Below are 62916 nucleotides of genomic sequence, written 5' to 3' on the forward strand. Positions count from 1 at the left end.
TTTGCTTTGCACCTTATTAAAAAAAACCTCAAATATCTTCTAAAGCCAGAGCTGTTGATGAGCATAGGAAGTGACAGTTCTGTAACGGTGCTAATTTCTCCTCCCATGCAGTCCAGATGGCAAATCAGAGAGCCCATAATCAAACATTAACTTTAACAACACCACCACAAGCAGCTCAGAGCCATTGCACTCCACCAGTTGGTACATTAACAATTCAAGTGGAGCAGTGTCGGTCTCCGAATGGTCTTCAAACAGAGCGTCGCTTTAATGGGATCCTGGGGGCACCTCATATAAGGGTCGTGAAAGGGAATGCTTGTTTCTGTAGGAAATAATGAGGTCACTCTCTGTATAATGAGGCAACTGAACTGGGGGGTGGGGGGTGGGGTGACTGGGTTTGAGACGGCAAGACGTGTGGGATTTCAGGCTCAGCTCAACATCAATTTGTCAAAACTGATTTTGGATCGCAATTTCGTTCCCAGCGTTTTCTCCCTCCTGCTCCGGGCGTCCTCCTCAGCTTACTGTCTTTAACACACTGTAATTTTGTCGTGTCATCAGCACCAGCAGGGTGTGACATCCCGCTGCTTTTAATCATTCTCAATCAGAAGGGACTGTCTCCCGCTCTCCGTCTCTTCTGCCGTCGCCCTTCGCCGATTTCTCTGCAGGAGACAGTCAAAATGGAGAAGAATGAAACATGTGTGCAACCTTTTCAAGGACAGCAGTGAGGATGGGCTGTCCGGCTAGAAAGCACTTTAGGAAAAGAAAACCAGTGGTGCGGTTAATACAGAAAAGAAGAAGAGGGGAAATAGATGAGGGGGCCTGAAAGCCGACTATGATGACTTCTATATATAGCCACTGCCGCGCGTGGTGAAGGCCTCCACTGTTAAGACAGCGTGCTCTTCCAGCTAAAGGGATTTCACAGAGAATATGTGTGTGTCAGTGTGTTGGTGTGTGCACACACATGTATCTTCATGTGTTTATTAAGGCCAGAGATTACACTGAACACTGCTCCCGACAAGAGGGGAGGAAGAGAGGAGGAGGAGGAAGAGGAGGAGAGAGCTGTTTAGCTGCAGGAGCTGTACCGTCCTTAATTACAAACCAAACAACCAAAGGCCTTCTCCCTTACAGGATAAATGCTTATGTATTTCTCTGAAGGGCTATTATTACAAAACCTTTCTACTCAGCAATTTCTAATAATTAAATGTTACAAGGACCCATTTTTCCTACAAGGATCATATGGATTTCTTTTTTTAACGCTGTGCATTATTCAGCAAGGAAGACACGTTTTCTTCTTGCAGGCCAGTTTTTTTAAAATAAACCAGGCTGCACAATTTATTCTCATAATTAGTCTGACATGCACCACAGATAACAAAGGACAGTAGTATGCAACAGGTTCTGTTTCTAAAGTGATGCAGTCATCTATCTCTACATGGAGAAGATTAAAAGATAGATTTAGGAAATAAGACGTTCAGATCCATAATGACAGTTTACCGGTTCTTTCTGGTTACTGCAGCATGCACACCCCATAAAATTAAAGCTTATTCACTTACCTTAAAACACATGCAAATAGAAAGCTTGTAAGTAAAGTAGTAGGATGTAGGGGTACTTTCTGAGTTCACAGGTAGATAGAGTCATTCATGCTTTCTGCAACATTTTCTTTCATTTTTATTTTTTCCTTGTTTGTATAGCTGAAACATGAGTTATACAACAGTTTGCAAAGTCTGGAAAATACAAGCAGTGATTTATTGAAATGTGTGCAAAAATAAATGGAACTACAGCAATGTCGTGTTGAAAAATTAAGATGTCAGATGGTGATCTGAGTGTAATTATCTGTGTTCACAATTCCACTGGCTGAGATGTTGCCCCAAATCGTGACTGAGCCTCCACCGTGCTTTAGAGGCTGTAGACACTCACCGTTGCACTTCTCTCTTGACCCCCTCCATAGATATTGACACTACCTTAAACCAGAAATTTCAATCGGTTGCCACTGATTTTAAGTCCAGTTCTTGTTTAAGTTGGCATACTTCAGCTTTTTCTCCCCGTTCCTCCTCCTTAAGATTGGCTTCTTGACAGATGTCTGTGAAGGTTCTCAGTCATCCAGGTCATCGTAGTCTAAGGAGCTTGGAAAGAAAAGCGTCTGGACTTCTTTAAGTTTCATGAAGACGTTTCACCACTCATCTGAGAAGCTATGGTGGGGAGTCCCAACATTTGACCCTAGAACTGAAGAAGCTTCTCAGATGAGAGGTGAAACATCTTCAAGCAACTTAAAGAAGTCCAGACGCTTTTCTTTTTAAGCTCCTTAGACTTCTTGACAGATCACTTTAGTTATTCTGAAGGTGGAATTTAAACCCTTAACTTCTCCAGCTTCATAGTCAGGTTCATTACTTTATTCCAACTTTTCAGTATGTACAATCTTAAGATAACAGTCTTAATTTGCAACAACTTAAACAATTTCTACTATAACTCAAAAAAAATTTGCTATTATTTACAAAACGACCAGTGTTAGATTTCTCTCGGAAGCCACACCTCAAGTTCTTCACTGCCAGTCAGTTCATCCCATCTTGGTCTCATTTTAATAAGAAAAACATTTCCTCCTCCCATTAGCTCCCATAGAGACCATGAGAGGGAATGGAGGTAAATAAAAGACTCCTGATTGTGAAATAATGAGTACGCCAGTTGCTGCTTCCCAGGCAGCTGCTGCTGTCAGCAGGTTTTGAATCACTGTGAAAGCAGTGGAACGGGGGAATAATGGGAGCTATTAAAATAGCTATAAAGATTACCAACATAACCACCTACCAAACACTTCATTTGATGAAAGACGATTGGCAGATAGGAGCAACACACGTTTGACAGATTAGTTCATTACAGTCATATATGATATCATTAGAAAATTAACATATTTCTGTTCTCTGAAGTCACACCCACTGTGTTGAATGACAAGGAAACGGCCACAGTCTTAAAGTGAAGAACTGCATTTGTCTTGATGTGAGTAGTAAACAGCTCTCCAACCTCACTGTCATTTCAGTTCCAGGTGTCACTGTGAGGGAAAACTACTGACATCTCAGCAGTCATTGCTATTCTGTTCAAGTTTGCACACATACACAGTGTGGTAAATCAATAACATTAGGTTTTTTTATATACATATATATATAACAACCAGCTCGCCCCTGTGGGCGGTCAATCCTTCAAGCTCGGGTCCTCTACCAGAGGCCTGGGAGCTTGAGGGTCCTGCGCAGTATCTTAGCTGTTCCCAGGACTGCGCTCTTCTGGACAGAGATCTCCGATGTTGTTCCCGGGATCTGCTGGAGCCACTCGCCTAGCTTGGGAGTCACCGCACCTAGTGCTCCGATTACCACGGGGACAACTGTTACCTTCACCCTCCACATCCTCTCGAGCTCTTCTCTGAGCCCTTGGTATTTCTCCAGCTTCTCGTGTTCCTTCTTCCTGATATTGCTGTCATTCGGAACCGCTGCATCGATCACTACGGCCGTCTTCTTCTGTTTGTCTACCACCACTATATCCGGTTGGTTAGCCACCACCATTTTGTCCGTCTGTATCTGGAAGTCCCACAGGATCTTAGCTCGGTCATTCTCCACCACCCTTGGGGGCATCTCCCATTTTGACCTCGGGACTTCCAGGTTATACTCGGCACAGATGTTCCTGTACACTATGCCGGCCACTTGGTTATGGCGTTCCATGTATGCCTTGCCTGCTAGCATCTTGCACCCTGCTGTTATGTGCTGGATTGTTTCTGGGGCATCTTTACACAGCCTGCACCTGGGGTCTTGCCTGGTGTGATAGACCCCAGCCTCTATGGATCTTGTACTCAGAGCTTGTTCTTGTGCTGCCATGATTAGTGCCTCTGTGCTGTCTTTCAGTCCAGCTTTGTCCAGCCACTGGTAGGATATATATATATATGCGCATATATATATATATGTATAATATATATATATAATATATATTATATATATATATATATATGCGCATATATATATATATATATATATATATATATATATATATATATATATATATATATATATATATATATATATATATATATATATATATTGGGGTAATAGGCTGGCCAAAGGAGGAGATAGAAGCCACTGACATAAAGACAAGAAAGCTCCTTTCGATGCATGGAGGGTTTCACCCCAAGTCCAGCACCCTGAGGCTGTACGCTAAGCGGAAGGAAGGGGGCCGGGGACTGGTGAGTGTCAGCACCACAGTCCAGGATGAGACAAGGAACATCCAAGAATACATTGGGAAGATGGCCCCAACTGACCGAGTGCTCAGTGAATACCTCAGGCAGCAGAAACCCAAGAAAGAGGAGGGAAACGAGGAACCATCATGGAAGGACAGGCCCCTGCACGGTATGTACCACCGGCAGATAGAGGAGGTGGCTGATATCCAGAAATCTTACCAGTGGCTGGACAAAGCTGGACTGAAAGACAGCACAGAGGCACTAATCATGGCAGCACAAGAACAAGCTCTGAGCACAAGATCCATAGAGGCTGGGGTCTATCACACCAGGCAAGACCCCAGGTGCAGGCTGTGTAAAGATGCCCCAGAGACAATCCAGCACATAACAGCAGGGTGCAAGATGCTAGCAGGCAAGGCATACATGGAACGCCATAACCAAGTGGCCGGCATAGTGTACAGGAACATCTGTGCCGAGTATAACCTGGAAGTCCCGAGGTCAAAATGGGAGATGCCCCCAAGGGTGGTGGAGAATGACCGAGCTAAGATCCTGTGGGACTTCCAGATACAGACGGACAAAATGGTGGTGGCTAACCAACCGGACATAGTGGTGGTAGACAAACAGAAGAAGACGGCCGTAGTGATCGATGCAGCGGTTCCGAATGACAGCAACATCAGGAAGAAGGAACACGAGAAGCTGGAGAAATACCAAGGGCTCAGAAAAGAGCTCGAGAGGATGTGGAGGGTGAAGGTAACAGTTGTCCCCGTGGTAATCGGAGCACTAGGTGCGGTGACTCCCAAGCTAGGCGAGTGGCTCCAGCAGATCCCGGGAACAACATCGGAGATCTCTGTCCAGAAGGGCGCAGTCCTGGGAACAGCTAAGATACTGCGCAGGACCCTCAAGCTCCCAGGCCTCTGGTAGAGGACCCGAGCTTGAAGGATAAACCGCCCGCAGGGGCGAGCTGGGTGTTTTTTTTTTTTATATGTATATATGTATATATGTATATTACATTACTGTTCAGGCTACTTTTAAGCCACAGCCTGCATAATTCATTAGGTTTGGAAGTTAAAGACAGCATTACATACTGGCCCCAACATTGCATTCTTTATCACAAATATATAATAAATCAGTGACACTATACTGGCACTGGTTACAAAGAGCTGTAGGACGCCATGTTAAAAGCTAGCTGTGTCATCTCTCCATGTGCACATATGTTTGTATGTAGATATATTTTCTCTAAGGTTCCAAAGTAGCAGTCGTTCATTAATGCTGACCCATCCATCCATTCATTTTCTTTCACTTATCTGACGCAGGATCACAAGAGGATCTAGAGGCGATCACAGCTACCATAGGGCAAGAGGTGGGGTACACCCTGGAAAGGTTACCTTGGTTGAATGTTTCTCTGTCAACCATTCACACTCGTATTCTCACCTATGTCCAATTTAGAATCACCAGTTACCGTAAACCAAATAATTGCATGTCTTTGGGAGGAAGCCGGAGTACTCGGGGGAACCCAAGCAGATGTGGGGAAAACATGTGAACTTCACACAGAAGCCAGGACCTTCTTGAGCCAATGCAACAGCGCTAAATGATGCAGTGCCCTAATGATGATCCAAACCTCGGATAAGAATGCCAACAGTTATCCATTTTGCATACTTAGTACCATAAATACATTATGAAGAGGCCTTTGACAGTAACCATTGTGCCTAAAACTTTGTTCAACATTTGAAAATGTTTAAAGATGTGTCATTGATGCTGCAGTAAGCTCTCACTCAGATTTACATTTGGATCATTTCTGACCAAATCGAAGTGGCTTAAAATCGAGAAGGCTTCCAGGCCTTACAGGTGTAGTGATAAAAATGTCTTTGGTTTGCATTATGTATGTAAAGGATTAACTGCACCCTAAAATATAGCTCTCTGCTTGCTATCACCCAGCACTGTTACATGTATGGAAGAGAGAGGAAAAACGTGTGTGTGCCAGGTCTGTGAGTTCATGGGCGCCGGACCAGAGTCACTGAGAGTGGTTAATGAGAGAGTTGGCAGAGTTATTAGCTGATCAGTGTAAGTTAGTGATCTGCGTAAGAAAGGATTAGGTTCCACACATTTTGCACAACCTGAATAGAGCCACGAGCTCCGTCTGAGCAAAGCTCATTAGGTTTGACTGTGGCTGTCTAGAGAAAGAGAAGATGGATGTAAACTGCAATCACCATAATGGTGCAATTCAAACGGTCAAGAATAAATGCACGCGTGTGTGTGTGTGTGTGTGTGCGTGAATATTTGAGTGCAATGTGTATATTTGTGTGAGCTTTGCTTAATCGGCGCCTCACATTCAAATTTGATTATCTGAAGTAACAAGATGTAATGCATTCAAAGAGATAAACACAAGGTGTCAGGAGACAAATTCTGGCAAAGCCCACTGATGGTTTGTACATATTCATTTCCCCCACCCACAGTACACAGTGAAGCTGCTGTAGTCGACTGCACAAACAGATCAGCTCTGGGCACTTTGTTTGATGTTGACAAGCTCCTGATCATAGGCTGTATGTTAAAAGTTGACGTGAGCAAGATGACATCACCTCGTGTGTGGCAGACCCCATATTGAAGCCATGAGTTCATCAGTTTGTCCATCGGTATCTTAATTTTTCAAACAAGACTATGCAAGCAAGGGGTGGATCTAACTGAGGAATCGAGAGCACTGCACACTCATGCAGGATTGGCTTCTTGTCTTTTGTCAGTTTTTGTGTCTGGATGTGATCATGATTTATAAAAAGGAAATTGGTCTTTGTTGGGGATTTAAAACTAGCGATTAAGACCGTAAACTTATTAGAAAAGTATCTTCTGTGATCATAAACTGAGAAGAAGGGTCACTTCTCCATAGATAATTACAGCTGCCAAGGAGCTTATATTTTTGATTGCTTGCCATCATTTCTTCTGTGAACACAAAAAGTTTTGCATGTACGGCTGTAGAGTGGAGTCATGGTAACCATCCATTACACCTTTGCTTATTTCCACCAAGCTCTTCAAAGTCAGTTTAATCATTTATTAGTCAAAAATGGTCAGAAAGCCTTATAACTTAGACGCCATGATTGCTACAAGTGTGGCGTGTGTTGTCAATATGTAGAAAGTACTGTATAAAGATTTAAAATAGCATGTTGCATTTGACCTTTGACCTCTCCTTCATCTTCAACAGATGAATCTGAGTGTCAAGGTGAAAATAATGCTATTCGGAGCTATTAAAACTATGTTTCTTACTGCCATTGTTTGACAACATACAGGCATATCGTGATTCCGCATGTCGTGTTATTTATAATGACTGTGTCATGCACATTATAGTAACAGGTTATAATTGTATAAATACATAACAATTTGAATACATACACAACGTATTTTGTAAAACAAAATAAAATAAAAATAAACCTCTCCCAACAACCACTGGAAAGAGTTTTAAGACACAGCACTGGCTACACTTTTAAGATCCAGGCATCTATACGTCCATATTTTATGTGCAATCTATGCTCCAGACAGGAAAAAAAGTTGCCATCTCATCTTGGCTATAATCACTAGGTGTTAAAATGTAAGCCAGGCCTGTAGATTTAGCAGGGAACTTGGAGATAAAACACCAGAGACGTGCTTTACCTTTAAAAATACAATAGCAATTAAGACGCTCGTATAAATTGTTTTCAGTAAATAAGGCTTACGGAAAAGAGGATGCAGCAGGACTGCATTAGTTGCATCTTACTACTCAAATTAATGTACTCTTTCAAGGTAGCCTGGTACATCTTTTTGCAGAACGGTTTTACAGCTGGTAGTTTTGCACAAAGCCCACATCCACAGCAGAGGCTTGTCAGCACACATCAGATCTTGTTACAGTTTATACAGTCTGCCAAATAATAATAATAATGGATACTTTATTGATCCCCATGGGGAAATTACTTGTTTTTCCTCTGCATTTGACCCATTCACTCAGTGAAGCAGTGGGCAGCCCACTAAGCAGGCGCCCGGGGAGCAGTGTGTAGGGACGGTACCTTGCTCAGGGGTACCTCAGGGTAGCCGTTAAGTGGATTCGAACCGCCGACCTTCCGATCATGGGGCGACCACTTTACCTACTGAGCTATCCCTGCCCCCAAATGAGGCCAGCTCTTCAACATCTTTAAAAGGTTTTGGATTGAAATGCAGGCCTTTATATGAGGGAAGAATTTGCTTGTCACTGTTGATGATACGCATGTGCATGTTCTCCCAAAGCACAGAGCCCCCTCACACTGCCTGATGCCAGACGTGTCTAAAGTCAAAGCCTTGAGATCTCCAAAGTTGATATATTCATCCAAAGGGATCATGAATGTCTCTGGAAAAATTTCAAGACAGTCCATCCAATACATGTCAACGTATTTTACTCAAAACTGCATATGTCAAGCTCCTGATGGAGGAGGGGGAAAGATCCTGGTACTATCAAAGCTTTTAAGATGATGTCGGGACAATGAATGTCAGTATAAAGTGTCATAGCAATTCTGACAACTTACTGAGTCTGCACCGATCTCTGTAGCTACGCTGCCGGGATGACTCCTTGCATCACGGATAAATGTTTCAGATTACATAGGAGAAACAGAAATAATGGAAATCTGAACACACCGGCACTGTGTGTCAAGTTGTCCGTGCACAGGAATGCTCAAGTAAATATGTTAGTAAAATAAAACACAGCGATTATTTCCTGAAGTGAGAGATCGAGGCTGAGTGTCGCTGCGTAGGTGCTGCTTGTGGAACGGTCATTTAATACGTTCCAAGTTCCGTTCTCTACTCCTCGAGTCCGAATACAAAACTAAATAGCACACACTGACTCGGGCATTTCCTGTAGTAAATGGTTATTATATAAAAACAAGACCTCCTGCCTGGCATTATGTAATACAGTGGTGAATTAGGGAGATTATGACAGACGCACAATGTTGAGGACATCGGCCCTGCTATAAGACGCCCGTCAGTGTGACTCTTCCTTGTTCTGTTTCTCCCTCCTCCATCTCTTTCTCCTGTTCCTTTTATCCCTTCTTCTCTCACTCCTCAATCACTGCATCATTTCTTTTAGACAGCCTTTGTTTAAATGCACCATGCAATGCCTATAGTGTCAGAGCAACCTTGCAACGTTTTGGTTAATTCAAACAGGTGTCCGTCCATTATGTTAGGCATCCAGTCAGCAGCGCAGAGGAAACTAGACTGCTTTTTTTCCTAACGATACAGAGCTGCATTTGAAAGTCATTCCCACTTTCTCTCTCTTTTTTTTTTTAATTACAAATAAGCCTAAAATTGTCTGGGAGACAATCAAGCCCCTGTCCTCAGCCTTGAAATGAAACGACTCCTTTGTCCCATCTGTTGTCTTCTGTATGAAGGAAATGGCCAAAGTGGCACCACGGGTGCTTTTGAAGTGTCCTAGAAAAATGAAGAACACCCATAATTTGATTAACTTTATGTTTGCTGCAAGCACAATGAACAGCTTCATTGAGCAATGTGTCACTGGATAGCGATAGAGGCTCTGTGAAGTCGTGCATTATGATGTTGGAGTGAAGAAACGGTTATTTAATTTACATGTAAGCCCCAAAAAGCTGCCTTCAGTGCTCTTCTGGACTCTGCATATCTACAACTCCTGACATACGGATAATGAACAAGTGTGTTTCTGGTTTGTAATAAATTGGACAGATTTGTACTTGTGCCTGCGTGTTCATTCGAGCATTTTGAGCAAACATCGGAGTAATATTTGACCTTCAGAGCGGCGTGGTGATAAGAGGAAACAGGAGGAGGGGCAGTTGGCCTGAGTGCAGCCTGATAAAGCCAAACTCCAACAATCTCTATCTCTCTATATATGTGTATATATGGAAAGCGCTGAGGCATGTAAGAATGCTGTGCCAGGCACATCACTACCCGGCCGTCCTTTAACTCTGTGCGCCATGCATGAACTGCCTTATTTCCCTCCCTCCTACCCTTACTTCACCCAAGTGAGCCAATCAAGACGGAGCAGGATAATGAATTACATAACAGCAACTTCTGTATAATTGTCTCCCTGTCTGGCTCCGTCCCCTCGGCTATAGGGGACAATTAGAGAAGAGAGAGGAAGACAGGATAGGATGGGCGAGACACACACATGAGCGAAGGATGAAGAAGAAAGCGTGTAAAAAGGGGGGGGGGTAAACAGCAAGATGGGAGTAAGACGTTTGACATTTACAAGGTTGTTATTGAGCCATTTAAAATTCTTGTGGCACAGCAGAACATCTCTATCAAAAAATATGCTTCATAGAACCGCAAACACAGTCTCGCTGCATCTTTTAATAAAAAAGTCAAAAAGGTCACTAAAGACCCCTCCTTGTTCGGCCTTTCGTGTGGTGTTAAACACACACGTATAATAAAAATAAATAAAATCGATTCAACAAAAGCAACAGCCTTGCAAAGTGCACAGCGGTGCAGGAGTGCTCGTGTTTCAGAATCATCAGGGGCGACGCCAGCCTTCACTCCTCCCGTCTTTTGTGGACCTGGCAAACTCGAGAGAAGAGACTTCATATAGCAGATCACTCCTTTGGAGACTGCAGGTTGTCTCTGTCACTTAATATCACAGTCCTAGCTGCCAGTGTTAGCAATGACTGACATGACACAGAGGTCATGCTGAGACTTCCTCCCAGCTTTAGATATATTGTGTTTTGTGAAAAGGGAGAAACAAAACTTCTTCAACTCGCTACACCTGTGTAGTCGTCTCACTCTAGGGGCAGGTAAGGTAACCTCCAATATCTTTCAGTATTGCAAAGCTGTGTGAAAAGTTTTTATTGTGAGGATCCGTCGCTCAGAATCAAATCACATGACACAGCTCGTGCCGTTCCTTGCTTGTTGCTGTGTGTGTGCCAGTGCCCACAGCTTGCAAGAAGCTTACCAGCTAGCAAACATTTAACTTTCAAGCATCTTTCTGCATGCATGCAATGCTCTGCCAAGCAGCACTTTGTGTTTTCTTTGAACTCTTGTTAATCCAAAACTAAATTGTTCTTCTCCTATCGACTAGTGTCTGGAGCAGGGCTGTCGCAACATGGGATTAGGCTGCTACAACACTGTTCTCCAAAGAATCGGAAATATTGATGTCTTGATACCAATGGAAGTTTGTAAAATAATAAATAAAATAATAGTATTGTCATCACATAAATTCATCTTTAGCTTTGTATATGTACTTTGGTCTCTTTTTAATGAGTATATGGGTTAGAGAAAGAGACCAGAAACAGACAATATTATAATATTATCAGATAGCATTTATATTCTAAACACATAATAATAAACATTTTAAATATTAACACCAGTAAATCACACTGTCATGATCCTGGGCCATGTTGGCCCAGCATTCTTAGTTTTCATGTATTTTTGTATTTTGTTCTTTATTTAGGCCATGGTTCCTGGGTTGCTCTGTTAAGTTGTTCCTTATTTGATTTCCCTCTTGTGACTTTTACCCCCTGTGTGCCCCTCTATATCTGTGAGCCCTTGTCTCCCCTCCTTGTGTTTTATTCCATGTTTCCCCAGCCCGCTATGCCTGTGCTCTTCTGTCTCTCTCTCTCCTCCTGTCTGCACCTCTGTGTACTTCCTGTTTTACTTTGACAGTCTCCCGTCAGTGTTGTGTTACGCCTGCCGTGTCTCGTTATGATTATCTGTGTCAGCTGTGTTTCCCGTGTGCTCCCACTTCCCTCGTTAACCCTCTGTGTATTTATGTGCATGTCTCCCTCAGTTCGGTGTCGCGTCGTCAATGTCTCCTCCCCGAACATGTGTGCTTTTCTGTGTTCCCTCGGGCCTCAGTTAGCATTCCCAGTTTAGTTCTGTTTCTTTGTGAAGCCTGCAATAAAGCAGTGGTTTTGAGTTCAGCTTTTTGTCTCCGTGAGTTTTGCGTTTGGGTCCTCTTCTGCCTCCACACAGCCAGTTTATGACACACACCCTCTCTATGCATATGCGTCTTTCATTTAGCAAGATGGAGACTTGACCTGTGTGAACCACAACCTCACTCACCAGCTCAGTCACTCCTTGCCTCTGATGCCCGTCGTGCTCCTGGCTCAGCAGTTACAACCAAGTTGTAGTGAATGAATGAGAGATTTTAAATCTCTCATTCATTCATTCATTACAACGTGGCTCTTAGTGGCAGTCAAGGAGAGAATCAGCTTTTAATTCACACGCATGATGAGACAAACACACTAGAGCACTATAGCATAATACATGAAAGTACAAAATTCATTCACAGCTGCCAGAGCGATCATCAAATTTCCTTTGAGTAGCCAAATTCAGAATAGATGGAGATTAAGCTAGGGGAGAAGCACAAACTGGGACTATTTTAGCGAAGAGTCAATGAAGACATTCTTTGATGACTTCTGTATCTTCTGGAGAAAATAACCGAGGCGATGTGACTGTTGTTTGTTGCCATAACTAAAGCTGAAAAGTTATTAATAGCCACATCTGTTTGTTGTCCACTCCCAGTGTATCAGGTCTGGATACAGTGACTGTTTAAATTTAAAGGCTTTCTCATGACACTGCTATACCAGGAGAACGAGCCTTTGGGTTTAGGCCAACTCCCCGATCAAGGGTAGTGCATCGCTTTGTGGACACCATGAATGCTCTACAATAATGAGAGTGTGGCTGCATGTGCTCTACTGCGATTAATTTACCTTTCAGTTGAAATATTCTCACCTCCAAAACATTTATGCAGCAGGATTCTGACATTGCAGGGAGTGCCATGAACTAGAAGTTATAAAACTGCCTCTTTTATTATTTTAACAGCAGTTATGTGTGCAAAAATAATCTGTAACTGATAGAGAGCAAGGTGTTTGAGCGATTTTCTTTAAACAGTGGACTTATAAGTGTGTGTGTTTCATTAACCTAGTGGCTCTCTTCTTAAAAAGACAACTTCCATAAAATATGATCAGATTACAGCAGTATCAGTCACTCAGACCTCATCTTATTTGAGGTGTTACCAAACCTTGGACATTTCTGTTTTCTCTACACTTAACACTTGACATTTTGAGATTGGATTCATCCCCACATATAATTAGAAGTTTAACAGCAGCAGCTGGGGATTTTATTTTATACATAAATTCAGAATCAATAAAACTATTTAGTTAAAATACCACTAAAGCTGTTACCATTTGCCCCCTACAGCAGGGTCGCCTATATCTGAACTGGTCTTCTATTGCATCCTGCTCCTACATCGGCAGCACCATCCACCTGCTCACTCTTATTTCACTATTGGCTCAGAATGCATTTCTTGTTGTGAAGAAAAGTAAAATTCATTTGGGTTCTGTACAGAAGAAAAGCACAGAGCAACAGTGGATATGGTGTCTTTTTTCAGCTCAACAACAGCCAACAGCAAACATGTCTGTTCATTCAATCCATTTCACAGAGGACTCTTCTCAACAAAGCTCAGTATGAAACTGAATTTTATACAGCCAAGCTAAAAGACAGGCTGCTACACATTACAAGGCCAGTGTCAAGGAGGCAGAACCATAAGCTATTAGAAAGATTGTACAACTGAAATGTTTGTACTGATAACTGAATTGAGTCACTTGCGACCACAACAACCTGCGACCAGAACGCTAAATCCACCACAATGTGCTACCCTAAGCAAATAGTTTGGCTAGTTTTTGCCAAACAGAGACATCCTGCTGTTAGCGTTGATGCTGCCCTCTCTTATAGTCTGGCTTGAACATTAAGGATGGATTCCAGAAACTGCCACTTCCAATCAAGAATGAGAAACTCCTGTCAGTTATAAACAGGAAACAGTTTGCTCAAGTTCATAAAAGTAATAATAAAGTTAAAAAATATATAATGGATGATAAAAGAAAAACATTGCCTGGTATGATGAGTCTTGCTTTCTGCTACAACATTTGGATTTAGGGGTCAGAATCTGGCATAAACAACATAAACAGCATGACGGTCTGACTCAATCTTTGCATCGGGCTGCTGCTGGTGGTTTAAGAGTGTGCGAGATATATTCTTGGCTATTAACACCACATTTGTAAACAAAACATCCTACCTGAGTGTTGTGGCTGACAATGCCAGATCAGATCAGCTCAAACTGGTTCCTTGAACATGACAGAAAGGTGAACTCATTCTTCTCAAACGGCCTCCAAAAGTGGGCTCAACCTGCCTAGAAAGGTATACCTAATAAAGTGGCCGTTAAGTGTATTTTTTCCCTAAAAGTAATTCAAAAGAAGCTTGAATTATTAATATTAAAATAGTCAAGTTAAGTTCTTAATTATATTTCCTGTATAACTGTCATCTGTTATTTGTGTCCAAGTAGATTTACCAAATTACTCATAATAAAACACATTTGCACATCTCCTTCAGCCTGGCTGAAGCTATGCTCCGTGGTGTCCTTTTTATATCCAGATGGGTATTAAAAACTAGTGGGGGGGAAGATTAAAGTGAAAGAGAAGGAAATTAAATCAAATTGCAGGGTAGAGTGAAAGAAAGGAGGAGATGAAGTATGAACCTGAGGAGTGAAAGCATCATCAGGCAGGGGGAAAAGGGGAGTAAGATGAAGGTGGAAGAAGGAAATGAACAGAGTAAAGTCAAAGTAAGAGGAGAGATGATGTGTGAATGTAAAAGAGAAAAGGATCGAGAGCTGCAGGTTAGAAAAAAATCAGGAGTATATGTAAGAAAAGCCAAAAGGGAAGAGATGGGATGGGGATTAAAAAGATGGTTTCCTGTTGCTAATTAATGACTTAATAAGTGATTTAAGCTGATATCTAAGATTTACAGTGGTAAGGACAAACTGCCCTTTAACAGGAAGAAACTAGAGGTGGGCAGACTGATATCGATAGTATTGATACCAATGTCAGTATTTTTTTTAAATCTGTAGTATGAAAAATGTCTGAATCTGTAGACTGTCACATTTATTTTTTATAGCCTATATCACATTTAAACAAACGAAATTGCCCAAAAATGTTTTAGAGACAGACATGTTTACGTTCCATCCTTTTTCTTCATCTTATCCGGGGCCGAGTCATGGGGGCAGCAGCCTAAGCAGAGAAGCCCAGACCTCCTTCTCCCCGGCCACCTCCTCCAGCTTGTCAGGGGTAACACCAAGGTGTTTCCAGGCCAGCCAAGACATATCACCTCTCCAGCGTGTCCTGGACACACTGTCATGCCATGGGGCCTCCTCACAATGGGACATGTCTGGAACACCTCACCCAGGAGGCACCCAGGTGGCATCCTGTCAGATGCCTGAACCACCTCAACTGGCTCCTTTCGATGTGGAGGAGCAGCGGCTCTACTGTGAGCCCCTCCCTGATAGCCGAACTAAAGGACTCTCCTTTCCAGCACCCTGATGTAGACTTTTCCAGGGAGGATGAGGAGTGTGATCCCCCTACAGTTGGAACACACCTTCCAGTCCCCCTTCTTAAAGATGGTAACCACCACCCTGGTCTGCCAATCCAGAGGTAACGCCCCTGATCTCCATGCAGAATTGCAGAGGTGTGCCAACCAAGACAGCCCTACAACATCCAGAGCTTTTAGGAACTTAGGGCGGACCTCATCCACCCCAAGAACCCTGACACCAAGGAGTTGTTTAACTGCCTCAGTGACCTCAAAAAAATGCAGTTTAAAAATACATTAAAGCAGAAAGGTGTGTTTTACTGTGTTACCTGACTATTGTGGAAAGTAAACAAACAGTGATTTACTGGTCATTAAATTGTGTTCAGAATTTGGAAAATGAATGAAAAGTCATCTCATAAATGATGACACACTGCTATCCGCTAACATGGGTTAAAAATACAGCTTTTGGTAGTGGTATCGGCATTGGAAATACCAGCCCTGTATTTATTCGGTATCAGATAGATACCAGCACAGTAATAAAAGAAACCTTCAGCAGAACCAGATTAATAATAACAATTTTTTTATTTATTAATTTTCTGACAAGGGAAGAAGAGGGAAACAACACAGGCATCTACACTAACCCTTCAGTCTGTGGGGTCACCCACTCAACCTGGTGAGCTATAGTGGAGCTTTCTGTACATTACTGCGGCGGCGCAGATATAAAAGCCAGACATAACTGGATAACTGGGTGACATCAGCCCTTAAACTTGTGATATTGCGCCGGCTTTCTCTGCCTCTGCCGACAAATGCAAGAGAATACATTCAGAATGGAAATTAGCTGCTTGATGTGCAGTTTTATGTGCCGTGAAATAGGGTTTTCCAGGTGTTATTTCTCCCCACATTCACCATAATTTACTCAAGGACTGTCACACAATGCAAACCATTTTTTTTTTCTGCTCGCGATGACTCTGCCAGTTAGGGAGGCATGTATGACACAGACCAAACAATTTTCTTTTTTTTCTTTTTTTTTCCAACAGAAAAGATCTTGGCAGCATCATCTCGAATGACGGGGTCTAGGGTTGCCAACTCCCTGAAAAATAAATAAGGGACACCTCGTGGCCAGGGCCGGGCGACCCAGTTGTCTTCACCCTTCCCAGTGTGGTGAATTTTCTAGCTCTTTTTTTGTGTGTGAAATTATTTTTTTAACCATTTGACTTGAAGTTGATTTAAGTAGATGCATATTCTATTCTTTGTGATATGAACACATGTGAAACAAATGATCATTTAGCCATTTATTTTTAGCTCAAAATGACAACATTAACACAGTAAAACAGGTCTCTTTCTTAAACAGAAGCCTGTCATGCTTAACTTTTGAGAATATAAGTAAATCTTTCTTTAAAAGCACTCTGTCCTGCTTAACTTAAAATAATAGAAAACAATAGAACGAAAAACATTCTTGTAACAGTGCACATTTAGTGCATTTAGTACAATTGGCTTCAGTTGAGGTATTATTTCAGCTTTTCTAATGCTAATCAGCTGCTCCCGTTTGTAAACCCGCTTGTTCCCATGATTACGCACCTTAACTCATCATCATTATTCATCTATGTATTACTTTTATGTATTAGTCATCTATTTGTTGTAATCATCTATCCTTGCAGTTGTTTATTACACAAAATAAATTATATTATCACACTTCTGGCCACATAGCGCTGATATTGACTGCACATGCCCATATTAACGTTTTCCAGCCAGGTGTTTTCCTTTTCCCATTCTTCCCTTTCTCTGAGGGGAACAAACATTGCTGCCCTAACGCTGGGCTCACACTGTGCGGTTTTAGGCCCATTTTGAGCCGATTTTTTGAGTGATCGGACCGATTTTGGCCTTCATCGTGCATCGTGTAGTATACGTGGGGTAACGAGAAGTGATTAACACCTCACGACCAGCTCCCGATCATCAATCGCTCGTGAGGTTCTCACCACAGCCGCTCACACTGCTCGCGCGCAAACGGCAGTGCAGCGTGTGATCTGGACACAAGCGATGGAGGCACAACTTGTAGAACTTTGAAAAGCTCATCCGAGCCTTTTCGATGTGGCATCACAAAATTATCACGACCACAACAACCGTGAAAACAGTTGGATTTACACTGCTGCTCAATCACAGCTGCCTGATCAGTGTTTTTCATTAGCAATTTAGCAAAGTTGATGGTGGTGGTGTGTCTGTGTGAGTGAAAGACAGAGAGAGCGAGCGACAGATTTTCTGTTATAACCTTCATGTTATGGAGGCACAGTGTGAGCACTCAGGTCGCATCAGAGCATCGGGCGGTACAGTGTGAGAGTACATCGTGACCTACCAACTTCTAACCCCTGCGAGTCAATCGTGCAGTTTGAGCAGGAGCTGAATAACGTGACTGAAAAAAATCGCACAGTGTTTGCCCAGCTTTAGGTGTACTGTCATCCGAGACTTGCACCGCAGAGTCTGCGTTTGTTTCCCTGTTGGCCATGCTTCTTGTTGTGGTCATCTGTTGTCTTCCGGTATTTTCTCCGCAAGCGACCTTTCCTCGACCAATGAGATGAGCGGTAATCTGAATTGTCATACTCGAATTTTCATAAGTGTGCTGTCAGCTCATTGGTCACAAAGCAGGAGAGGGGCTGGGAATTATGTTTTCAAACAAAGCGTTAATTCCATTAAAAGTTATAGACTACTTTTGATTCTCACTGTATTACGGGAGAAAGTGCGTCCCTTATTAGCTCAATACGGGACGTGTACTTTTGTTTCGAAATACGGGACGATTCCGTATTTTAAGGGACGGTTGGCAACCCTAACGGGGTCTCTGATCGGGATGTCGACGCCAGAGTAGGGAAGGCAGTTGGTGTCCTGCGACGTCTCCAACCTATTTGGAACTCGACTTCCCTGAATGTGAGGGTCAAGATCAGACTACTGAACTCTATCGTCTTCCCTACTGCACTTTACGCTAGTGAAACCTGGCGCTCAACAAGTGCAACTATTCAACACCTGAACGTGCTTCAACAACGTGGCTTGCGGCGAATCCTGAGAATTTCCTACCGGGACCGAATAACAAATGAGGAGGTCCTACGAAGAGCAGGCACCCGCCCATTAGCCGATGTTGTTGCAGAAAGACGCTTTCGCTTTGCGGGACATATTTTACGCCTACCCCCTCATCGCCCAGCTAAGATTGCCATGACATGGCGTCCACGAACTGGCAAGCGAAAGCAAGGCCGACCAAAGACCACATGGCGTCGAACATTTATGGACGACCTGAGAACTGTCGACATTGCCTGGGACGAAGCTGAAGCAGTCGCTGCTGACCGACATCGATGGAGATCACTAGCTGCCCGATGCGCCGCTCGGCGTAGGAGGAACTAATACCTAAAATAAATCCAACAGAAAAGGCACCTTACCATCAAACATCACCCCGAGCCTGTCAAAACAGATTTCTCTGACACAAGCAAGGGCACCCTCCACCCCTCAGAGAGGTTTCATAGAAGCTACAAAGATGTAGAGACAGACAACACTCATAAAAACCCTAATTCCCTGACAAACCTCATGCCCCTTAGGAGAGAATGCTTACAAATTGACATATAACTTCACACTATCTGCTGGTATTTCTCATTTTCTGATGTAATAAGAAAATGAGAAATACACAACACACTGTCACAAGACTTTCTGACGCCGGTGGCTTTTTGTGATGGGTATAAGTCCGTTAGATAAATTAGCCTCACTTGCACAACCAGGCACCCACACATACAGGGACACATCCTGGTACACCTCATTCTGCTTATGTCATCAAATGTGGTGTTAAATTTGCGCTCAGAGCAAGAATACGCTCTACCTGTCACCATGGCAGCTGCGTGGGGTGATTGCAATCATACAATCAGCGACGGCTCGTGGGAAATAAGCTCGGGAAGAATGAGCTCTCCGGAGAAAAAGAAAAGAGAGACTGAAGAAGAGAGATGGAGACAGATGGAGTGAGAGAGAAAAGAGGTGAGCAGATATGACAGAGGGAGAATCAGAGTAACCTTTTGTCTGCAGCAGTGTGGATAAAGTATTTGACTTTGGCTGTCTGCAGCTCAGAAGAATTTGAGTGCATAGAGAAAGCGCGTGTATGAATAGCACAAATTATTGAACAACAAGCAGGCTAAATTAGTAATGAGCCATTTCATAATGCACTAACTCTGATTTCGACAAGTAGGCAATGGTGCCATTGCGTCTAACTTTTAGGCTTACTTGTGTGATGGCCACAGGGTTGTTGATTGGAGTTTTTCCAATTTAACCGATGGGTGAAGCTGGCCTAGTTAAGGATGCAGCACACCTGAGCAGGTTGGAGGATGCAACAAAGCAGCCCTGCCAGCAGCTCGCAAGGGATCCTGTCCTTGTTTGGCACGCTGGCCGGTTGTCTGGCTGTCACTACAGCTTGTGTAGTCTTCCTTCTTAGTCACATTCTTTTAAGCAGAGTTGTGGCACTTGAATTATTACATTTTATGCTCCTTTATAGTCCAGTAAATTTCAATGTATCATTTTTTTTTTCTGAAGATTTCTTTTTTTTAATATATAGAGAAGATGAAGCCAAACACACCATGATGAGGTGTATCAGATGAAAAATAAATAACCAATTAGACACACAGGGCATGAAGTATTTTTTTTAAACCCTCCCAGCTGTTCAGTAGTTTGATTGAGCACATATTTTTTTTAAAAAGTGGGTAATTAGCTGGAGAATTCAAAGGAAACATGTAAGAAAGCGCAACTTTGATGAGAGATGTTCCTAGCAACTAAGTTGCTAATCGTTTAAAGCAAAGAAAAAAAATGTAAAAGTTGACTAAAAACCAGAAAACCTTCAGAACCTTGAACAGACTATTCTGTGAGTATTTTATATGAAACCATTAATAGAATCATGTTTCCGATGTAACTGAAATGTGTGGCTTTTTTTGGCTAACCTTAATAGCGTTAGCAGCAACCACTGTTTCTGCTACGCTAGCAACCACATCCCAAAACACTATATGATTTTACCTTAGTTCATTGTAAAATCTTTGCTTACATTGCTTGTTTGAAACAGTAACTGACACTGCATATTTGTAAAATAAGAACAATACATTTAATGAGCAAGGCAGCAACTTATTAATATGTAGTCAACTGGTCCATTCGTCATGAATCCAGACCAGAGTTCCTGTGTGGAGATGGTTTACCAGCTGTTGCTACCTTTCTAAACTTCCTAATTTAGGTAACAATTATGTCCTGAGTGTGAATACTTAAACCTAGGCTACGTTCCCATGTAGACAGGGATTTGGGTTACTGTAGTTTTTGGAAAACTCACACAGGGTGAAGAATTTTGAAAGACGTACATCTTTATCTGTCACGGTTCTGGGTCCGTTGGACCCAGTATTTGGAGTTTATTATGTTTTGGTTCACTTTTGCATCATGGATTATTCTTTGTTTCTCTGGTACTTTGTGTTTCAGTTATCTTGGTGTTTTGGATTGTTTCTCATTCTCTTGTTGTGATGTTTATTATTATTATTATCATTATTAGAGTTTCATGTTTCTATTATCCATGTTTTAGGAATGGTGGTTTCATGTATAGTTCAGTTCCATGTTTCATTTTCTGTCTCTGTGTTGAGTCCATGTCTCTGAGTTGTGATTCATGTTTCCTGTTTTATTGTGAAAGTCTTTGTCTTATGTTAGTGTGTGCAGCTTTGTTCCCCATGTCTCGTTAGCCCTGATCTCTCCCAGCTGTGTCTCCCTTCTGTGGCCCATTTCCTCATTACTACCCTGTGTATTTAAGCCCTGTGTTTTCCCATGCCCAGTGTCGCGTCGTACCCACAGATTATGCCTGTGTGTCCTTGGTCTCAGTGGTCCATCCTCCCTTCATGTTTGTTTTCCTGCCAGCAATAAAGCTGAGGTTTTTGAGTTACATTCCGTTTTCCGAGTCCTGCATTTGGATCCTCATCTCTGCCTGCCCGCACACAGAGCCCTGACATTATCTCTTTTTTTGGACATCAGACTGTGCGCCAGGTTGTTTGTTGGCCATTTAATGGCCAACATACCTCCATGGTTAGGTTATTGTCTATGGTATGCACTTGACAGCCCTTTATGTTTTTAAAAACACCTGTGTTCTAGACTAAATATGATGTTTTTGGCTAAAAAAATCAACGATAATCTTTCACAATATTGTAATTCAAGAGGCCCACAGGAGGACTAGACCAACCAACCAACTCTCAGTTCTATTTCCGGCTTTAGAAAATACTGCCAGGGAAAAATTTAATGTAATATAAAGACTAAAGATGTCCACATAACCATTTAGAGTAATGCAGAACATTAATATTTTCTCAGTTTTCACATTTAATGCCGTTTGAAATGTCTACAAAATTCACCTTGAAGGGAAATGAACTAAACTAGACAATTATTATAATCAAGAGTGTGATGAATGCTAACTTGAGCTGAGTTTAGTTTGATGTATCCTGGTGTCTTTAGGAGTCTTTTTTTCTGAGATCTGTCTTCAGACAAAGAGAGTAATTTTTAGATCTACATATATGATCAATAATGCCACACATTGATCCTGAATCAATTAGAATCTTAATTTCACTTCAGAGAAGTGATTATTTGCCTTAAGTTTATAAAGTTGATGATTATAGTAACACTTTTATTGTTGTTGTTGTTGTTGTTGTTGTTGTTGTTGTTGTTGTTGTTGTTGCTGTTGTTGTTGTTATAAACATTTCAAATAAAATATAAACTACAGTTTCAGGCATAGGTAGCATGTGTTACACTGAAATAAATAAATATAATTTTTTATTATTATTTCTATATATGTCTAGTATTACGGAACCCCGCAAGGGACATTGTATAACAACGCCACAGCAGATAGAAGAGAATATCAAGAGTTTATCTTTTTTTTTTACCTAAACACACCGCGTAAGATAAAAATGTATAAAGGGTTGCTCGTGATAGAAAAGCCATCTCACATCATTGGATGACCATTTTATTGCTTTGGTTCAGCCCGGCTGTTCTTTTGTTCTTGGTCTTAGCATGTAACTATTGCATAGTTCTGCAACGCCAAATGAAAAGCCAGTGCTTGGACAGCAAACATAGAGGAGCATTTAGCATCTGAAAAGCTGGTTGTTTTTTGTTTTCAGAATGTAGGTAACTGAAAACAAACCAAAAAGGCAATAAAGGCTTTCAGCAGATGACCAGCAGCATCACTACAAAGAAATACCGATTCTTAGTTTAGTGATATAAAAGACGACAGGTTGACAATTTGTTTACGCTGCCCCCAAGTGGCCAAAAGCTCTGATTTGAGAATAATTGTTAGTGTAAGTGACTTTTAATTGTAATGGAGCATCTGGATCATTCTTCCAAGACCGTGAGCAGGGGCAGGAAAACCCCAACAGGACCAAAGATTAAAAGCAAAGCCAAAAAGAGGCAAGCTGCTTCCTAATGAATCATTAAAAAAATAAAAACATGGCTAAAACCAAAAGGGCTCAAGGTCTGTATTTTAAAAGTCTCCGCAGTTGGAAGTGCTCCTGGGTGACTGTGTAGTTTGTTCCACCAGCAGGGGGGAGAGCAGCAGCCCTGGGTCCCCTGTGGTGCAGTGCTCCATCCTGGGGGCTCAGAGGTGCAGACTGTTGTTTGACCTGGCAGTGGAGGACTGTGAGATAATAAGCTCTCTGAGTTATCGGGCTGGCTGTTATTGCACGCTGAAAAGGCAGCAGAGAGATTTCGAATTCAGTCCTAGAGGAGACAAACTCCCACCTGACCCAATCTTTTACTATTCCATGATGTAACACTCCTACTTATGCCCTAAGCTCATATTTCTCTACTTCTTTCCTCTCTCGTTTTTATAACTCTCTCTATCCCACCCACTCTGTCTGCCTCTCTTGTACATTAGCTTTCTGTGGGAATACGTTGAATGAGTGAACTTGCCTGCTTGACTGAGCCTACTGTTCAGCTCATTCCCCCTTCGTATGTCCCCACATTAGCCTCAATGCATTCACTCTCCGACCCCCTTCCCCTCTGGGCTTCCAAATCAGCCTCTGCCCCACCCCTAGCTGCTGCAAAACACAACAACATGATTCACCCCTTCATCTCTTCTGTCATGCCCCTCATTCTTGCAAGCCCTGCATGTGCCCACATCACCATTTGCAACCCTGCCCTCCACCACTCCCATCACTCTTGCTCGCTCTCTGTCTCCAGCAGCTACTTCCAGCTGCACGAGAGAGCCATATTTAGCATAAGCCGTGAAAATCGAAAAATGCTCCGTCGGAGGACGCCATCAGAGTGTGTTAGCGGGTGAAGTTTCACACTGGGGCCCGGGGTGTGTGTACTCGCAACTACATGGCTCAAACCAACCAGATGCTCCATGGGGAGATGAAAGAGCTAGCGCAGCAGTTTCACTGAGCCACTATTACTTCATGCTTCACAAGAGGAGCATGAAGAGGGAGGAGGAAGGAGGATAGTGCCTTCAAAGGAATGGAGAGCACAACAATACCGTAGATCAGCTGGGAATCTGTGCAACAAAAGAGACAGACAGTGAACGCTCTCCACGGTCAAACACCTTTCCATCTCTGGGCTTATAAGCATTTGGACATCTTAAGGTATTCTATCCACCAAAATGTAAAGGATTAGGTGTAGTTTGACACAAGCAGCAGAGGACACCTCTCTGTGACTGACTGTTGGACAGGTTCTGTCAACCCGGGCACAGCCAATAAAAGTGCAAGCAGAGAGGAAATATTGCTGCTCCTGGCATGCTTTTGCTAGCCCTGCAGCACACTCAGATTATCAACAACCAACAACAACAACAACCAAAAAGATAATCTCCTGCACTGTAAATAGTGGGAAGGAACATTTAGGCCAAAACACACACACAGAGCCAATTCCAGAGAGTTAATTAGGGTTCGAATGATTGGCTGCAGAGAGTGTGGATGAGCAATGTGGTTCTCACAGATAAAGACGATTGGCTCTACTTATTGTTGTTTTTGCCTTTTTCTCCCCCCAAAAACTCATTCTTAGGCTCATTTGGTTAATTAATACTGATTGCCAGATTGCTTCATTAATCCGATTACTGACCAGACTGCCTGTTATCTCTGTTAGGATATTATGGGATGTTACAGGGGAGAAATGTATGTTATCTCACAGACCGAATGTAACAGTACAAGCAAAGTGTTTGAAATTTGCATGCAAAATAAAGAAGCCATGATGTTTATTAGTATGTAGAAACACTTTTTTATCACCCACAAATACCTGCAGTGGACAGCCCCGAGCACCTAGATGGTGTTCTAGAACAGACATTTTGAAGCCTGCACTGATTCCACAGACATTTCCAAGATGAAGTGTTTTTACTTTCATTGAACTTGTGCTCTCATTTCCCTAATCGCTCGGTGTGGATCTTTAAATGCACGCAACAAGTTGAGCTTATAATACCCTGTGAAATCGCCAAAATCAATTTGTAATTTTCCTCCTAACCTTGCAGATGTACCCTTAAATTACCATACGCTAGCCCAGCACCAATCTTCCAGTTCACGAACAGTTAGTGTCTTCATCAACGCTACTTTTAGTATCTAAAATATTTAACTCTTTCCCCTTAGCAGCTTTTCTAACACTTTTAAATTATTTGACGTGATCACAGGACTTTGCTTCTTCTTCTAATTAAAAAAAACATTTTAAAAAATTGAACAAACCAAATATAGAGCCCGGTCAAATCTCCCCCACATCAAACTTGTTCTTGACATTTAAATCCCCCCACCCCGAGGGGCTTTTTGCAAGTATTGGTCAATGTAAGTGATGTTTCTATCGACTCTCCGTTCATACTGCAACTGGCCCTCTGCGCTCCAATCAATGGACGCTAATGCCTCTATTATAATCCATGCTCTCAAATTAAGGCTGCATTGATCAACAGGCCTTGAGTTGCTACAGTGTGCAGCAGCGTGAGGGACTGGAGGGATATCTGTGTTTAAAGCAAACAGAAACTCGCAACAGCAGCGAGAGAGAAGGCGACGTGAGAGCAATGCAGGATGCAAGCATGCGTTTGTGTGTGTGTGTGTTTGTTTTTCCAACTCGATTTTTAATTTGTAGCATTTCCCCAAGGTTTTTTAGTATGCATTGTCGCTTTCGGTTTAGAGGGGCTGAGAAAATCCATCATGCGTGCCGATCAAAGGTGTGCTGGATTTTAAACACTGCTGAGCTTTGGGGCGACGAGTGAAGAAATTGCGCCAGGTGTTTTTCCAACAGAACAATATTGCATCAGTAAGCCTTTTTGAGCATTGACATGCATCTTGTTTTTCCTTGTATGCTCAGGATGATGTATGCAGCGTGGATTTGGCCATGCAGGTACTGCAGATCACAGCAGCTATGAAGTGTCGAAGTGCACTCGCTTCTCTGTTTCTGCCCTTTGGCAACAATAAAATGAGATCTTTAAAGTCTTTATCGTATTTCATTACCGAGAGTAAATTGAAGCGACAAATCAATCTTTTCTTCCAATAGTACAGGCTATGACTTCTCAAACTGCTCTCTTCTTCCAGAGTTGATTAAAAACTCTTAGTATTTAATCTTTAATCTTTCCAAGTGGAAGCATGCGTACTCGTAACAGTCCACACGTGCTGCATGGCCAATCCATTGAGCCATACCTAAAGAGCAGAATTAGAAGTAATGTTCCCCTTTGTCTAAGAACATCTTTAATTGATAATAAAACTTCAAATAATAGCACAAAAACCTTGTTTTTGCTCACGCTTTCTCAGACAGACGGTCTTGCTTCCTGCATCTGCTTTTGGTCTCTGCTGCTCCCTCCTCTCTCAAATTCACCTGGAGGCCTGTAATATACACAGCCACTCAGTCAGCTTTTCATTTCCAAGGCTGACCGAGGCAAAATACATCTCAAAAACAAAATGGAGCAGTCAAAAATACACAGTGTCAGGGAGAGGTGTCAAATATGCATCTGTGAACATTTCAGCCTGCAGAAAAGACTTTTAGAAAGCATTTTCTTTACATTAAGTAGATTTTTTTTTTTTTTTTTAAACAGCACATCTTTTTACATATATATGAAACATGTTATGGAATAATTCGGCACCACAAGAAGTAGAGCTGGGCAGATTGATCTAAATATCAATAGTGTCCATACCAATGCAGGCATTGGTATCGGATCGATACAAGAGCAATAGGCTTGATAATTTGTTTATTATGTAATCCACTGAATTGTGTTGAATTTTGGGGGGGAAATGAAAAAATATACGTTGACTGTCACATCTGTTTCATGTGCTAAATTCTGTAGCACATTTAAACAACAGAAGTTGACCCAGAGTGCTTTAGAGACAGGCACATTTACATTCTAGCTCTCAAAAAAGAATTATTGGTGCATATTATTTGTGAACAATTGGCCCGATGGGCGATGCAAGGTATTTTCCAATTAACAGTTGTATTTTTTACAGCCTTTTATGCATGTTTGTTAATAAAATGAACTGCTTGTAATAATAGCAAATAACAATTGCAGAAAGGAATTTGAGGAGGTGAAAGACTAAACTGAAAGATATGTGTGCGTGTATGTGTGGTGTTTATACCACTGCTGTTGAGACTTAGTTTTCTTTTCACTGTAATTAGTTCGATAATAGTTCATGTGGAAGATTTGCCTTGTCTGATTTATTTTTCACTTTAACACCTGAGCACTTTAAACCAAGCAATCGATGTTTTGATGTTGTAATTATCTCTTTATTCTTTTTTTTTTTTTACATCTTTGTACTTTTTCTGAATTGGGTGTTGCTGGTTTTCTCACAGAGTATCTCTTGACTGAATGTGGCTTTTCTAAACTTCAAGGCTGTAGTAACTCCACAGTCACCTTCTTTTGGTTTGTGAGTTTGCGCGGGTGTACAGTTGTAAGTTTATGGTCACAATGCCAGTGCGGTCATCAGGTTTTTCATTTGTTCAATAGAAAGGTTTTATTTAACCCAATATTATTTAACAATATTGCTATTTTTAACTATTGCCAAAAAATATTTCACATGTTAGCCTGACAGTCACCCTGGACTTTCAAATTAGAGTTATGGTGGTTACAATTTTTACCACTAGCTGTCAGTAGCTTCAGACTGTAGTCATCTGAGGTCTGTTTTCTTACCCATCACAGTTAGGTGCATAATCCTAGCTACAGGACAAACAGGTTTTAGTCAAGAGAGATCAAAAACATTATATCAAAATACAGCCTATAACAGCCAGTTCCAATCAGCATGTTTATACTGCTACCAGTATAAACTGGTCAGATCCATTTTTTGTTGAAGGCTGTGAGTCCACTTTTACCTCAGCCGTCAATGCCAGGTGAGCAGCGTCCACCTTTATTTACTCTGAAAGAGGCTGTGAAACTTTGGGAAAGGAGTCTGATACACGTCAGTTAGTCAGAGAAGCTCAGTTCTGATCAGTGATAAAGATACTGTGGTGAGTTGTTGAGGATATGCTGAACTGTTAGTGAGCACTGCTGTTTTTGCCACTCTTAGCTGCTGTTAGCCTCCTTTAGCTGCTGTTAGCCTCCTTTAGCTGCTGTTAGCCTCCTTTAGCTGCTGTTAGCCTCTGTTAGCTGCTGTTAGCCTCTGTTAGCTGCTGTTTGCTGTGAAGCTTTTTTGAAGTGGATGTAACATTGCTGGATTCTGAGGGTTAGCAAATACACTCTCATACAATGTGAGAATTTAATCAAAATGTTTATCAGAGAGAAAGTGTGATTTCAGCCCAACATTAGCTAGCATAATGTTCGCTTATTGCCACTTGTTGTTGTCCAGCCAGTTCTTGTCAGCTGCAGGAGATGGCAGGGTCACACATCTAACCTGCTGACAATAAGTAACTGTGACATTTTCAGGAAAAATGAGCATGTTTATGCACATTTTCATGTGTTAGAGCCCTGATTTCAGTTCAGGAAATGAGGCTTGGGGTGAGAAGGAAGAGGATGATATTTGATTAAGGTGCCAGTAGTGTTGTCTCTTTTTTTCACGTTTCCCTTCTTTGGTGAAGGTGATCCCTTCTCAGACAATAAAACATAGGTATGACATATTCATATTTAGAATCCAAAGATTCAGTTATTAATCTACATGTCTCTCAATGGCAAGCGAATGCCTGCGACTTCTCTTTTCCTCCACTTATGTGGCCAGTATCTTTCCAGAAATAGTAAAACAATGCATAAGTTTATGAGAATGCATCAGTTTGTTGGAAGATGTAATTACACAGTATTCATTGTATATTTATGAGTACAGTATCCTTTTTTTCTGTTAAATAACCTTACAAAAATCACTAACTGTACCTTTAAATTTGAGAGGGACTCAAAGAAGAACAAAAATTCACTAAACTTTTTTTTTGTATCTACTGGGTTTTTAATACGCAACTGCTTGTCGGTAACATCAGCCTTACCAACTTTATAGTGAAAACAGTAGTTTATAAATGTGATCTGTGTGACACTACTCCCCCTGAATGGTCAAAAATCCGGTAGGTGCTAAACATTACTTTCACATTTTCTCCCAGTTAGGCTCCAAATACATATTTGCTAAATCGGTAATGCATTGAGTAATTTAACTCTAATTTTAAGAATTACAGGAATTAACACTGTTAGCTTATCCCTGAAACAACAGCCCCAATTCTTGTATTATCACCGTTATCTCACAGCCGAGGCACTCGGTCCAGCCCTGAATTATGTTCTCCTCTCGGGCTTGCTAGCTGCTCATTTCCTCTCCTGTCTCTGTATTATTTTTGTCTTTCTCCCTCTATACTTCTATCTCTCTCTCTCTGTGGTGACATTAATTACAATGAGGAGAAAGTAATAGCACTCATTGCTTCAGAATTACAGCAGACATATTCAGAAAATGCATAGCCTGATGAAGTGTCCACTTCACAATACTCCATGATTTATCACTTGTTCCTGCCACAGCGCTGAGGCACATAAATCGTATTCTGCACTGTTTACTGCCACGGCGTATGTCTCACATGCAGAGAGGGCAATGTGTCATTTCTAGTGATGCAGGCTCCGTGTGTGTATGGAAGGTTGTTAAAATAATGTAAGAATCTGAGCTTGAGGAAATGCAAAATATTTCTTTAAGATCAAAAGGCACATAGGTTTGTATGTGAGTGCACCATAGACTATTTCACATTAAAATGTTCACCCTAACAGCATTAAAAATACATGCTTACAGCTAATTTGAAGCCCTGTAATCCTCCCCTCCATAGCAAATGACAGGTGCCAGACAGCTGTAGCTGATCACTGTGTGCTAGACTTCACTTCCACTAATTCAAGTCCTGGAACTGGACCGCTCCACAGCACCTGCGGTGCTGTCACCTTTTGGAGCAATTTTAGTGGATATATCTCACAAATAACAAGTGCCTGCGGTGCGTTGCAGACCATCCAAGTTATTTGTGCTTCAGTTTCAGCTTTCATATTGTTTCCAATTCTTGAAATGAATCTAAGAAAAACTCCAAAGACCGCACAGACTGACAGGCATAAAAAAGTATTTTTGCATCAAACAAAAAAAGCTAATAACTGAAAACACACACGTATCCCGACATGCTGTTCATTGTGTCTTTAAAAAAATTAAGGAAACTGGGAGAGTGGAGGACCAAAGGAGAAGTGGCAGGCCTAAAAAAACCCAGCACGTGAACAGTATTTGAAATTCATGTGCACATATCAACTGTTCACTGAGGCCTCATCAGAAATGGTCTCTGGGGAAGGGTGGGTGCCAAGAAGCATATCTCCCTGTTTGCAAAAAGGCTCAGTTATGCCAAATTAAACAAGAACTGGACTTAAAGTTACGGAAAACAGGACTTACAGGGTCAGGAATCCAAATTGGAACTTTTTGTTTCAGAGCATCATCATCAGTACATACAGAGGAGGTGCAACAGTGTCTGCAGCCATCTGTAAAACACAGATTTTCATCCAAATCTGATGGTATTTTCTGATGGTATCCATGGAAAGCATCCGATTGGGAACAGATTCATTGTTTCACCACGGCAATTATCTCAAAAACACTTTAACACTGTAAAAACATACCTGGATAGCAAAACACACAGTGGTGTACTATCAGTCATAGATTGGCCTCTCCAGAGCCTGGACCTCAGTTGAAACATTGTGGGATCAACTTAACAGGGAACAGAACAAAAGGCAGCCAAGAATAAAGGACAAAGGAAGAATAAAGGCTGAAGACTAAATATCTGGTGGTCGTACCAGATATTGTCTTTCAAGCTTGTTACAGTTGTACAGACTCTGTTTTTGCCTCATATACTGTATTTCCATGTATGTTTGTACAAGCTTCAATAAATCGCTGCACTCATTTCCCAGTTTCCTAGTGAAATATAAAGAAATGAGGGGTGGCTTAAGACTTTTGACAGCGCTACAAGGCACAACTTTGTCACCACCCTCCTCTCACCTCAGTGTTCATAGCATGCAGTGGCATGCACAGTGACACACACTGATGCAGTACCACATGCCCTCCTCTCTCTTGGTGAGGCATGGAGTGTGTAGCCAGAGTAATGGATGGATGGATAAAGGAAATATGGAAGTGAAAGAGAAAAAATGAAAAGCATCATAAACATTATCTGAGACACCTGCACATTTTCTAAAAATTTGACTAAAGCTTAAATAAAACGATATTCATTAGGAAATTTAATCGAAGTCTGTGTCTCACTATCACTTTTGTATGTCAGTGTCTTTATCTTTACACTTTTGTGTGCTCTACATGTGACCTCAGTGTTTGATTCCAAAAAGAGACGAAACGCTCAGCTTGCCGATTCACTGTTTTTTTTTTTAGTCTATACTAGACATCTAGTAGCACCTTTAAGTTAATTACTTTAATCACATAGAGAAAATATGATATGGTGAAAACCCTAAATAATACATACTGTATGCCTAAGCCTAAATGAACAGCCTGAAATATTATTTCACTTCAGCTATCATTATTAATATATTAATCTTTTACATGCAGTATATAAGTGGAGGAGTCCCATGCTGAAGATTAAAGTTCTGCAAACCTTGTGGCCACATTAAATAGAGTCTAAAGTTATTGGTTCATTTTTCCTAGCAAGCTTCACAAGACTGTGGAATGTATGCACCACATAGCCAGCTGTTAATTATAGAGAAATAAAAATCTCTTTTGGGGCATTCTGTTACATTCAACCTCTCAGCAAACATCATATTTCTCAGGATTGGATTAAAAATGCCGCAAACGGCAACAACACCACAAACATAAGCAAGAGGTTCAGTTCAGCTCCTGAGATAAAGTCAAGCTCACTGTGTAACATCCATCTGTCACTCACAGCCAATTAATTCATTTTCAATTATTAATTTTTTTAAACCCTTGGTAGCAATAAATGTTTTTTCTCCTGTAAAATTTTTTAACACGGGGTCATTCCATCTTCAGGCATGAAATACAACATATATAATATACAGAGCACATACTAATAAAAAAAGTAAAGTATACAGCTGAATTATACAATAAAGCAAAATAAAACATCTCGGATACTTTTTAACATGAAATTCTTAGTAAAATGAAGAAAATGCCATTATTATTCAACAGTCATGCTATGAAACTATAACAAGATATATAAATACGTGCTGCATGGCCAATCCATTGAGCCATACCTAAAGAGCAGAATTAGAAGCAATGTTCCCCAAGAGATAGATAGATAGAGATATATATATATATATAACAAAACTTTTCATAAACACAAATAACATAGTAAAACAATTAAAAGTAGTGAAAAAGGGATTAGCATCTCATTTCATGGGAGTCTTGCAAAGCCATGTTGCAATGTCCACATGATGCATTGGTATGATTGGCAGCCCAACCTTAACCATAACCCTGATGGCTTGACTGCTACATGCAAGCAAACTTGAGGCAGTCAGCACGCCAACTGCTGAATAAATGCTGCACAAGCTGTAATAAAAATAAAACAGTTAAATTGTTGCTTTTTTAATGCTTCTTTGTATATTTTAAACGTAAAATTATAGGACGTGCATGCTTACAAAGTGGGTCCCAAAATGTAAAATATGCATATATTTGGGTTACTACTAATATTTTGGTTTTTGTGGTACAAGTTGTTATAAATGTTCAATCCAACCTGCAAAAATGAATAAAAAATAGCATTTTCTTCATTTTTATGACTAAGAATTTCATTTCAAAAGGTGTTTTACATGTTTCACTTTGCATTATTGTGAACTGGAACTATATGCCTTTTATAATATCGCAAGAGTGATCAAGCCAATACTAATAAAAGCCAGTGAAAATGTCTGGCTTACCTTTAACAGTTCTTGATATACTCATGTTGAATTATTGCCTCAGATTTCAAAATGCAAAAATAAACATACAGTGGGGCAAAAAAGTATTTAGTCAGCCACCGATTGCGCAAGTTCCCCCACTTAAAATGATGACAGAGGTCAGTAATTTGCACCAGAGGTACACTTCAACTGTGAGAGACAGAATGTGAAAAAAAAATCCATGAATCCACATGGTAGGATTTGTAAAGAATTTATTCGTAAATCAGGGTGGAAAATAAGTATTTGGTCAATAACAAAAATACAACTCAATACTTTGTAACATAACCTTTGTTGGCAATAACAGAGGTCAAACGTTTACTATAGGTCTTTACCAGGTTTGCACACACAGTAGCTGGTATTTTGGCCCATTCCTCCATGCAGATCTTCTCGAGAGCAGTGATGTTTTGGGGCTGTCGCCGAGCAACACGGACTTTCAACTCCCGCCACAGATTTTCTATGGGGTTGAGGTCTGGAGACTGGCTAGGCCACTCCAGGACTTTCAAATGCTTCTTACGGAGCCACTCCTTTGTTGCCCGGGCGGTGTGTTTTGGATCATTGTCATGTTGGAAGACCCAGCCTCGTTTCATCTTCAAAGTTCTCACTGATGGAAGGAGGTTTTGGCTCAAAATCTCACGATACATGGCCCCATTCATTCTGTCCTTAACACGGATCAGTCGTCCTGTCCCCTTGGCAGAAAAACAGCCCCATAGCATGATGTTTCCACCCCCATGCTTCACAGTAGGTATGGTGTTCTTGGGATGCAACTCAGTATTCTTCTTCCTCCAAACACGACGAGTTGAGTTTATACCAAAAAGTTCTACTTTGGTTTCATCTGACCACATGACATTCTCCCAATCCTCTGCTGTATCATCCATGTGCTCTCTGGCAAACTTCAGACGGGCCTGGACATGCACTGGCTTCAGCAGCGGAACACGTCTGGCACTGCGGGATTTGATTCCCTGCCGTTGTAGTGTGTTACTGATGGTGACCTTTGTTACTTTGGCCCCAGCTCTCTGCAGGTCATTCACCAGGTCCCCCCGTGTGGTTCTGGGATCTTTGCTCACCGTTCTCATGATCATTTTGACCCCACGGGATGAGATCTTGCGTGGAGCCCCAGATCGAGGGAGATTATCAGTGGTCTTGTATGTCTTCCATTTTCTGATGATTGCTCCCACAGTTGATTTTTTCACACCAAGCTGCTTGCCTATTGTAGATTCACTCTTCCCAGTCTGGTGCAGGTCTACAAAACTTTTCCTGGTGTCCTTCGAAAGCTCTTTGGTCTTGGCCATGGCGGAGTTTGGAGTCTGACTGTTTGAGGCTGTGGACAGGTGTCTTTTATACAGATGATGAGTTCAAACAGGTGCCATTCATACAGGTAACGAGTGGGGGACAGAAAAGCTTCTTACAGAAGACGTTACAGGTCTGTGAGAGCCAGAGATTTTCCTTGTTTGAGGTGACCAAATACTTATTTTCCACCTTAATTTACGAATAAATTCTTTACAAATCCTACCATGTGGATTCATGGATTTTTTTTTCACATTCTGTCTCTCACAGTTGAAGTGTACCTCTGGTGCAAATTACTGACCTCTGTCATCATTTTAAGTGGGGGAACTTGCACAATCGGTGGCTGACTAAATACTTTTTTGCCCCACTGTATATATGCATATATCTTGAAAAAAAATTGATATATGAAGCTAAAATTTCACAGAAATCTTTACACATATCCAAACTTTGGACTATTAATTTGCAGGGAAATCAGAGACGGCTGAGCAGAAGGCCCACAATAATTGGAGATGGAATGACCCATAATGCTATATGGGGGATTGACTCAGGTTTTTTAAGCTGGCCTCAAGTGGCCATTAGAAAAGATGCAGTTTTCAGGGACGTTATTTTCCAGCCCACACATACATTTGCTTTAAATGTACCTGTGGGCAATAAGTATATTGTGTATTCAGTACAGCTGAGTTGGTCTTTATTGCTAAGGTGAAAATTTTAGGCAAATGTTTTGCTCATGCATCAAGCCATCGTACACTGACTTGTTTTCATCCCGAACACAATGCCAGCGGTTCCCTGTAGTGACAATGCTTCATCTGCACCTGACATGCCACGTCGTTTTAAGGCACCGCAAAAATATGTAATGGATATCCCAATCACAAAGGCCAAGCACAAAAGGAGGCAAACAGGCTTGAGAAAAAGCTGCACAGGCAAACATTTCATTCAGAAAAAACACAAACGAGACGTAGATTTGACTGACGCGGAGCAAAAGGGGTGCAGAAGCACAAACAGAAAGACAGGTATTAACAAACTGTGCTTTATCAGTTTAAATTAGTTTGAACCCTGAGATGGCAGAAGACTCTCTAATCCTTTTTCCCTCAGGCCTTAAATCACCTGCCATCCACAAAGTCACCGTCCATCCCACAGGAAAACACTCATTACAGGCTGCCATTACGTTTGACTGCATCTCTCGCCATAACCTTGAAACACTGTTCACTCAGCCAAAAACACCTCATTCCAGTGGGAGAGCCAGGTCAATTGAGTCAATGTCGAGTGACTCCTTTCTTCCATGGGCTTTTTTTGTGGTGTGGGGGATAGGAAATGTTACTTCAACCCAGGTGTAGGTGCATCACATGAGAACATAAAGCATAAAAGCAGTGGGTGTAACTATATGCATTGATCTCGCGAAAGCCTGCTGAGGGAATTACACCTGAAACGAAAGTCATGCACAGAGAGCGAGACAGATCCTGCAGAGTCACTGTCCTTGAAGACTTCCATAAAGATGTCCTTTATGATAGCGACGTGTATCATGTGAGAATGTGTCATCAGCTAGCTAAAAGACACAACCAAAGAAATCAAGGCCACGCGTGTTAGCAATCTCAGAGGCGTGGAAAAAAAGAGGAGCGTCTCATCATTTATTTCTGAGAGATATTTTTATGTTTGAAGTTGTAAAGAGTAGAGATCAGTTGGGACATAAAACCTAGACATTTTCAAGGCATCGTTGCACAATTTTTCTCCTCTCATAAACAATTTCACACTTAAAACAGCCTTGTCTTTAAAAATTCAAAGCACACATTTGCTGCCAAATCAGAATATATGTACTCATTTGAAATGCATCATGTATTGCTCATTCTTTCTTATTTAGCAGCAAATTATGTTACTGCTTTGCGTTAGACATAACCATACTCCACTCCACAGTGCTGATCCATAACAAATCCGATCTGCATTTTTCTGCTACTTCATTTATAATGGAAAAATACCCCCCACCCCCAAAAAACTCCACACACACACACAGCAGAGAGCAACTGATGTCACGGGAGACAAATGACAGAGGAGGGGAGCTGTAGCTAATTTCATGCCTTGTATTTTACTGTCATGCATGGCTAATTCACAGTTCAGGCCAGCGCAATGAAATGCATGCCCTGTGATCTTTCACAGCCCCCACCCCCTCCACACACACACAAACACACACACATACATACACCCCTTAACCAAGGCTGCAAGTGGTAGCGTCTGAGTTATCTTTATGCGGTGGGGGCATTGGTGGGGTGGAGGGCCTTGAAAATCCATATTCCAGTTTACTTTCATACAGTGCTAATTCGGAGAAAGCCCGATAAAACCAAGGGGGAGACAGTACTGGCAGTTCCATTTGGGTTCGCCACCCTTGACTGGCTCTGAGATGTAAATGAATATCCACTCCAGCATCCGCTGTGCCTTTTCTGATCTTTAATACCTTTGTCATAACACACTACTTGGCAGAAAAAAGAAAAAAAATACATATATATATATATCTATATATCTATTGATAGATATATAGATATTGAGGAAAAATACATTATTTTAAAGATTTTATAGAGTTTTAAAGAACAAATGTGACACTTTAGAGAAATTCCACTCTCATGTCTATAATGGTGAGTAATATGTGGTCTGTTTATTCAGCTTTTTAAAGCATAAAATATTGTTTAAAATAAGATTTTTTTTGTTACGCACCCCATGACAAACCATTTCCAAATAAGAAAAGATATTTTGGTTTAAGGAGACGTCAGCCTACATTTTCGCACATTTTCCAGCCCTGAACAAAAAGCCAGGTGATTCTCGAACATCGGCTCACTGGTGTGTGACTAAGCGAATGAAAAAGACACAATATATGGATTAGACAGCTGTGGAGTTACCCGGAGTCACATTTCTCCTCTTTTTGTTGAGACTAACGTCACATCGCCAGCTCACTATATATAAAGTTGGATACCATTACAGCTCCCTGGAAGCAGGACATCGATACCACGTCGCCGTCACCCCACCCAGTCACTAATGTGCAGACGGTAGTTGCAAATAGTGTCACCAGTGCAGTATGACATTACTCAGATATTTGGGCTTCAACTGTGTGCAATCCAAAGAAGAAATGATGTCTCATTCATTCTTTATATATCATCTGTCCTTCAGCCAATCACAAGCCTATCATAATCAATCAGATCAGCGTGTCCACTGAAAGTAGTGAGACTGAAATGATAGCAAATAATCAGATTCCTTTTAACTCAAAAAAATTAAATAGCAAAGAAGCTGCACTTGAAATGTCAAAACAGTTGGTTAGAGCAGCTGTAATCTAGGCTAATTACTGAACCCATCAATGAAAAGAGTAATCACATCACTTTAATGTATTTAAGTGCTGAGCTGGATTTTGTTTACTTAAGAGCCAAGATAATGGTTTCATCTGGTTTCCAGTTTTCAATCTGCACTAATACATTAAGCCCCCATAGTGGTATAGAAGTCGTGCCAATCTTTTCTTTTAACTTAAGGTAAAAAAGGTGAATATTGATTAAAAGAACAATTCAATGCTTGGTGAATTCTGCTTCACAATGAGAGGAAGGATCAAAAAGCAAAATCACAATGAATGCGCGTCCACCACAAGCCAGTTATGCCTGTGGTAACTTTTCAGTGATCACCAAAGGCTCCCCTCCCCACCACACCAAATAAGTGAAAAAACAATAAGTGTAGAGGTATTTCACTGGCTGCTGAAGCCCAGGATGTTTGCAAGTTATTAATGCAAAGTTCTTCACAAACCTTCACGTGCATTTTTGGTCTCTACCCCCTCAAACTGAATTGAGTTAGCGCTGCTGAAGATCAGAAAGCACAGAAAATGTTTGGAAAACTGAGTGCAAAATTGGGGCAACCATTCTGAGGAACAGTTCTCCTTCACCAGCCGGGGCTAGTCATAAGAGACCAATGGAAGATCGCTGGCACTACTGCGTCTATGTTTAAAAGACAACATTATTGCTATTGCTAGCATATTTAATATTTAATAATCAATCATTTATAATGTTTTGGATTGCTGATATGACCAACATGTCTACAACATGGATCAAATCCTGATGCTGCTGTGTCCCTTCTTGCTTAGCAGATAATGCCAGGTGATCTGCTACCAGGTACGTGCAGAACCAAGATGCAAATTCTACTTCCAGTTTCCTTCAACTGTCGAAAGCTGTTAGGGTGGAGCAGCCCCATCGCATCACTCACTACCAGAACACGTCATCTGGTTGTAGTGGAGAAGCAGCCATCCTAAGGTGAACCTCGCCTGCAATTATTATGATAATGAGGTCCATTTCAGTACACTGGCTGCCTGTGGTACGTTTGAGAGAGCCATGAATAGAAGATGGTGAATGGAGACTGAAGGGGAAATGAATAAAATCTGGGGTTTGATCGCCTTGGGGAGCCTCCATGCATAAAGATGAAAGCACAAGGGCCAACGTTGTTCCAACGAATCAATCAGACAGTGGTTAGAGGGCGTGGCTGGCCTGGCAGTTCCCCAACTGTCACAGGAATATGTCCCACACACAGCTGTGTGTGAGTAAGCCCACTGATAATTATGGACAAATCACATGGCACATCACTGACACAGACATGCACAAACCAGAATCCACATAAAAAAAATCCCAGGCAAAAGGTATGAAATATGTACAGTTCTGTTGGCTTTACATGATCAGAACTCAGTTACACCATCAAAAGCAGATACATTTACTTCTCCTTTTTCTACTTAGTTAAGCAAACGCACCACCTCATTTTAATCTGAGTTTAAACGTAACAACTTTGCTAAAAAATATATAAATATATATAGTTTTGAAAATACAAGAGTTAATAAGAGTTTAGAGTTTATTACATACTTGCTGTATTAGACCTCACCAGGAACCATCCATGACTATTTTAGTTTAATTCAATTCAGTTTCAAGAGTTGCCTCAAGGTGCTTTATATTGTAAAGATGCCAAAATAACAGAGAGAAAAGCCCAACAATCAGATGACCCCCTGTGAGCAAGCATTTGGCGACAGCGGGAAGGAAAAACTCCTTTTTAACAGGAAGAAACCTCCAGCAGAACCAGGCTCAGGGAGGGGCAATGATTTGCGGCAGCCAGCTGAAGGTGAGGGGAGGGAGAGAGGACACACTGTGGTAGAGAGAGAGAGAGTTTAATATCTAATGATTGCATTTTTTAATGATTGTTCTTTCCAAAAGTGAGAGTTTCATGCCTCTAAACACAACAGCAACAAATTTCTCAGTTATGTATTGCTCTTAGTTATTTCGAACACACAGACAGAGGATTGGTCACATTGCGTAGACATGGGCTATCCTGCCAGACACAAGCAGGGGGGTGGGGGTGCTTACCCAAACATCACATAAATCTAAAAACCCTAACATAGGTCCACAATTAAATTTACAAACTAAGATTCCCTGATTATATATAAAAAATACAATTAGAATTCCCCAAAAAGAACAACAACTAATTATTTTACAAATTTTCCAATGACATGTCCTCTACTTCCAGTCCACTTTTTCGGAAACACAACAGATAAGTATTATTAGCAGAAAGAGGAAAACCAGAGTCAGAACTTTTGAGTAAATGTGTGCACCAATATTAGAAAATAACTATCTTCAATAAAAGTATCAAAGCAAGATTATGTTCCATCTTATTTAAACATTTTTATTAAAAATTTAAGCTAGCTAGCTAAACTAAACAACACATAGCCTTGTGACGATGAAGCAGCTCTAGCTGTGTGTGTGTGTGTGTGTGTGTGTGTGTGTGTGTGTGTGTGTGTGTGTGTGTGTGTTTTCTTTACCCTGGCTTACAATCAATCTATGGCTTGTTTTTGTAGCCACAGTCCTGAGCTGTTGTGTTGTGCTCTGTTTGTGCAGGTTGGAGCTGTAGCAGAGCGATAGTTGACTTGTGCTGGAGAAATCAAGGGGCTTGAAAAAGACACCCAAAAAAGTCCCTGCAGCCCATGGTGTCCTAATGTGACCTTGACAACAAGTGCTGAGTTCCAAATCAAACATTTACTACAGCAGCTTGCACAAGTTTCCTTACTTCCCTGTGAACTAACACAGAACTGCTATTTTGCTGTGTTTCAGGTGAGAGCAGTATACAGGCACTATATACATTTATGTAAAGTTGATACTTCAACAGACTAAGGAAGATATTCAGGTGAGACGTGATGAGGTACGTGGTGCGCTAGCTAACGATGTTAGTCCTGCATCTGACTTTGTAACTGTGTTGTTCCATCAGAAATATGATAAAACTGGTTACTGGTTTATTGTCTATCAGTTACCCTGTTTACTAAGGGCTAATTACACATAATCCCTTACAAAAGTAACACAGACCAGTCATAGTAGTGGAAGCCAACAGTAACACAGAACTACTATTTTGCACCTGGGCGAACATTGTCTTTCTTTAGTGTGTAACGCTAGCTCCACTGAAAACCAGGGAGCGCATGAAATGAGGCTGAACTGCAGATTCTTAAAGTCGCTTCTCAAATCCTTTGCTTCACTTCGAGGGCTCTGTCTCAAATCTGGAGCGATGCATATCTCCACTGTTGGAGACGCTGCCGCTGCTCACTATCAGCACCCTTCATCGAGCCCCGTGTGCCACTGCTCATACTTAGCTCTGCCTGTATCTCCCCCTTCCCCATTCTCAAGGTCAGATCGACATCGAGGTGCCGAAAACCAGCCACGGCGTGCCCACGAATGCATGAATGCGGCATGAAATTAGGGTTTAACAGAGAGCAACTTGGCTTCCTTGTTTATTTGAACACACGCAGCAGGCTGAATAATTGCGTAAAAGGCTTGCCAGTGTGTGCGGAGAGCATTTTAATTTGTTCTTGTCCGCCTTCTCAACAACAAGCTCTCTCTGAATGACACAGCAATTTTTTGTTGATTAGGAAATCAATGACTTCCTCTCCAACATGGGAGGCAAATGATGGTAGTGCTGGTGTTGATGGGAGCCCATTTCACAAAACCAAGCACCCTAAATGGGGTGTGCACTGTCCAAGTTGGGAAAATGCCAAAAGAGCAGGAAGCGAGGGTTGGGGGGGGGGGGGGGGGTAGTATCTCAAACAGCCCGCCTGCTGATGCAAAGAGGCTCTGACTGGCCGCTGTTGGCTCCCTCTCTCTCTCTCGCTGTCTACTAATGCGTTTCCTGGCACTCGCACAGAACTGCGCACAAGCACGCCTGCTTTAGAAAAAAAAACATGCAGTCGCCCACAAGTATACAGCATCATCTCGCCATTTCAGTGTCTGTCTCTTTCTTATGCAAAACAGATGCAGTGTAGTAGGGCTCAGAGTCATAGAAACACCTGGAGGCATCTTTGTTCTCACTTGTGATAGTGGATGTGCTCGGATTTGTGTGTGTGTGTGTGTGTGTGTGTGTGTGTGTGTGTGTGTGTGTGTGCAGAACTGATGACCCTTCTCGGGATGGTGCTGACATCTAGTGGCAAATCTGAGAACTGAGGAGTAGATATGATTTGCTTGACATGGTTCATTCATTATGTAATGAGCCAAAGGGTGAATAAACACATTTATTTATTCGACCTCGAAATTCATGAAAATCAAAATAAGCATTCCAAAAGAAAAGAGAACATGATTGATGCAATATATATATTGGAAAATGTTTGTATTATTTGCTCTTCTATCTAACCATTGCTAAATAAAATAATCATTCACAACCTCGGGCAGGGATGTGTACATTTGTTAATGTTGTTTATGTGCATAAACTACAAGGTCTTCAGCACTGAGTCACCCACTCCTCTGCTAACTTAATCATCCATCCCCTGACCTTATTGTGTCCATCAGCTGAACATGCATGTTTTAAAAATAATGGATTCACAAAGACAAATACGAACAATCAAATATTGTTCTTCTTCCACTTAGTCCGCAGTGCTGCTCCCTTTCTTTTAGATGACAAGCTCCATTGGTTTATTTAGCCCCCATAAGCTGTGCAAGCCCTCTGCCGACCTTATTTGGCCCAGTCTTTTTCTGGAATCCATCCTAATCCTGGCAAAGAGGAGCACTGAGCAGGACTCCACTGCAGGAAGGCCAGTGAGCATTGCCCCTGGCTTTGACAACACAGTAACCCAGGATTTTGCCACTCTTAAAATAACTTAATTTCACTCAGTCTTTTTTGCATTGTAAAATTTGTACCCATCTTCCTTTTTCTTTGCTCCCTCTTTAGTTATATCAGAAATCCCAACAGTTTCTAGCTAGAAAAAGAGAACAACATTTTGTGAACATTAAGCACTAATGACCAGTGAGGGATAACGAGCAAGGTGTCCATACCTGTCTAACAGATTTACAGATTCTATTTGTGACAATACCGAAGAACTTACATCCATGTAATTCAAACCGATTCTCTTCATCAAGCAGCCGGAAGAGGGAACAGAAACAGCATTCTCTGTGTAACCTTGTGTGGCAGGTAAATGGAAATAGACACAGACTCGTTTAAGACCATCTTTCTGTATCTAATATCTGAGGTGACACATAGTGACGCTATATGAGATTGTTAGCTCAGGTGGAGGACTGCAGTGCAACAATGAATAAACAAAGTGCCACAATAGCTTTGCTCTCTTTTGTCAAATGTGCTGCATGGCATGCAGTAAACATCCTCTCGAGTGTGTCAATTTGTATTTGTGCACGCATATTATGCATGCAAATGTGTACTTGTGCGCGTGCATGTGTGGGTGCGTGTACATACACCAGACTTGGAACTGGCAGTCTGGTGACCCACTTTAAGTTGTTTTCATTTTATTCATTCACTCCTCACGAGGAGCTACAAGGCTCTCGTGCGTTCTCTCAATGTCTCTCTCTTTTTTGAAACTTATTCCTGTTCTCCTCCCAGTATTTACCTCACAATTCGTGGGGATCGGGCTTTTCAGGCACTGGCACCTAGGCTGTGGAACTCCCTGCTGTTGTCTTTACGCTGTCTAGACTCTACTGACTCCTTTAAAAAGCAGCTGAAGACATTTTTTACAAACAGGCTTTTAATTAATTTTAACTTGTATGTCTGATCTTATTGTGAAGCACTTTGTGATTTTTATCTGTGAAATGTGCTATATAAATAAATTTTACTTGAATTTACATGAATCATTTTCAGCAGAGGGGAGCTCATCTGTGAGAACAACTCCTCCTCTCCAAAGAATAGAGCGAGGAGAAGACAAATTCTTTTGATTCCCGTATCTCCAGCGAGCAAATTACAAGTACTTCTCATTGTCCACTTTTGAGTTATCCAGGTATGCTTTTACTGCACCTGTAGTGTGTTTAGAATCATGATCATCCTGAAAAATTTCATCCTTGTCAATCAGAAGCTTTCCAGATGGTATTGCATGCTGGCTCAAAATCTGATGGCATTTTTCTGTCCTCATAGTTCCATCAGTTTTGACAAGATCTCCAACACCACTGGCTGAAATGCAACGCTAAACCATGACACACCCTTCTCTTCTTACACATGGCTGTAGATACTTGACACTGTATTTTTCTCCTGACCTCCTCTGTCTAAATTTGGAATGAGCACCCCATCAGACCCATTACCACTAATTTTCCTTTCTTTCCCCTTTAGCACACATTAAAATAATCATCTGAAAATGGTCAGGTATAAGGATGTGACTGAAAAAAGGTGAAAAAGAAGCCAATGTCCAAAGAAAAACTTTGAAAGACCTTTGAAAAGCCTGGACAGCTACTGCTTAACATCACTTTAAAAAATGACAACCATTATTCTTTGACAGTCTTGCTGTATGGTAATGTTGTGCACTAAAATTTGCATGAAGCTGAAACAATGAAGAAACAATGTAACAAATAATTCTAAGAGTTCTTATTTTTATTTTAACAATGTATCAAAACTTGCCTGAGCATGACAGTGATGCTCAGCTGATTGCATGAGAGTTCTAAAGAAACACAGTTAACATATTACTTTCCTCGTGTACATTAATAATGAAACATTTGTCATTGTTATATCAACACAGTTGGTTTTCCATAAGGAGTCTTTGAACGGATAGGTCATGTTTTTTTAAGCAACAGAAGCCAACAGCACTAAAAGGAACCTAAAACTTTCATTCAGGAGCCGGGTGGGCAGAGGGATACATTCAGTATGTATAGACGTGTGGATGAATGATGGATGTATGATGGCTATGTCCATTCATCTTGTGCCCTAGAGTTTAAACATCACTTTTCCCTGGTTGATGTCCCCCTACAGTGACACTGAGGGGCCATGTTGTCATGTATCAGGGCATGCGTCGCCTTCCCCAGCCTCAGACACTACTGCTGCTCTGAGCGTCCACATCGCCAGGAGCTCTGCCACCTCCGTGTTGGCCTGCATCACCTTTTGTCATGACCCCAAATTAAACACAGCCAGGAACATGCGGAAGCGCCCTACTATTATTAGTCTGGCCTCATGATGTAGAAAATGCACGACTGGTTTGCTTTTTGTGTGACCTTAAGCTGAGGAGTATATTCCATTAAATGTTGCTCTTCAAACAAAATAGAGAAAAAAATTGAATTATTTGTCATTGTCATTTTTAAATCCCACTGAAGAGATTTGTGCAGCCTCTTGTATTTCATTCAACAGCCAGGAATGTGGGATCAATCAACCATTAAAACTACTTGTGTGAAAAATGTATCGTGACCACTTCTGTCAGCGTAACCTAAAAACTGAATTCAAACATCCCCCGTCATTCACAAAGAAATGCTGCTTGTCATGCGTCTACAGCACTTCTTAGAAGCTCCCCGGAGGTTTTTCAGTTGAGTGGTGAAACAATGACCTCTCCATCAGTAATCCTGATACAGCATATCCAGGGTGTGCACACAGGATGGTGTAGGGCTCCTCAATGCCAAATGTCAGGCACATTAAATAAAGAGCGAGAGGGAGAAGCACCCAGATGATTGGGTTTATTAAAAGCTTTCTTGTCCCGTACCACAGCCCGATGATTGATCTCCTTTGACGTGTCCTTTTACCCTGTGTCACATTAATAAACTATGTCTCTGCTGAGGGACTGACAGACTGCCTCACAGGAGAGACACAGAGGAAGGGGAGGAAAGAAAGCTTACAAGCACCTGTGGGGATGTCCTGTATTGCTTTATGGCTGATCATCATGTCAGAAGGGTTGATTCAAGATATTCATCACATACAATATAACAGCAAACTCTATTATTTTGACATAATCCTACAATTCTTGGGCAAAGCACGTTTTTGAAACAAATGTAAAAAAGTGAAACATATAGGCTTAAATGGGAACTAGGACGTGATTGCTTGAGGGTTTCCTTCCAGCTGCTTTACACAAGATAACGTCAGCTGTTTTTCCTGCTTGTGCTTTTACACTACTTTGTAGAGTCAGTGCTTGCAAAAACAGAAACATGTAAGTGCAGCTTGGACTGTTGGTCCAAAGGGCTGCAATTTATCAGTGACTTGTCAGTCCATTCAGCAATTTTTATTAAAAGCACTTTAACTAGCATTTTATTTAACACCGCACTTTAGGCATAGAGTTGCACACCAATAACTATTTGCACAAAAGAAGTTTATTTATTGAATATTTATTGAGTAGTTTAATAATTAGCAGGTAGCCTTTTGTTCCAGGGCCTGCATAGCTGCTCCTCATTGAGACGTGTGGTGGTTGCCCTGGAGGGGTAAAGAATTGTTATGGGGAGCAAATAAGGTCTAGTGTTTAGTAAAACTTAGGCAAAGGTTTATGTGTGAAGTCTAGAGGTAAAAGTTTTGATGTAAAAAGTCCTCTGTGACCTCTCCAGGCTGTTTGGGCAAATGCTTTCCCGGGAGTCCGGACATCGTTTAAAGGTTCCAGGAAAGCCGATGGGTTAAGAGAGTGTGGGGAACATGTTCTTTTGGTGTTTTTATGATGGTGCTGAGATGTAAGGTTAAAATATATCATAGTTTTCATTGTTATTAGAAAATGGTAAAATGCATATGTTTATTTATGAAAATGTGGGTTGTCTATAGATGGTGGAATATTGGAATTTGGTAAACTCACATGTGAGCAAATAATGGTTTAGTCCTTTAACAGATGAGAGTATTTAAGGCTGCCATTTGTCCTTAGACAGTGTGTGCGCTGTGTTACTGTTGGAAGGCCTGACCTGCCCTTAATTGTCTGTGCAGTTATAGCATATGTGGACAAATAAGCACCTCTTGCCTCTGCTATACTCTGCCTCAGCCTTCATCTCCACCTAAATCCAGCCCAAAATGTTGCTTTGTTACACTTTGCTTCAAAAACAAAAGATATTCTAAAGGGGGGACATCAGGGCTGTGAAACTTTCAAGTATAGTAATGCCATGACAGATGTCAAGGACATGTGTGCTGCCATTTTCAACACTTAGCACGAAAAAAGCGTCATGAAGCAAATATCATTGACTGTAGGGTATAAAAGATGGAAATAGCCTCCGTGATTTCTGTTATATGTTTAAATACTTGCTAACTTGCGTTTTTGGAGCCAGAAAGGTGCAATTCACCAAAACTGGAGCACAGCAGAAAGCTCCCATCGACAGCCACATGTGCTGGCACCTGCCATTTAGAGCAGCCAAGCTGCTAATGAAGTTGTGAATTTTAGCAATGAATTAAATTTAATTAATTAAATGGATAAAACATGCAAGAAATACTTGCTTTAAATGTAGGCACTTTAACAGGAGCATCTGTGGGGTTTGATTCACAGCCAGGAACTGCAGTTTTTGACACGTCTATGCCGGGTTCATTTTTCAGCCCTTCAGTTTGATGCTTGGCACGTACACTCAATACAGAATCTCCAAATGCTTTTTGCAGCAAGTTACAATCTGATCTGTCTGCACTTACTGGCTTGCCTGAGACTCCACTGATAGCCGTGAGTATTACTTACGACACCAACTGAAAAAAAACATACAGATGGCTTATAAAGGCAGTGAGTATAGTTTTGTATTTTCACAACAATGTAAATATAACTCCCGCACACTGTCTCACTTACTGCATTAGGACTCTATAAATCTAGCATGCAGGAGGACCTTTTTCTATTCACTTTGTTACTACATGATCTAGAAAGCCTACTGTCAATTTTTAAGAACATAAAATCAAGAAATAACCACCAAAAATAAAAGCATGAACAGCACATCTTGAAGAAACAGATTCTGAGTTGTCTGGTTCTTGTTTTAGGTGGTTAAAAGGGTAGAAAACTAGTCTGAATAATTTCAGTTCCAGAGACCAGAGGAGGCAGAAGCTGGGCTCTATTTCCTGTTACACATCAAAGAAGTGAAAACAATCCTGAGGGAATAGCGTCAAAAACAACAGAGAATTATTTCGGAGAAAGAGGAATTTTATAGTAGTGTAAAAATTCAGTATAAGTAAACAGATGCACTTCTTGATTAAATAGTTGGCTTGCCATGAGACTGTTATCAAACCAGTTCTGGAAAAAAAATGATTTGTTTTTACAGAGAATATAACTGTTGTTCCAAATAAAACACTTCTTAAACACTCCTTAAAATAATTCAAACTTTTTAAGATTAAGGCAAAAGAAGTTTTAGAGAATGATTCTAACAAAATACTTGCAAAAGAAATCCCTGTGCTATGTTTTAAAAACAAAGTTGTGTCATCAGCAAGTTGATCAATGAGAAATGTTAGTGATAGAAATGCCCTGTAAGTTGCTTGATTTTATATGTGAGCAGAGCAGCTGAGCAACAAGAAGCAAAAGATATGGTGAAATTGGACAGCCTTGTCCGATGCCTCGTTGCACATTAAATCTGGCTGATGACCCATGTTTAAGCTTAATAGAGCAGTTGGCATTGTTATATAACTACAAAAAGGCAAGGCTTTTATGTGAATGATGTAAAAACTGATGTTCAACCGTGTCAAAAGCATTAAAAAAAATCTAAAAACAGAATATAGCCATTATCTGGAATTAGGTATGACTAATTCAACATATCCAAAATAAGCCTGATATTATTGGAAATATGTCTGTTAGGTAAAAAGCCAAATTGCTCTTCATCAGTTATTGACTCTAACACCGGTTTGATTCTCTGTGCAAAGACAAGGGCCACAATTTTGTAATTATTATTCAATAAGCAAATAGGACGCCAGCTGTCTATTAAAAGCAAATCTTTTTTAGGTTTGGGAATTAGAGTAATTAATCCTTGAGTCATACGCCACGGTAATGCATCAACTGAGGATGAAATAATTTATAGAACTCAGATGACAAGCTATCTGTCCCATTTGTTATTTTTCAGCCTTCTTATAGATCCCAAAAGGTTGAATCTGTTCATCTGGACAAAGTGTTTTCAGTGGGAGAAACGTTTCATCACTCATCCAGGTGACTTCTTCAGTCTCAGCTGACTGCAGGTTTCCCCAACCTTATAAACAGTACTTTTGCACAATAACTCAAACCAGCCCACTGAATAAACAATGGGCTGTGAGGTCAGTTCCTTAATCATTAACATGCACATTGTCATGACCATTGATCAACAACCACTGATCAAATACCATTGATCAATGACTATATACTATTCACAGATTTTTTTTGACAGATAGTGTCACATAAATCCTCACCTTCCTTCCAGTTTGGGAGTGTTTTGTAAAGAGTTTAAAAAGGTCAGAGCATCACTGCGTATAAATTTTTTTTTATATAATAGGATGAACATGAATTAGTTATCATTTTCAGGTTATCAGTTACCACTTCTTCTATTCTTAAATGAGTAATTGTTTTCAATTTTGCATGATACTTTTCTAACTTAAAAGTATGAAGAATTCTGCTCTTCTTTCTCCAGCCATCGTTTCCTAGACCTTACAAATGCCCCTGCCTACTTTCCACCTATATACTTTGTCCAGAACGTTTCTTGTTTCTGGTGGTTGTCGTCTGTTCTATTCTGCGCATGTCTGCTCTGTCTTCGCGCATGTGCAGTTCATTGCTTAGGAAGAAACGGGAAGATGTCTCTGACGAGGTGAGCTTCACGACAAAGCCTTTTGTAGTTATAAATTGCAAAACTGTTAGGAAATAAGATATCGATTCAACCGATTGGTTTCTGGTGTGTAGACTACGATTAATGTATCACACTGATATGTGTGGTATGTACGCTGTCGTTTCTGTATCTGATTTAGTCGATGCCAACGGCTACGGCTAGCAAGTAAAAATGTCGCGAGTTCCACATTTAGCATAGCTAGCTTATCAGCACGCAGTTGTGGTCACGATATGATGTAGTTCGTTGTGTAGACGTAGTTTAGGCAGCCACGTGTTTAAGCTTGCTTCTTTAACGTTTTCTCTTAACTTACCTTGATCATTAGCTATTTGAACTGACACACGAGTGTCTTAATTAACCTCGAAGCTACTTGTTGTCACTAGCGGCTAATGCTAGCCAGGGCTTAGAGCGCCTGTGTTACTGTTCATCACTTTGAGACTTACATGAGGATTCCTGTGTGTTCAGCTTTTTACCGGCGCCGACCCAGCTGTCCCAAGATCAGTTGGAGGCAGAGGAGAAGCTCCGGGCCCAGAAGTCTTACTCTACCGCCCTGGTTGCATCCCGTAGAGAGCCCCCTCCTTATGGACACAGAAAAGGCTGGATACCTCGCTCACTCGAGGTAAAACCTCTTGCTCGTATGGGATAAGGTTTCTTGTTTGGCTCGCTTATAGTTGGGTCCCTTTTTGTCTAACCTCTACGGGTTGAAGATGAAATCAACCCTGAGTTTTCACTGCAAAATATGTGTTTCTGCAGGACTTTGGAGATGGAGGTGCTTTCCCAGAGATCCATGTGGCTCAGTTTCCTCTGGAGATGGGTAGAAAGAAGAAGACATCAAATGCCCTGGCAGTACAAGTGGATGCAGAAGGAAAGATTAAATATGATGCCATTGCCAGACAAGGACAGGGAAAGGATAAGGTATATGGGCATTTTATCCCTTCGACAGTTAGCAGGGATCCTCTCAATACAATCCATACAATCCAAGAATTTGTCTTTAAATCATAATATAAAAATCAGCAATTCTTTTAAGGCCTGAATAAAACCTGTCATGTACATCGCTTTCGCACGGCCAGAAAATGACTTTTAGGCTTTAGTTTATTTGCATCTCTGGCTCTGTTTTCATTTTAAAAAGTGGTATTCCTTTATTGGTTTCATTTTTCATGCTTATAGGTGATCTTCAGTAAATACACAGACCTGCTTCCAAAGGAAGTTCTCAATGAAGATGCTCCAGGACTACAGAAGCCAGATGAGGAGGCTATACAAGAGGTAAGAGCACGTCGCCCTCAGAATTACTTTAGATTTGAGTGCTCACTTGTCATTTTTAGAACCATTTACCAAAGAAGTAAAAATTTTATATAAAGCCGTCACAAAGTGCTTTTCGGAGGTATCGATGATGTCAAAGAAAAAATGGACAACGTATATTTTTGTCCCAGTAAAGTTGCTGAGCGAGTGAAACAATTTGTCATAATTAGTTTTGACAACTTTGTATTTAGACTTTTTAAACTTAATTAGTAAGAAGTGTTGGACACCAGGATGACTGCTTATCTTTAAGATTCGTTTTAGTTGTCATTGTGAAATACAAGGTTGTCTAACAAAATTACTGATTCAAGTCTATTTAATCCTCCTGCAAACTAAACCATAAAGACCTAAATGAATGAATAAATAAGTAAAGAAAATAAAAAGACAGTTCAGGCTGTAGTGTTTTAGTGTACTTGAGATATTACTGATTCTCAGTAGATCAAAGCCTGCAATTGTTTGAGATTGTTCATCTCCCGATTTTGCACCATGCTCAACCTTCATCAGTTTATGTTGTTTCCAGTCAGGATGCTTTCTTACTACTAATGTTTGAGAAGTACAGTTTCTCTTGTGTCATGTGACTGCTTTTCTTGAATCTGGAATGTAAACATGATCATCCTTTTGTAGCTCACAGAGAAAACCCGTACAGCCCTGGAGAAGCAGGTGTCTCAAAAAATCGCTGCTGCCATGCCTGTAAGAGCCGCAGACAAACAAGCTCCTGCACAGTACATCAGGTATGTATTAGTCAGAAGATTATCAACACTGCACACAGTCAGGGAGGAGGGTCGGAAGGTTGACTTCCAGTTTCTGTAGTGCTCTGTAGTACATGGGCCTGAGGCCTTCTTTCAGTTCTACTCCTGTTCTTAGATTCTTTTAATGCGGGTACAACAGCTTTTGGGTATAGCTTATTAACAGTAAGCTAATGATGTACACTAGCTAACATAACTACTCAAGTCTAGGAATCAATTCAGATCATCCCCCCAAATTACCTCTTTGTTAATAATGCAGCTCTCCTCTGGATTCACTTGAATTTCAGCCTACAAAACCAGAGTTTTGCACTGAGACTGTATTAGTTTAGTTAGTTATTGATTAATTTCTGATCATCCTAAAGGCTGCAATACAAGAACAGACGGTACAGGTGCAAGCAGAATTATGCAGAACCTTGAACACACTGATCAATTAGTCTGACTCGTGATTCTGAGAACATGCATAGATCTGTGTATTTCATGCAAGGCAACAACTTAACAAGAAGCTTTTTATTAGAAAAATGTGATGATCAGAGTTTAACTGATAAAATATATCACTAACTCATGACATGAAATGGAAGATTAACTTACAATTATCATTCACATTACCTGCACCACTTTGGCAGTTATGTTAATTGTTTATATAAATGGTCAAATGGTGTATCACTAACTGGGATAGCTTTATGTTTTCTCCTTTCATACAGGATGCTGTTTAAAGGGCTATTAAATGAACTATTGAAGTATTTGGAGAATTCAGAAAGCTCTTATTGCTGCCGCGCAACTACATGCTTGTATTTTTAGCTTTAACGGATGTCAGTGTGGGTTAGAATAAAGTTTTGTCTGTCTGGCACTTTCCCCTCATCCTCTCCCTCTTTTCAAGGTACACCCCGTCCCAACAGGGAGTGGCATTTAATTCAGGGGCCAAACAGAGGGTGATCCGCATGGTGGAAATGCAGAAAGACCCCATGGAACCTCCACGTTTTAAGTAAGTAAACATTATCTCCATCATTAATTTATGTAATTTGAAATGTGTTCATTTAACCATTAATGTCTGTTTTGACACTTTAATACATAGTTATGATATCTAGATGTTTATTTTGTAGAATGTGTCCCTTTTGTGGGTGTGGTGTTTTGATCACCCTAGAAATTTAAAGTAAGGAGTAAATGAGGACTTCCAAGTAAAATGTGTTAAAAAGTCTTACAGGATTAATTTTTTTAAACATCTAAAATATTTTGCCTGTCATTCTTCGTGCTTCAGAATCAACAAGAAGATTCCTCGTGGACCGCCTTCTCCCCCTGCCCCTGTGATGCATTCTCCAAGCAGAAAGGTAGAGTTGGCTCAAACAGATGTCCGGCTTTTCAGGCATTTTAACGCTGCATCCTAAATCAAGTTGCTTGCACTATGTTTGACAGTTTCTCAGTTTTGTTACAGATGACGGTCAAGGAGCAGCAAGAGTGGAAGATTCCACCGTGCATCTCCAACTGGAAGAACGCTAAGGTAACATGACATCTGAAATAGTTATTGGGTCGGTTTTGTTTTTTGTACATGTGTGTGCCCACTTTTTTTTCCTCACTATGCTTGGTTGCGCTCAGGGCTACACCATCCCACTCGACAAACGTCTGGCTGCTGATGGGAGGGGTCTTCAAACGGTTCACATCAATGAAAACTTTGCCAAGCTGGCTGAGGCCCTTTATATTGCTGATAGAAAGGTAACACATGATTGTCAAAGGGAATCTGAAAGGTTGTGCTTTAAAGTGATCGTTCGTTGGTTATATTTAAATGCTGATTATGTCTGCAGGCCAGAGAGGCCGTGGAGATGCGAGCTCAGGTAGAGAAGAAGATGGCTCAGAAGGAGAAGGAAAAGAAGGAGGAGAAGCTGAGGGAGCTGGCCCAAATGGCTCGAGATCGCAGGGCAGGGATCAAAAGTCACGGTGACAAAGGTGAGCCCTGAAGATAAGAGCCAGGAATATAAAGTTTACTTAATATTCATGGGTGTATCTGTGTGAGGCTTTTCTGAGCAAGTAGAGCGGACTCTGTTATCAGTGCTGTCACCACTGCCAAATCGGGAACATGACCGGCATAAATCATGACAACATTTTTCAGTCTGCCAGTGTTGACAGGACCAGTAAGCTGTGAAATGATGTTCCTGCTTCCCCACTGATAATTCACGTATATTTTTGAGAGGAAAAATCAATGTTTCGTGTCTATTTTTTTCTTCTTCTTTTTTTTACGCCTTGAATGACTGTTTAGCTACAGGACATTGACTGTGATTATAAAATAGAACTTTTGCTGTGGTAAATGCTTCATCCATCAGCTGTGATTTTGATTCAAATATTCTAAGGTTACTTATAAAACCTTCTCTTGTTCTCTCTTTCTGCCCCGCCCTGTTCCCCTGCTCTTTTCACTCCACACTTCTGTTGCACCATTTCACCTCATGTGTACCCCTTGCTTCTCTCTTCTTCTTTATTATTCGTTTTTTCTTCGCACCCTGTTCTCTCCCTCTTCCCATCCGTCCATCTCTCGCGGCAGGTGGCGAGGACGGCGAGGCCAGGGAGCGTGACGAGATCCGCCATGACAGAAGGAAAGAGAGGCAGCACGACAGGAACATTTCCAGAGCTGCTCCCGATAAGAGGTGCTGGACACGCACTTTAAACGCACCGCATGTGAACTCAACCACCCTTTCCCTCTAAACACGCACGCATACACGAATGCAGTCCACACTGCTGAATCATTCATGGAGCTAGAGCTAATACTGAACAAACGCAGCAGGATCCAGCAGCGCGCTCAGGATCCACAGACTGTTTGTGCATGGGGGATGCGCCGCCAGTGTGCATTTGTGTGTTAAGTCATGTGTTCTGCGCGTCAGGTTGTCAGTTGATGGAACTGTGGGTCCGTGGAGAAGGGAAGAAAGTGAAATTCAGAGGAGAGCTCATTACAGTCACAATTCCAGCTGTCAGAAAGCACAGACCTTGTTAGCTTAAAATTACTTTTCACTTCACTTTGAGATGACTGTTTGCTGAAGGACAATCAAGATGTTAAAGTCACCAAGAACTGAATAAAAAAACTTCACATTTCAATATATATTTAAGCTTTAAGGCCAGGATACAGAGTTTAAGCATTCATGCAAGTTTCTCCCAGCATTTTTCCAATAAATTTTTATGTATTATATAACATGACATTGAAATGACACTTTTATTCTCTTTAAATTTTTGAAGCTGTAGCACTCACATTATTACAGCACTTTTAAAGAAAGTTAAAGTAAACTTTCTCTAAAGTTTTCCATGAGTCATTTCTTCTATCTTGTCTTTGATTTCTGCTGAACATCCCTTTGATTTCCTCTTTCCGCGTCCCAGGTCGAAGCTGCAGAGAGATCAGGACAGGGACGTCAGTGAGCTCATCGCTCTGGGCAAGCCCAACCCTCGTTCCTCCAGCGAGGCGCAATATGACCAGAGACTCTTCAATCAGAGCAAGGTTGGAATGATTCTCACGTTTTTAGTTCCACTCTTCCAGCGTTCACATCTTGGGTTTTTTGCTGTGAAGATAAATGTAGCTGAAAGTTTCAGTTCCAGATCAAACTGGATCTTAGTCTTTCTTTTTTCCCTCATTCTTTTCAGGGTATGGACAGTGGCTTTGCTGGTGGTGAAGATGAGACGTACAACGTGTATGACCAGCCTTTCCGCAGTGGCAGAGATATGGCCTCCAACATCTACAGGCCCAGCAAGAATATAGACAAAGATGCTTATGCAGATGATTTGGACTCACTCATGCACAACAACAGGTATGAGGACTTTTTCTTTTTTTCTTCAGACGGCGTTATTTGACCTGTTCACCTTTTTAACTGTTCTGGGAAGAAAATGATTACAAAAATGTTCCTTTAAGATAAACATAATGTGTTGACAACACATCCAAAATTTAGAGTCACCCAAGGAAGGACTGAACACAATAAATCAAGAACACCTTGGACTTACTTTATTATATTCATATTCTCATTATGAGGTCATTTCAGAGATATGTTTAATATGTCTAAAAGGGTAAAAAAGCTGAAGTGGTGGTATCTGTGTCAGCTTTATTTGGATGTCGTATTGTTCCAGCAAGTAATTAACAACATAACTCAGGAACACAGTGACAGATGTGTGATCATACTTCCTCATGTGAACCTTATTTCAGAGCTTTCTGCCATGGATACAATTTGGTATTCCAATACGCTCCGTCTGCACAGGACGTGGGTCGCTCATTGTGCATCGTTTGGTGCTGACGGTTTGTTGCTAGCAGACATTCCAGGCTCCGGTTACCTAAATAACTTTGTCATATATATTTTTTTTATACCAGGTCATATGTCAGCTAGTGGTATCCTGCCTTCTCATTGGTAATTCCTTCAGTCGCTCGCATTGGGAGTTGATTTTTCCCGGAGCTGGTCAATTCACATCGCCAGCAGTTTTCTCACTTTTATAATAACTTGAAGTCGTCGCTGTTGTCTTGTTTGAATTTTGCGTTTGAAAATGTGTGGAATCTAAGCATAGTAACTGTTAATTAGGCTGCTACCAAGATGGCTAAGCCTGCGCCCTTTAGCCAAGGGAGTATCTATGTTTTTTTTTTAAATGACAAAGACCTAAAAAATTTCAAGGTTATTCTAATTTTATTTTGAGGCACGAGACAAGCATTCACATGAAGCAGGAAGTCTCGTCCTTGAGGCAGCAGTGCTACACTCGGCTAGTCGAGCATAGCCTGTCCCATATGTTTAGTCACCAGGTTGTCATTGTGCTTCAGGAGTGTTTGGTTGGCCACAGGGTGCGAGACCATTGTGCAAAACAGAATGTTGAAAACAGTTTTTGACTGACTTACCAGAGACATTTGCTCCATGATATTTTCAGGGTCATTTTCTTCTCATTCAAAATGTTCTGCCCCTTGTCAGTGAGTCCGTTTAATAACCTGCAGATCAGATAGGGATTGGTAATGAGTTATTTTCCTGTCCACTTTCAGGTTTGCCCCAGACAAAGAGTTCTCAGGCGCCGACCACGGGCAGAGGCGCGAAGGACCTGTTCAGTTTGAGGAGGATCCCTTCGGTCTGGATAAATTTTTGGAGCAAGCCAAGCAGCACGGCGGCTCTAAGAGGCCATCCACTAGCAACCGCTCCAAGGATGACTACCACGACAAGAAGCGCAGGAAGGAGTGAGAGCAGCTCGGTGCACTTCTCATACAGAGGGGGAGTCAGTGCATCCCCTCAGCGGTTGAGGGGTGTTGTGGTATACAAGTATCTGTCAGGACTGGACATTAAGATTGATGTCTTCTTTCAGTGTGAAAGAGGGTGTAAGGCTGTGTAAAACGCTTGTTTTTTGTTTGTTTTTTTGTCTATTAGACTTCATTAACCCATGTTGAGCATTTGTTGTGAGGCAAAGTATGAGTGGGCTCTGCATCTGAAACATTACTCTTTATACAGTGCAACCTCTTTCATTTCACATGTGGCTGGGAATGGTGATAACTGACCCTGGAAAAAATGTAGATTTTAGTCACTGTCTGCTTTTGTTTTTATAAACCTGTAATGCTGAAGGTTACAGAATAAACTCAACAGGAATTCCTCAGTATTTACCCCCTTTTTTTTCCTCACTTTCTCCTCACATTCCCTCCTTTTGTTTGTTATGGCAGTGTTTTATTTAAACCCCTCGTACATTTGTGAGCACAGTCCCTGTTTTATGGCAGATGTGTACAGCAGCTTAAATGTATCTAGAAGATATAAATCCAGCCAAATTTATAGTTCTTGTACATTACTACCAATGGATTGAGTTTCATATCGTGTGTAACTGCTGTGCTTTTTTAATTAGTAAACAAGTTTGACTTGTCTTTCCTTGTCAGTTATTTTTAGTCCGGTTAAGCTTCAGTTATTCTAAACTTTTCCAACATAGTGGGAAGTCCATTAGTTGTGTAATTGGCATAGTTTGTACATAGTAGATTTCCATTATTTTAATCACTTCCTGAGTAATGCAGCCCATTTACATAGATGATTAAATGCCTGAAATGCATTCAGCAAAGCCATCAATTACAGTGTGTGAGTAGTTTTCAGGGCTTTTTCCCCCCACTGGAAATTGGCTGTGCGATTTATGTGATGATTAGGCTAAAACTAGTTCAATTAATTACAATTAATTATGATTTATGCAGCCTGACAGTTTTATTTTCCCTGGCTCTGGAAAATAATCAGCGTGGCATTACACAGCCCAGTGGACTCCAAAATCTTTGCACCATGCCATTTTCCACTGATGCTTGAAAAGGGACAAACAGTGGTTACATGCACAAGACTGTTCTTCAGTGGGCGCTGTTTGTGGGTATTGACTCATGCACGGTTCTGAATGCGATTGTTATGTTGCACATCTTTTTACCAGCAGGTGAGAAATTATAGCCTTAAGCCACAGCTACACAGGAGGCTTAGTGTGAGCAGCTCACTGCTGAGCTGAAGGTCATCTGCAATAATACTTAGTCCTGTATTTATGCACTCCTGGGGTCGTACTCGCAGGTCTATATAACAAATCAAATATCAGCTATCGTACAGCCACTTTGGATAGCTGGCTTTTTTTTTTTTTTTAAGAAAGTATGTTTTCTGTTGGACGTGAGAAAGATCAGATACTGATGTAAACCTGAGGTTATTGGAAAGGTCATTCCAAAACTGAAGACCTCTAAATACCAAGTTAGGATATCCAAGTGTAATTCATTTTAAAGACGGGTGTAGTGTGGCCTGCAGGCCAGTGATAACATTTTATTGTACGTGCAGATGTCACAAGGAAAGGGCGTACTACTGTACATTTACTTCATACACTGTTTAGCACACAATAAATAAACCAAAGCCAAACATGACTGAATCTATTTCTTTAGTTTTCATAGCAGACTAAGTCTTCCTAACATTAACAAATACAGTGAGTTTCAAGGAATTTCCAAGTCACAGCCCCCACCCCACTAAATTGCAACTAAGCTTTTCGATCCTAGCCCTAAAGGAACACTTTGCACCATTTCCATAAAACCTAAAGTTGCTTAAACTTTTAAAACCTGCTTTGTCTGCCAGAATTTAAATGGAGATGACAAATTTGCACTCAGCCCTTAAGCTTGTTCCTATTCTATTTAATATTTCAACTGAGCACAGATCCTGAAATGATACTCGATATATATTAAGGGTATAAATAACACAAGACCATTGTACACATTTACATCTATAGTAGGAATGGCACTGACGATCCAAACTGCATATGTAGTTGTAAAGAAAAAAGTTTTCACTGAAGTCTTTGCAGCCATGAAAAGCTAAGTACTGCCTCACCGCTTCCATAAGAGGATGTTAAGTGTGAGCACCTCTGTAAAAGCAGCAGTTTAAGCAGTTTGTCGGTCTGAAGCATTCAGGCGTGGGTGAGCACAATGACACAATCGTCCCAGTAAATCCACTCCAAGGTCAGACGGTGCAATGCTCAGACAAACTGCAGCAAATCCAAGAGCCGCATCTCAGACTCTACAGTCTCAGTTGGCATGATAAACGTTAACGTTCATGACAGTACAACTGGAAAAAGATTGAACAAGTGTGGCTTGTTTGGGAGGGTTGATAGGAGAAAGCTTCTCACAAAAAAAGAACATGTTAGCACAGTTAGGCTTTGCAAAGTTGCATCTGAATAAAGCAAACAGCATATCAGCACAAACACGTCATATCAGGTGTTAAACATGGTGGTGGAGGTGTAATGATTTGGGTTTGTTATGCAGCTACGGGACCTGGGGGCCTTGCAGTCATTGATTTGGTCTATAAACCAAACCAAAGTATACAGACGTTACCTGTGTCCCATCTGCACACAGGTAACGTCTGGTCGAAACTGGGTCATGCAATAGTATAATGGTCCCGAGCACAGCAGCAAACCTAGAAAATTGTTGCAATGCCCCAGTCAAAGTCCAGACTGACTGAAATGCTGTGGTGGGCGAGCTGTGCACAAACAAATTCCTGTAAACCCCAACAAATAGAATTTCAATTCAATTCAATTTTATTTATACAGCGCCAAATCACAACAACAGCCGCCTCAAGGCTATGTATATTGTAAGGTAGATCCTACAATAATACATAGAGAGAAAAACACGATAATCACATGACCCCCTATGAGCAAGCACTTTGGTGACAGTGGGAAGGAAAAACTCCCTTTTAACAGGAAGAAACCTCCGGCAGAACCAGGCTCAGGGAGGGGCGGCCATCTGCTGTGACCGGCTGAGGCGAGAGAAGGAAGACAGGATAAAGACATGCTGTGGAAGAGAGACAGAGATTAATGACAAGTATTATTCAGCAGAGAGGTCTATTAACACATGTTGAGTGAGAAAGGTGACTGGAAAGGAAATACCCGTAATCCCCCGGCAGCCTACACCTATTGCAGCATAACTAAGGGAGGATTCAGGGTCACCTGGTCCAGCCCTAACTATATGCTTTAGCAAAAAGGAAAGTTTGAAGCCTGATCTTGAAAGTAGAGATAGTGTCTGTCTCCTGAATCCAAACTGGAAGCTGGTTCCACAGAAGAGGGGCCTGAAAACTGAAGGCTCTGCCTCCCATTCTACTTTTAAATACTCTAGGAACAACAAGTGGTTCATCGTAACGAACATCGTAACGAACATCGTAACGAACATGGTTCTACAACCTACTGAATCATGGGGTGTACTTAACGTATAGATTCCTATGAAAACCTTATTTTTCCTATAAGTCTAACTAGGTATAAACATATGTAATGATATGGCAGAAGAAATTCGAGTCAAAAATAAAATAAAGGTTGAATGGACTATAGCCTAAAATTCATTCTCCTCACTGTGCTGATACAGTTCTCACCTCCCATCGGACCAGAGGAAAAAGCTGTGAAAGACCCACCCTCGTCTACGGACTGAGAAACCAGGCGCGAACACATTAAACTCTCGCTCAGTTTCAGCAATGTGGCTCTGATGTGATTTAACACTGACCTATACTTGCGAAGAAAGAACCCGACATGCTCCAAAGTCATCCAATTCTTCACCAGTGTGGGGGAAAGCAGGTGGTTTGTCACAGTCTCCCCTCTGCTCTTGAGGAAATGAGCTGAATAATAAAAAAAACACGAGTCAGTGGTAGGAGAGGGCTCAGATATTGTAATATTGAGAGCTGTCCTGATTTTTCATTTCTGCGTGAGGCATCATTTTTAGGATCACTCTATTGTCTCGAACATGTTATATTATCTGGAACAATGACATGAAAGGGGAACAAGCTGTATATGAATAAATGTTGAATGGAGGGATAGAAACTCAACAGTGTGAGAGGTACTTTAGGGACAGCGGGGGTTTATTGTGAAGGCTTGATATGAGTGTCAGTGTGAAGAAATCAATATGACAGACACCAGCTGAGGGTAACTGAATCACAAGTGTAGTCACGCACGACTCTCACGTGTGGTTGTGGAGGCACAAAAAGAAAGAAGGTAAAAAAAAAAAATGTTGTAAAAAATCTCAAAAGTCAACACAATTTAAACTTTCCTATCTCAAAACAACAGGAAAGTTGTGTTTCCCTTCAGCCGCATTTGTGCTTAGACCACTGTGGAAGCACTGAGGACAGCTTGATAATGGGCCTCCTCTCCACTCTTGTCTGCCTTTATGGATGTGCACAGAGGAAGATGAATGAGATTCTTTATTCATGAAGGTAAGAGGAAATTGGTTCCTTGGCATTGCCTTTGTGTGCTGCTCAATGTAAACCGTGAACATATTGTGTCGGGACATAATGGAATCCTCAGGTCACCAGCCGGGACCGTGATGGATAGCTCCTTATCTGTGCTCCACAAGGAAACAAACCCAGAAATAATAAACAATATTGAGTTGTTGCGGCACATCTTTCCACTTGCTGGACTTGAAGGAGGATAGCTTAGTTTATTTTGTGATTCCTTTTGTGATTTCCTCCCCCCCCGACCCCACCCCTTCCTCCTGTTGGTGGCAGCAAAGCAATAAGTTTGGTGATAAATGTTCTAGCCTGCTGCTGATGACCTGTCGAAAACAGTGGCCGGAGAGAGATCGTGTCTCCCTCTGTGTCTCTTCCAGTATTGAAGGCAACCTTTTCATTTTGTCAGAGAAACACCCCTGCATCCACGGAAAACACTGGATCCATTCCCTCTCTGCCATGAAACTGGCATGACTTATCTGCTCTGTAGGACAAAAGGTCAAAAATCCCTACTCTCTCTATGGGCTCAGAGATGGATTTTTCTTTATTTACGTAGGCACTGTGCAAGAAATGTAAATTTGATTTACAGCAGCAATAATCTAGAAAATATACTTTCACTTGACCACCACATTTTGCCTTCAGAACTCCCTCCATTCATAACAGAGATTTTAGTCCACATTGACATGATAGCAGATGATGATAATGCATATTTGTTGAGATCTATTGGATTGGGATTTGCAGACTGTGGAAAAAAACAGTCTGAGATGATCTGAGTTTCATGACATTACACATGATTGTGCTCCAACCGTCTATCAGAAGATCGGTATGATGTGGTCGTAAAGAGAAGTACATGTTCAGTGGGCTGTGGTGTTTAAACAATGCTCAGCTTGCACTCAGGAGGCAAAAAAAATGCCAAGAAATTCTACAAACAGCATTACAACAACACAACCATCCTGAACTGGTGATAAAAGGCAGGATGGATTCACTGGTTCATTTTGTTTACATCAAATTCCGATCCAATCATCTGAATGTATCAGCACCAATCAAGACTCAATGTTCTTCCAAACGTCTATTTGTCCCGTTTTTGTGAGTCTGTGTGAATTGCATCCTCACTTTCGTGTTCTAAGCAGAAAGGCTTAGAACACACCTGGTGTGGTCTTCTGCTGCTGAAGCCCATCTTCTTCAGGGTTTGACAAGTTATGCATTCAGAGAAGCTGTTCTGCATATCTTGGTTGTAATGAGGGATTTGAGTTGCTGTTGCCTTCCCATGATTCCACCATAGCTTTGCAGACCCTTTTTATCCTCTTTTAGCTCATTGTTTTGGATGTAGCCTGGAAGATCAAATTAGCACCTCGCTAGTAAATATAAGGGAACATTTGACTGCAAATTAAGGTGTTGTCCCTTGTCTGCTGCTTACTTATTAATTAACTTGGTCAGTTTAAAATGTGTCAGGGCTGTGTTTACATCTTATTTCTGTGCCATTAAAAAAGTCAAAGAATTAATGCTGATTGTAATATATGAAATATTCATACCGTCTTTAACTGGCAGAAAAAAATATCTATTTATGCACTGAACATTTAGCATAAAAAACATGACCTACATTATGTTCCAGCAGTCTTCTACTTACAATGTTTATTTTATATTGTAATCTTGAAATATTCCCCTTTGGGCCTGATATGGTTTTTCACTCAAACACATACTGAGATATTTATAGGGTTAGTGCAGTTTACAAAGCCGCACAGTCTGGAAATTGAATATGTCAAACTGACACTCAGCACTAACAGCAGCACACACCTGAGCAACCTCTGTGCCCCTCAATCACGTTCTTATCATTAGTTCCTCATCTGCGCACATTCACGCCAGAAGTCACTCCTCATTATGCAAGCGGTGTAGAGCTGGACAGAGTCTACTGCTCTCTGGAAAATAGTCCACCTGTCAATCTGTCTGTCCCGCCTGCCTTACCTGACTCCATGGAGGAGGCTCTGTCCTCTTCTCAGTGGCTCTCTCTGCTGATAATCTGTGACAGAGGCGAGGTTTAGACAGGTGTAACCATCTCTAATGGTGGTGTCAGTCAGAAAGCAGCCTAGCTGCTGCACAGTGGCGACAGGATCCATCCAACATTGTGGAGGTGCGCGTATAGATTTTTTTCCTTTCCCATTGCCTACAATATTAAAAAGTTGTCTTATATTGTGTGGTTGCTTGATGTATACGTAAC

General features: G+C 41.2%; 1 protein-coding gene and 1 long non-coding RNA gene across 2 annotated transcripts; one reads left to right on the top strand and one right to left on the bottom strand.

Annotated features, from left to right (window-relative positions):
• Nucleotides 1-430: 430 nt before the first annotated feature.
• Nucleotides 431-27971, bottom strand: LOC146691515 (uncharacterized). The gene is made up of 3 exons (XR_014915056.1): nucleotides 27794-27971; nucleotides 26223-26319; nucleotides 431-656 (listed from the first exon to the last, which is right to left on the bottom strand). It is a non-coding gene; the product is annotated as an uncharacterized LOC146691515 (long non-coding RNA).
• Nucleotides 27972-48895: 20924 nt separating this feature from the next.
• snw1 (SNW domain containing 1) lies at nucleotides 48896-56872 on the top strand. The gene is made up of 14 exons (XM_085431333.1): nucleotides 48896-48979; nucleotides 49460-49613; nucleotides 49748-49909; nucleotides 50162-50257; nucleotides 50915-51021; nucleotides 51914-52018; nucleotides 52292-52361; nucleotides 52466-52531; nucleotides 52627-52743; nucleotides 52833-52974; nucleotides 53564-53666; nucleotides 54388-54505; nucleotides 54649-54812; nucleotides 56015-56872. The coding sequence occupies exons 1-14, from the start codon at nucleotides 48966-48968 to the stop codon at nucleotides 56205-56207; spliced, it is 1611 nt and encodes a 536-aa protein (XP_085287459.1). The 5' UTR covers nucleotides 48896-48965; the 3' UTR covers nucleotides 56208-56872.
• Nucleotides 56873-62916: the final 6044 nt, after the last annotated feature.

This window comes from Copadichromis virginalis, linkage group LG15 (genome assembly GCF_057382275.1).
Source record: "Copadichromis virginalis isolate Kocher_CV1m ecotype Utaka linkage group LG15, C_Virginalis_male_GT1.1, whole genome shotgun sequence".
Taxonomy (NCBI): domain Eukaryota; kingdom Metazoa; phylum Chordata; class Actinopteri; order Cichliformes; family Cichlidae; genus Copadichromis; species Copadichromis virginalis.

Excerpts from the sequence above, each read along its gene's own strand:
- snw1 (XM_085431333.1), top strand. Across the intron at positions 50,258-50,914 it reads ATGAGGAGGCTATACAAGAG|CTCACAGAGAAAACCCGTAC; the intron begins GTAAGAGCACGT and ends ATCCTTTTGTAG. Across the intron at positions 52,019-52,291 it reads ATGGAACCTCCACGTTTTAA|AATCAACAAGAAGATTCCTC; the intron begins GTAAGTAAACAT and ends TTCGTGCTTCAG.